The following is a 72089-nucleotide window of genomic DNA, read 5'->3' on the forward strand; positions in this document are numbered from 1 at the left end:
AAATAATCTCACATTCACTTCTGGGAATGAGTATAAATATAATTGGTTGTAATTATCAACGTCCTTTTTACCCATATTTCACTATTTTGTTCATTCAACAATAGATAACATACTAGTCATCTAAAATAAACTTCCTTAAAATTATCAATATTATGTCTACAAGATCATAGTAGTTCCATGAAAGTAGAGCATATTGTCAACGTATTTTCGAAATTAATTTAATTTCCTTCGTCATTTCTTTCTTTTATTACTCCATAGGAAAATACATAATTTTCCCTTCATAATTACTATGAGGAACTTCAGGCCCGTATCTATCAAACTTTCATAACTAATTATGACTCTTTTCAATAATATAATCTAATAGTATTATTTAATTTGGTACTTCACCACCTACTTTAACAACTTTGACAAGTATACAATGAAACAATCCCTTGATGAAATTAAAAATCATCTCCAACGATTAAATTTGTAACACAATAATATATATACTCCATGACAAATACAATGTTTAATAAAAAGTTCACTAGAAAACTAATTAACATATATTCTTTAATCAAGTAAGATCAACTTTTAAAGATAATTACTTAACCCATTTAATACTACGTATTAACTAGTAATTAAAGAAACCACAAATAATAAATACATACAATAGAACAAAATAAGTTAGTCTTAAGCGAACAACATGATTATTTCTAGAGTGAAAAGAAAATGAAATCATATCCTCCCATTATATCAGTAGAGTTCCAAATAACTCGTGGTATTTGCTAATACTTCTAAATTAGATTTATCAACTGCAAACACAGGGCATATCATGAAACAAAAACCATAATTTTAAGGGAGATTGTAGCTAGATATACCAAAAAAAAAACGAAGGCATACAGTTCTTGAATTGATCAAAACTAATCTATTATTTATAGCTTAACAAAGTTTTAAGAAAATACTAATAAATAATCAAAGAATTGATTTTGGTATAATAGAGACTACTCTTGTTATTTAATCAATCATAAATCAAAAGACAATACTCAATATATGACAAAGAGATCTTATGAGAGATATCCTTCGTTGACTTGCTTGTTTGGTTATGATATTAATAGAACCAAATGATGTGAGTTTAACCACAAGAATAAGTCAAGCATAAAATGAAGAAAACCATAAAAACCACCAAAAATTCAAAGCATAATTCAAAGGCAACTTGGAGCGAGAATCAATCATGAATAACATAAATTAAACCAAAATCATAAACTAAAGGATATAATAAACATACTATCATGGGCTTAAATTAATATTATGATTAAACGAATGAAGTGAGGTTGCTTCACAATTTGAATTCTTAAAATCAATTCATGGTGAAATCAAAAATATCGTATAGTATAACTAACAAAGTTATTCAATCAAATTAATTAAAGAGATTATGACGTACTATACTTGACATACTACGATGAATAAATCACATGTTCATGAAAATAGTTTATCATATGAAAATTTGCAATCCACTCCATAATTCAATAACCAAGATTTAAAAATATAGGTGCAAACTAATACATACATAATTTCCAACAGCAATACTATTGTATGAAACAACAATATACTTATGATTATTATAAGTTGTACAAATTATTGATTGTAAATTCAACTAGATTAATATTGATATATAAATATATATAGTTTTAATAATACAAACATGACGAATTAATAAGATCATAGTATATGCATACCTTAGATTAAGACAGAGTTCAAATCTTGATCGGTTGCTTAGAGCAATGGTGCTGATAACGTGTTATAAAATAAAGCAAAAGTGGAAGATGTATAGAGAATATTATATTGTTCATCACTTTCATTTAGGCAATGACTAGTATTTATACATGGACAAGTAAATATAATAAATCTCCAAGAACAATGAAGAGTCACAATGAAGTAGGAGTTACAATGAGATACAATAAGGCAAAGGGAGTTACAAGAGATTACTAATGGATGTAATAATGTTAAGGGGGTTACAAAGCTATCCATAATGGACATCCATAACTATATGTCATAACAATATATATATATATATATATATATATATATATATATATATATATATATATATATATATATATATATATATATATATATATATATATATATTGTTATAAAATATGTTAATAATGGATGATCATTATAGCTTGTAAATATCACTTTTATGACTATCTTAAGTATGGTTGTAATAACACCCTTGTAATCCTCCTTTGTCATTAGGTCACATTAACCTTCTCATGAATGGACTCTTCACTGTCCATATAGGTTACAATGTTCCATCTTGTATATATATATATGGTCATGAAATGGATGAATATAGACATAACACTATTACCTCTCTACATCTCTCTCTCTTATTCTCCTTTTCCCCTTATTTTATAATACGTTATCAGCACCATTGCTTTACCTAACAAAAGTCGGAGGAAAACATAGTCAAATATTATAACACTCCTGAAGGTGTAAAGCCAGTGGGATATAAATGGGTCTTTGTGCGAAAGAGAAATGAAAAGGGTGAAGTTGTAAGATATAAGGCACGCTTAGTGGCACAAGGATTCTCACAAAGACCTGGTATTGATTATGAGGAGACATATTCTCCTGTGGTGGATGCAACTACTTTTAGATTTTTGATTAGTCTGGCAATAAGAGAAGGACATATTCCCCTTAATTTTTTTTATGTATACTATTTTAGATTCTTACAATTTTTGATGAATTATGTCACATGTTTATGTTAGCTATAATCATGAATTATATATGTCACTTTATTTTGCCGCAAGTATACATCATTGTTGTGATGCATTGTTATATTATTTTGCCAATATTGCTATGCCGCATTATTATGTATGACTTTGCTATACTCATGAATTATGCTGCATTGCTACATACACGCTACTATATTTTATTATGGTTGCTATTTATTCAATATATTACCACGTACACTTTATTACGATCCGTACAATGCTCTTCATTAGTGTTTCCCCTATTTACTTGTTTGGTTAAGTATATATGATTATTATACATATTAATATAGGATCTTAATGTTAACAATTCTTTATATTATGTATCTTTTGGATACTGCTTAACTTTTATTTGTTTATCTTGCCATTATTTTTTTTTTATTATCAACCATTATGTTATGATTTGTATATGTTTGATATTTTATGAGATCTAATTTTGAATATTATTTTATATAGTGAAATATGTCGAATCTTGCCAAGCTTGAATTTGTGGCCCTTGATATTACTGGAAAGAATTATTTATCATGGGTGTAAAAAGATGCTGAAATACACCTAGATGCTAAAGGCCTTGGTGAAACCATTAAGGAGGGTAATGAAGCAACACTCCAAGATAAGGCAAAGGCCATGATATTCCTTCGCCATCACCTCCATGAAGGACTCAAAAATGAATATTTAACTGTGAAAGACCCACAAATCCTTTGGAGTAATCTAAAAGAAAGGTATGACCACCAAAAAACAGTGATACTCCCTAGAGCTCGTTATGAATGGTTGAATTTGAGATTACAAGATTTTAAATCTGTTAGTGAATATAACTCAGCTATGTTTAAAATAACTTCTCAATTGAAATTATGTGGAGAAAATATTACTGATGCAGAAATGCTTGAAAAGACATACTCCACTTTCCATGCTAATAATATTGTCCTGCAGACACAATATAGAGAAAAAGGTTTTAAAAAATATTCTGAATTAATATCTTGTCTTCTTGTGGCTGAGCAAAATAACGAGCTGTTAATGAAAAATCATGAATCACGTCCAACTGGCTCCACTCCATTCCCTGAAGCGAATGTGACAACCCATAACGGGAAAGAAACTAAAAACAGAGACCATTATTCCAGTAGTAGTGGTCGAGGTAGAGGTCGTGGTCGCGGTCGTGGCCAATGGCGTGGTCGCGGTCGTGGGCGTCGTTTTAGTGGATATGGTAGAGGTCGTGGAGGTCATTACACAAATTATCATTCCCACCAGAAGTGGGAACGTAGGGATGATAAAGAGAAAAATGAGACCAATATATGTTACCGTTATGGAGGAAAAGGCCATTGGTCTCGGGTTTGTAGAACTCCAAAGCATTTTATTGAACTTTATCAAGAATCATTGAAGAAAGGAAAGAAAGTTGAGGCAAACCTTGTTCTTGAAGATGGTGAAGGTGATTTTGATTTTGGCAATGCAAATCATTTCGATGTTGCTAATTTCCTTACTTCCCCGGAAGGGAATAATTTTGATTTTGGCAGTACAATTCATTTAGAAGTTGGTGATTTCTTCAATGCCCCGGAAGGGAATAATTAAATTTATATTATTTTATGTCAACTTTAAGTATTAGACTTTATTTAGTTATTTACTTATGTTATTTTCTATGGTTGTAATAAGGACTTTATATGTTTTATGAATTTATGAACTATTTGGGTGTTTTTATTGAATTAGTTATTTTATCATTTTTATTTTTATGCTTAATATTTTGACATATATTTTATTTCATGAAGAACATGGATATTACTCAAGGTCAGTTTGCTATGAATGGTGAAGAATTATGTCTTGCTGACAGTGCAACTACTCATACAATACTTAGAAATAAAAAATATTTCTCTCATTTGATGATGAAAAGGATTAATGTGAGTACCATATCGGGTAGTACAAATATCATTGAGGGCTCCGGAAGAGCCACTATAAAATTGCCTTTGGGAACTGAAATTAAAATTATTGATGCTTTATACTCCCAATTGTCTCAAAGAAATTTATTAAGTTTTAAGGATATTCGCAACAATGGTTATCATATTGAGACAATCAATGAAGAAAATAGCGAATTCCTTCAAATCACAAATATAACTCAAAGCACAAAACATGTTTTGGAGAAACTCCCTACATTCTCTAGTGGTTTGTACTACACAAAAATCAATACTATTGAAACTCATGCTATAGTAAACCAGAAGTTTACTGATAATTTTGTTGTTTGGCATGACCGGTTAGGCCATCCCGGTTCAATAATGATGCGAAAAATAATTACGAATTCATGTGGACATTCTTTGAAGAGCCAGCAGATTCTTCATAATAATTTTTTATGTGCTGCTTGCTCAGTAGGCAAGTTAATAATTCTCCCATCACCAGCTAAAATTAATTTTGAATCAATTAGTTTTCTGGAACGTATACAAGGAGATATTTGTGGGCCCATACATCCCCCATGTGGACCATTTAGATATTTTATGGTTTTAATTGATGCATCAACTAGATGGTCACATGTGTCCTTGTTATCAACTCGTAACCTGGTGTTTGCGAGATTACTTGCCCAATTGATTAAGTTACGGGCACATTTTCCAGATACTCCTATTAAGACTATTCGGCTTGATAATGCTGGTGAATTTACATCTCAAGCTTTCAATGATTATTGCATGTCTATTGGGATAAATGTTGAACATCCTGTAGCACATGTTCATACACAAAATGGTCTGGCTGAGTCATTAATTAAACGTCTTCAGTTAATTGCTAGACCATTGCTTATGAAATCCAATCTCCCAATTTCTGCTTGGGGACATGCAATATTACATGCAGCAGCACTAATTCGCATTAGGCCAACAAGTTATCATAAGTTCTCCCCATTACAATTGGTTTATGGTCAGGAACCAAATATTTCCCATCTAAGAATTTTTGGATGTGCGGTTTATGTTCCAATAGCTCCACCACAACGCTCTAAGATGGGTCCTCAAAGGAGGTTGGGAATATATGTTGGGTTTGAATCCCCGTCAATAATTAAATATCTTGAGCCTACAACAGGGGATTTATTTACGGCTCGTTTTGCAGATTGTCATTTTAACGAGTCACTTTTCCCAACATTAGGGGGAGAAAAAAGAGAGCTGGAAAAGGAAATTAAATGGAATGAATTATCATTATCCCATCTTGATCCTCGAACTAAACAATGTGAACTGGAAGTTCAAAAGATAATTCATTTGCAAAGTTTAGCGAATCAATTGCCAGACTCGTTTGCTGACCCAAAAAGAGTGACCAAGTCACATATTCCAGCTGTAAATACTCCATTTAAAATAGATGTCCCGGAAGGACAAAATAAATTTGCTAATGAGTCTAAACCACGTCAGAAACGTGGAAGACCAATAGGTTCCAAAGATAAGAATCCTCGGAAAAGAAAAGGAGCATTGATTGATGATGGTCAAATTGAGGAAACAATTTCCGAAGGATCTCCAGAAGAGAATTTAGACATGATACAGGAAGAAATTAAGGTACCTGATAATGAAGAAATTTCAACAAATTATATCATGTCAGGAATTACATGGAACCGAAATCAAATCGACGTCGATGATGTTTTTGCATGCAATGTAGCATTAGATGTCATGGATAATAATGAGGATCATGAACCAAAATCCATTGAAGAATGTAGACAAAGAAATGATTGGCCAAAATGGAAAGAAGCAATTGAAGCAGAATTAAAGGTGTAAAGCCAGTGGGATATAAATGGGTCTTTGTGCGAAAGAGAAATGAAAAGGGTGAAGTTGTAAGATATAAGGCACGATTAGTTGCACAGGGATTCTCACAAAGACCTGGTATTGATTATGAGGAGACATATTCTCCTGTGGTGGATGCAACTACTTTTAGATTTCTGATTAGTCTGGCAATAAGAGAAGGACTTGACTTACGTTTGATGGATGTAGTCACAGCTTATTTATATGGCCCACTGGATAATGACATTTACATGAAGCTCCCAGAAGGATTCAAACTGCCAGAAGCAGCAAAATCTAGTTCTCGAGAACAATTCTGTATTAAATTGAACAAATCTCTTTATGGATTGAAACAATCTGGGCATATGTGGTACAACCGTCTAAGTGAGTATTTGTTAAAAGAAGGTTATAAGAATGATCCTATCAGCCCATGTATTTTTATAAAGAAATTTGGATCGGGATTTGTTATAATTGCGGTGTATGTTGATGATTTGAATATCATTGGAACTCCTGAAGAGATTTCAGTGACTGTCAATTATTTAAAAAAAGAGTTCGAAATAAAAGATCTTGGAAAGACAAAATTCTGCTTGGGGTTACAAATAGAGCACCTAGAGAATGGAATCCTTGTGCATCAATCAACATACATAGAAAAGGTTCTTAAAAGATTTTCTATGGATACAGCACATCCATTGAGCAGCCCTATGGTTGTAAGATCACTTGAAGTAGAGAAAGATCCATTCCGACCTCGGGAAAATAATGAAAAAATTCTTGGTCCTGAAGTATCATATCTTAGTGCAATTGGAGCACTAATGTACCTTGCAAGTCATACACGACCCGACATATCATTTTCGATTAATTTATTAGCAAGGTTTAGTTCATGTCCAACCCGGAGGCATTGGAATGGAATTAAACATTTACTTCGTTATCTTCAAGGTACGAAGGATATGGGTTTATTTTTCCCAAAGTTGTCCAAAGAAATTTTGATTGGTTTTGCAGATGCAGGTTATTTATCTGATCCTCATAATGGTCGATCACAAACTGGATATGTGTTCACATATGGTGGTACTGCCATTTCTTGGCGTTCCATGAAACAAACCATTGCAGCTACTTCTTCCAATCATTCTGAGATTTTAGCAATTCACGAGGCTAGTCGTGAATGTGTATGGTTAAGGTCGGTAATTCAACACATGAAAGAAGTTTGTGGTTTATCATCTGGGAAGGAGGCACCGACAACTTTATATGAGGATAATGCAGCTTGTATTGCTCAACTTAAGGAAGGATACATCAAAGGCGACAGAACAAAGCACATCTTACCCAAATTTTTCTTCACTCATGATCTTCAGAAGAATGGAGATATAAAAGTATTGCAGATTCGTTCAAGTGAGAATTTAGCAGACTTATTCACTAAGGCTCTTCCGACAGCAACATTTAAAAAGTTAGTTTATAGTATTGGATTGCGTCGTCTCAGAGATCTTCAGTGATATAATAATGAGGGGGAGTAATTGCGCGCTGTACTCTTTTTCCCTTATCCATGGTTTTTTTTCCACAGGGTTTTTCCTGGAAAGGTTTTTAATGAGGCAGCATATATGCGCATTATTCTATTTTAAGATAATGACCATCCAAGGGGGAGTGTTATAAAATATGTTAATAATGGATGGTCATTATAGCTTGTAAATATCACTTTTATGACTATCTTAAGTATGGTTGTAATAGCACCCTTGTAATCCTCCTTTGTCATTAGGTCACATTAACCCTCTCATGAATGGACTCTTCATTGTCCATATAGGTTACAATGTTCCATCTTGTATATATATAGATGGTCATGAAATGGATGAATATAGACATAACACTATTACCTCTCTACATCTCTCTCTCTTATTCTCCTTTTCCCCTTATTTTATAATATATATATATATATATATATATATATATATATTTTCAAGAGAATATAATAAGAGATTAAGAGAAGGCACTTGTACAAAATTTTGTAAAGAAAAAAATACAGATTTTTTTTTTCTTTTTGATGGAAAAATTACAAAGAATTGATGTTTTATTTGGAGGCAAATTTCACTATACATTTGGAATATAATTGGATGTACAATATAACCTGGACTTTTGATTCAAACAAATTTAACATTGTATCTTCCCAATGACATCTTCTCAATAAAATAAACAATAAGAATGGTACTACTTGTATGTAAACTGCATCTTTTGACCTTTAGTATAATAGCTTTATTATAAGAATATACTTCATAAATCATTATATATGATGTGGAAGTGTTATTCATTCTTTGATCCACTGCATAATTTCAAAATGAGATATCATGAATCTATGGGCTTCCCCAGGAGTGAAGGCATGTAGAAAGCATGTGATTGAGCAATTTCGATTCGATCCCGGGGATCATTCATGTTCTCATCCCTCAGTGCTTGGAGAATGTCTTCTGAAGATTGTTCCCTGTAAATTATCACATCAGGCAATCAACAAACTAAGCATCAGTAATGTGTATCTTGCAAAATTAGCTAGTTAATCTGGCAGGAGTATAAATCACCTTTTTATGAGTATCTTGTATAGTGTCTTTAGGATCGGGCATAACTCAACAGGAGCGACTGGCTTGCGATCTCCATGCCGAGACATGTTCAGAGAGGATTGACTCAGGAGCTCATAGAAAGCTCCAACTGCTGAGACACCCTGATTAATTCAAGCTCAAAGTCATTATACAAAGTGATAAGACAAAAGTATCCATCGAAGAGAACTAATGTTATCGAGTTTGCATTATTTTTCTTTATCAACTATAAGAGTGATTATAAAATCATAATCACAATACCAACAATACAAGACACAAAAATTCAACCAGGTGTTAATCCCATTGATGACATGACCATAAATAGTCCAGCTTGGCAGATCTACCTTGGAGAATTACTGAATTAGGTGTCCTAAGTCCTAACTCCACCTAAAGCACCACTTTTTCTGGGAAAAAATTTTCATTTATTGAGCCCCGAGCTTGTGGTCCTCCTTTGATTACAGGTTTAATTGGATGGACATTTAAAGTTAAGGTCTTTAAACTAAAAAAATATTTTAGAATTTAAAGTTTTTGAAGAACATTAGTTCTAGAAGGTAAATAAAGGGACCACTTTACAAGATAGCCAGACTGTTATGATTGTAGAAGTATTTAAGGATATTGGGATTCCGGATTTCTGAAAGCCTCTGGTCCCATATAGCATTTATCAATGATGGTGACCAAAATATGCAGCTTCCTTGCTGCTCCTTAGTTGCCTTCAGAAAACTAACAGCCTAACAGGTCATGAGGTCACTACCCCTAAAAAAAGAAATTGAAAGGTTTGCAATGAATTACCTGAATCATCCCCTTGCCACTGATGCTATCACCCATATCCAGGTTCAAACCACCCTTTGCCAGCATTTGTCCATACCATGCATTCCGTCCTTTCAATAACGTCACATATGTGTCAGCTAGCAACGGCCCAGCAAGCTTCTCAGGATCCTCAGCCAGCAAATGAGTAATGAATATCATCTCTGATGTACAATGAGCAAAATAAACTGATTTGCTGGTAGCACTTTCATTGGTGAGGGCAGCTACCATTCCTGAAAATGTAAACAATGGAGGTTGAACTTGGATTCATCATTTTTTTTATTTAGATGAAAGTTTTTGTATACATCCTATTAAAGCTGACATATGAACACTTCATTAGTGTCAGAAAATATAACATTCAGGTACCTTCTTTATATGAACTTCACTGTAAGATACCTTGTAACAACTGCTCAGAAATAACGAGGCACCTCAGCTCATTGAAATGTAATTACTCTTTTTTTATAATAATAGTAAATGATGTCCCAGGTTTTCGCTAAAATGTAATTATAAATATCAGGAATATATTAACTACGGGTTAGCTCCAATAATCAGAAGATTGCCAAACTTACCAGCTCCAATAGCATAGACATTCTTCAAACCACCCATAACTTCATGAGTGACGAGGTCACTGTTATCCCACACGATGAAATGGGGTTGCCTTAGAAACTTTGCTAGATGTTTCCTCCACTTTTCTGCACCACATATACGTGCATTAGCATATTCTTTGTTGTAGATCTCAGAGGCAATGTTTGGTCCACCTAGATAAAGGATATTTTCCATCGGTACCCCAGCTGCAATGCACGAATAATTGATTAAGTTTTGATATAACAAGGCGTGCAAACATAAAACTAATTTCCATGAGTTTGTTAGATGAAAATGAGACGTGAATTGTTCAATAGATCACAAGTCTACTGGGGTCTACAGTATAGCTAGCAATTTTGCCAGAACATGATATTCATTAATTAATAGGGTGATAACTTTTCTAATTAGCACATCTTTCAACTTCTTTAGGTTTTAGCCTTCTTTCCTTAAACATGTAGTTGCCTTATAAACAAGGGAAGCAAGATGATAACAGGAAACAATTATCAAACAGTTGGCACAAAGAGAAGCGTCTGCCATCAAGCTCCCTTTCTTAAAAGTAGGTCGCCACTTGACATGATAATCATGAATTCGTGATCATAGAACACTCAATTTCTTCTCACCTTCCATTTTCTAAACTCTAAGAAGGCAGAACAAGTTATGACAACGTTAAGTGCTAGTTATGCCAAGTAATCTGCAGTGAATAATATTTAAGTCAAGGACTATGAAAATGGTAAAATAATTTAATACACCCAAGGACACACCTTTACTAACTTGTTTCCTCAATGCTCACTAGTGTTGTTGGGAGAATTCAACAAGAACATGTATTTGCTCGAAATGCCACAAATTTTAACAATTGACTTAAATGGAGTGTATCAAATTAGCAAGGAAAAATCAATAAGAAACACGCTGAAACAAGTGATTTATTATACAGCTAATCAAAAGAGGGAGAAAGAGATTTTCTCACTTGCTCGATGAATCATCCGTGTGGGAGTGATTATGTGGGGAACAGGTTGCAATGCAGCCTCAATTCCCTTAGATAAAGATATGATAATAGGAACTGTGAGCCTTTCCTTCCAATACTTGCTGATCTCTTCAAACACTTCACGAGTCTCAGTCGAAGGCAATCCATTCACAACAATGTCTGCATCCCAAACCGCTTCCTGCAAGTTGGTCACAACCTTCAAGGGACAAAGTGGAGTATCAACCATGTTTAGGCAGAATCCATCCCTCAATATCTCATCTGCATAAAGCGTTCGATCACCCAACCTCGCTTCAACATACTTCAGATATGCACAACGCCCAATCAATCTCCTTAATACATCCTCTCTTGAATTAATCACTTCAAAGAGATGCTCGGCAGTTGGTCTATCAACTGCTCTTCCACACCTCCTCCATATCCTAATTTGTATCTTATCACGATACCGACCATAACTATCTTGCAACAAAGCTAGAAATACACTACCCCAAGCACCAGCCCCAACACCGGCAATTCTTAAAGGATCACCATCGGCCTTTCCCAATAGCCTTCGAAGCTCATCGAGCTTTTCCTCATTACCATTATGATTATGAATTGATCCATTACTATAACCATTATTCATGACTTCAACACTTCCAACCATATCTTCTATATAAACCAATTATCAACACCAAATACAACGACACACCTCAAATCAACACTACAATAACCCCAAAGTCTTGTATTTATACCAAACAGGCAGTCTGCAATTTTCTAGCCCACTTGTACTAAATAATGCTTGCTTCTTAAATAACACTAGTAAAATTCTATCAATACCCACTTCCAATTCCGAAATCGGTATTGCTATTCTGATCGTATTACACCAATATTCAACTCTTTGTACCCCAAATTAGAAATCCAATCATTCAAAACAAAATCTTGATGTCTAATAAAACATAATCTTGATAGGTGGATTTTCTCACCTAAATCATAACTAATCAAAATATACTTGCTAAAATAATTTTGCCCCTAAATCTTATTACCACTAAGAAAAATAACAAATCAATTAAAGAGTTGAAAAAACAGCACATAAACAACAAATATTGCCAACAATATCCTTGGTTTTTCCGTCAAGTTTGTTCATCTACTTAGCTATACTTCCAAAACACTAAAACAAAAACAATCTCTAACTAATTTAATAATAAATAATCAAAATCAAATTTCAAAGTTCAAACCTTTTTCTTGTCATCTTCTTCCTTCTTCTTCCCTAGTCAAAACGGCAAAATTATACATTAAAAAAATTAAAAATTTTAATTTTTTGAAAAACCCTCAAAAACCCCACTAATTTAATCAAAAACCATGCAATTATAGTTGAGAAAATTAGGTGCCTAAAATCTAAACCCAGCTCAAAAGTGCATTAAAAAAATGTGGGTTTTGGCACATGTATTATAAAATAGTAGTTGAATTATATAGGAGAGACATTCAAAATTAGAAGAAAGATTAATTAAGGATTAATTGGGTAGGAATGAAGAAGCATTATTAGAAAATACAGTGTGCCAACTCCCCCAACGGTCATTAAATATCATGGGAAAATGTTGTTGTTAAGGATGAGGAGGAGAGAGAAAATCACAGTTTTCAGTCTTTTTCACATTGCCCATGCCTACCCAATTCAATTTTTGGAGCTAACCTTTGATTTTGGGGTTTTTTTTTTGTCAGTTTTTTTTTTTTTTTTTTTTTTTTGCCATTTTTGTCGAATTTGTACTCTGTAGTCTGTAATTCTGCAAACCCCATACCATTGCCTTTTTCCAAGACAACTTTCTGTTTTTGCCTCTTTGCTGAGCAATTGAACGTGCACTGTTTTGATGTTGAGCCCAAGCTTGTGGTCTATGACAGCTAACATTGGGGACATTTAACTCGCTCTTGATTAGGGGCGATAATTAGACTAACTTGATTCTAAGGAATTATGTTCGAGTTTATTAAAAATAAAAATAATTTTAGTTTAACAAAAATAAAGTGATGAAAAAAGGAGTGTAACTTAAGAATATAAGCAATGAAAAATAAGCTTTTGGTTTTTTTAACGAAAGCAATGCTAAACTTGGTAAAGTATTTCGTTAATTTTACTTTTTCCTCGCTTTTCCCTTTCTCTTCCTCATATTCAACTAAAATCTAATGCTAACTTTGGTCGGAAATTTCACTCGTTCACAATTACATTTCACATGTCAGATTCTTAGTGGACCAAAATCTTTAAAACAAAATAGAATGAATTGTGGCATTACAACTACAGTTGTTTAGAAGATGTCGAAGTTTCTAGGCATGCCCGCTAGCTTCCATAATAATGGGAATATTAGAATTTTCAAAGATTGATTTGACCCGAGAAATCGATACAAAATCAGCAGCATTTATATTTGATTTTACCTGAGAAATAAGGCTATCAAAACCAGCTCAAAAATGATGTGATGTTAATCATACATTTGAATTAATATGTGAATTTAAGATTTGTCGCAACCAACTGAAAGAAATTAGACAATCGATGTGGACTCAATAACAACAAGTGTATTGAATCCAAATAACAATTGACCTAATAACAACAACATAACTGATATAAATCGAGTAAGAATGCAAACATTGCAATCTATTTGTATATGATATAGTTTGATTAAAAGGAATTCCACTCAAACCCAAATTCAATTCAATTCGAAATGTTAGTCTGACTTGAGTCAATGATAAGTGGTATTAAGGCCCCTTATTACCGGCCTTAAATACTTACATATTAACCACTTTACTCCTTCATTCAACATGTTTATTTTAGCCTAGTTTGGAATAATTATTGTAATTGTATATCTTATGTGTACTTAAGTTTATTTTGTTACACTTTTAGTACTTACATGGGCATATAAAATTTAAAATTTTTTTTTAAAAAAAAGATATTTGACAGCTCGTTTTGGGATTTCAATAGCTATTAATATATCAAACAACCACCAAAACAACAATTTCCAGAGATTTAAGATGTTTTGAATCACATATCTTTACCTTCAACAAATATATCTTATTTGTAATAACTTGTAATATTTTTTAAATCTATCTCTAATTTTTCCCTCATGCAACGAACTTCCATATACTGTTTTAATTAAGTTGAGAAGGACAAAGCTCAAGAGATAATTTAAAAGTGGGTAATTTATTGCTTTTAGCCGTTCTCAATGAGTGAAAATTCACTACTTCAAGTACCAAATTACATGAACATTCATCATGCATACAAGGTGAAAGTAAGAAGTCATGGTTCACTAAGCTAGGGGTCACTCAACCCCTGTTTTTAAAGAACTACTCACAAATATTGCAAGAAAGTAAGAAACAAATGAACTACAATTCAATTAACAAAACACAAAATAGTACTTATCAATAATGACAATAAACATTCAATGTGAAAAACACAAGGAACATTACTAACAAAAAAGGTGATGAGCATCAAACTAACAATATACTTAAACATAGAACAAAGCATGACTGAAAGCATTGCATGTAAATGAAAGAGATCAAAGGAATGCAAATAGTTGAAAGCAATAAATGAAAATGGATAAAGGTTAGAAAAAAAAAAATCATTTAAATTGATGAAGTAGGTGGATAAAGAGATGGAGTAAAAACATTAATAGATAATGCAATTTGAGTTTTTACTTTCGCTATTAATTGTATCATGATTGTGCTTGTTCATGTTGTAATACTTTTCACAATTACTTTATTTTTGTAAATGTTAATGTTGACAACGAAATTTTGTTAATTATTAGGTGTTAGATATTCGTAAATAAGGAGATAATATCAAAAAATATAAGATATTATCTTCAAGATCTCGTAAAATGTTTGATAGATATCTTGTTTACTACTTTATGACACTCTATATAAAGAGAGTCGTTTCTAGGGTTTAATGAGACTCAAATGGAACAAGTCACAAAGACTCCATCTCCTCTCTACTACCAAATTCTTTGGAGAGAGGAATTAAGAGATCTACATAAATTATCAATGAAATAATTGTTCATTAACGACTTACGAAATTAGTACAAGTCAATAAGTTATTTTTCATCTTACAATTGAATCAAATTTTTTTTTTTTGTAGATTTAAGTTCGAATAAGATTGGTATGTTTTTTTTTTCTTTTCTTTTTTGTAAATTTAAATTGTTACTTGGAGTAACAATTTATACTATAAATATTATATTTCCTATGGGGTTCTTCTTTGTGGGAGATTAAGGGTGGGAAATGGAAATTGAAAATTTAATATCAAGTGTTCAAATCTTGTTCACGGGGATTGAGATTGAAGAACTTGGGAACATTTTCCTTTTATGCTAAAGGATTTAATATCAAGTGACGGGGTTGGTATTAGGGGTTGAGAATAAAATTAAATTTAAAATGACTTTTTACCCTAAATGAAAGTGAAAGAAGCTAGTACTTTACCGAATCAACAATAAGGGCAGTTTTGCGAGTTTTATATTCTTAACATATTTTCAACATCCACTAAATAAGGTATTGGGTATATTTTTATGATTCCCAATAAATAAATCTCAATCTTTATCTTATCATCACCCCCACACACCAAACGACTCATTAATAACAATAATAACGCTCTTAGATTTGTCATTTCAAACTCTTGTAGTGAATTGTGTCTAGTAGGTTCAAGCTCATCGAGGGTTTACTTAGAATATACTTCGATTGGGGGCCTTAGATTAACGAGAGGGCATCAAATATAATTTCCTTAGACATCATTTATTTCAACGTCTTCTTATTGTTGAGAGGCAAATCTTGAAGGATTTTATGATTAATTTTAGTCATTCTAACATCATGATGCATAGGTTCTCCCCTAGTTATGACATGTTTTTCTAATCATCCATAAGAATGAGTTCATTATAAACTTCACAAATGCACATCATGATCTCGGGTGTCAAATACATTTTGTTAGATTTAAACAGGATGACGGTTTTTGTAGCTTCTTAACCCACACAAGGCCTGTGGATAAGCACCTCCAACTCAAAAGGCCCATTGTCTAAACTAAAGCCCAATAGCACACTTGTACTAGTGTTCTTTGTTCGATCAATTGCAGTGAGATTTTAGGAGAGAGAAAATCAACAAAAATGGAGACGAAACCAACAGAAATCAGCAGCTCTAAGATGCATGGAGGTTTCAACAAACGATTCAAGCATTTCAGCCCTATTCTTGGTTGTTCCATGACTTTTCACGTCTACTTTCCTCCTTCTGCTTCGTCTTCCCAGAAATTCCCTGTATGTTTCCAATTCCCCCCCCCCCCCTTTTTTTTTTGTGACTTTTATTTATTTATGTTATTGTTTTTATCCATTATTAAAATATCTAATATGATTAATTTGTTCGATTGATATTTGTTTGGTTGATTAATGTTAGGGTTTGTGCTTGATTACTGTTTTTGAGTGTGAATTTCTTTACTGATGCATGTTGATTTTATCTGTATTTTAGGATTTCTATATGATTATATTATGAATTATAGTTGGAGATTATTGTAAAAGACATTTGTTATGGCATTTAGCATAGCAGAAATGTAATAAATTGAGGAGTTGAGTAGAGAATAAATGCAGGGAAGCAATAAAAAAAAAAAAAAAAAAAAAAAAAAAAAACTCAAAATTTAATTTAGTGTGGGAATTGGAAAAAAATGATCCAATATGGAGGTAATAAATCCGGAAAATGAGCTGCCAAAAATCCTATTTGTGAATATCATGATCACGAGAGTCCACAAAAGTCACAATAATCGGGCGAAGAGTATAATACTTGGTATAAGTCGTATAACTCTCACGGCGATTGAATAAAAACTCATAAATGAGCTTTCCGGTGGAATTGTGTATATATACAACAAAAACACTCTTATTAACACCCTTTGTCTCCCATATAGTTCCTAATGCATTTTAAGGGTGCACAAGCCTCTTGAAATGCTTGTATATCTCAAAATTGTGGTAAATTAGGGATTTAAGACAGAAAACTAAAGGAAGAAGCTGAGTTTATTTTGTTTGATAGTCTGAAATCATGGGAAATTTTGAGATATATAAGCAATTCAAGAGGTTTGTGCACCCTTAAAATGCGTTAGAAGTTATATGGGAGAAAAGGGTGTGAATAAGAAGCCCCCAAAAATAAAGAATAGGAGGAGAAAATGTATGCTATTGGGGCTATTTTAGCTTTTTTTTTGGCGACCGGGAGGTGATCTCTTTCATCAAAGCAAGCTAAGATCCTGCTAGAGACACTTGATAATGATCTTCATTAATCTCTCTCTCTCTCTCTCTCTTACTCAAGCTAGTTCTAACTAAATTAAAATGACAATTCCCCTTCCCCTATACACAATGCATTACAAAAGTCTTGAGATATGATTGTGAAACCTTCCATGACTAGGAGCTAGAAAAAGTGGGCTTCTTTGTGTGGATGGTCCATTTTCATACAACAGCCGTGCTATTCAGTTATTCATAGTGGTCTATGTATATCCACTCTGACCAAATTTTAATAAACTATTGCTAGTTTGTAAGCTAGAGCACCATTGTGATGATACTTTGTTTTTAGAGATCTTTGCTAATTTTGACATCCTTTAGTCACTTAGAAACAATAATTGATATTAACTTGATTAATCCACAGGTGCTTTACTGGTTATCTGGTCTTACATGTACGGATGAAAATTTCATCATTAAGTCTGGAGCTCAACGTACTGCTTCTAGTGAGGGCATCGCTCTGATTGCCCCTGATACATCTCCAAGTAGGTCACATGATTGCTAGAACTTATTTTTGACTCTGTCAATTGAATGACTTTTAGTAGTTGCTTTAGATGCCAGTTCATAGCAGTGCGCGCAAGGCAATAGGGGGTAAGCGCTTAATTTGGCCTGGGCGAGGCGTATTTGATTAGGCGCACCTGAATTTCTGCCAATTTTTTTTTTTACTGTTTATAGTTTTATACAGTGCGCCACTTCAAAGAGGCGCACCTAGGCGCTGCATAACCCTTATCACTTCAGCACACCTTGAGCTTTTTTATACATTGGTTCATAGTTGCCAGTAGTCCAGTACACCTCAAATGTTTTGGTATCTTGGAGGGACCTGAGTGATTCAATCGAATGTATTTTTTTCTGTATTTTTGGAAATTATTGAATTTTTGAGCGAATGGCAGTGGCTTAGTTTTTCTGTACCATGGATTATATGATGATAAAAAAAATCTACTTGATAAAAAAAAAAAATACAAGTAAATAGTTGTGTGGAACATATCAAATTAAAAGATGAACCCAGTTCCTAGCTCTAACCACATTGTATTTTTATCTTTTATTTGTTGCCAGATGGACAAGAGTGTCACTAATATTATCTGACATCAACAAAATTTGTGTGTATATCAATATCTTTATATGATTTTGCAACAAAAAGGTGTATTAATGTAAACTTATATATGAGCACAAAATACGGTTTTTTCTCAGACTCTTCCCAATTGATCTGGTCCAATCCAGGATCTCTTTTTGCCTGTGCAGTCTCTTGGTCTTTTACAAAAAATTTCGGTGTCAGGTCCAATTCTACAGTGGTGAACAGCCCTGGATCTGCATTGAGTTCCAGAGATTTAGGCTATGATCAAGTGGGGGTTGGAAATAGTTATCAAAAAGGGATAATTCATGGAAAAAAAAAATGTTTTTTGAAATTTGTATGGATAAATCAGGATGGGGCGAGTCATTTGTTTTCCTTTGTACCTTCTGAATATTCTTGGTGATTAATCGTCTTATAAATTTAGTAGGGGCCAACCTTACATAATCTATAGTTTAAAGGACTAAATCCTTAAATTATGAAGCTACAGCTTTTAGGGAGGGAGGCAGCAAGGGGAAAGGTTTGGGGGTGGGAAGGGCTCATCCAACCTTACCATGCTTAGCTTATGAAGAAGTTTGTTACACTTGTTAGTAGGTTCAGGGTGTCATTAGATGATGTTGAATGATTGGATAGGTCCTGCTGCTTATAATAGGAGCTGTCATTTGTATTTGAATTTTTGAAAATTTTCTTTCATTCTATCTATTTAGGGTGATAGTCTGTAAATTCTGGCCAAGAACTGCCTGTCTTCAAATTTGAGAAATTCTACAAGCAGCTATGCTACAAGTTGTCTGTTTCATTCTTGGACTATCAAGAGTATCAACCAGCTAGCTATGCCAAATTTTTGATTCCTGTTTTACTGTGCTCTTACTAAATATATTGTCATTCTGTTTGTTTTTGTTTCTAGTCATGCTTTCTAAAAGCTTCACATTGACTGCCCCTCTTATTTGTATTCCAGGAGGGCTAAATGTCGAAGGGGAGGCTGATAGCTATGACTTTGGTGTTGGTATGAACTATAATTGTAGTTATTTGTTATGCGATAGTAATCGCTTGATACTTTTGTTCACAGTAAGATCATGATTAGTTTAATTATATACTGATTGCCCCATTCCATGTTTCTGACTCCTCATCTTTCTCCTCTGTTATAGGCGCGGGGTTCTATTTGAATGCTACACAAGAGAAATGGAAGAATTGGCGTATGTATGATTATGTTGTTAAGGAATTGCCTGAACTCCTGAAAGAGAATTTCCCACAACTTGACACATCACGTGCATCAATATCAGGGCATTCAATGGGGGGGCATGGGGCGTTGACTATATACCTGAAGAACCTTGACAAATATAAGGTATATCTATTTATCACAAAAGAAAATGCCCACCAAATTCCGTACATAGTAATTATGAGCTTCGACACTGAACACCCTTCTATAAATCAAATCTAATAGAAGCATGTTCGCTGCAGACGGCATCTGCCTTTGCACCAATTGTGAATCCAATTAACTGCCCTTGGGGCCAGAAAGCTTTCAGTAACTATCTGGGAGGAAATAAGGCAGACTGGGAGGTACTAGCACTTTGTTCTGGTTTGTTGATATAATGACGAAGATTCATAGTTGTTACATCACTTACATGGTGTAATCTTCGCTATCTTGCAGGAATATGATGCTACTTGCTTGATTTCAAAGTTCCATGATCTTTCTGCATCCATACTAATTGATCAGGTAAGATTTGCTTCAGTTAAATCATCATCATTTGGTACACAGTCAACTCGATTATGATAAAAATTTGGCTTCCATCCCTGTTTTTTAATTGAATTTACGAATTTGCATCCACAGGGGACAGATGACAAATTCTTGCATGATCAATTGTTGTCGAACAAATTTCAAGAGGCTTGTGAGAAGGTCAATGCACCACTTTTGTTGCGACTCCAGCCTGGATATGACCATTCCTATTTCTTCATTGCTACTTTCATTGATGATCACATCAGCCACCATGCTCAAGCCTTGAAGTTATAACTCTGTATTTCAAGAATCTAGTGTGAGTGTGTGACTACTTACGTTATGTATTGCTGTTAAAATCATGTTGGAATCAATTTTGCCTTAGCTGAAAGGTGAAGGATAAGTGTCATGGATAGAATGTCAATAAGAAATGTCATGTATGTTTTCATATGTGATTGTGTCTGTTATGGATTCATGCCCACTTTTGAAAGTGCCAAAATCTATGCTTTTAAACCCAAAAACCTATAAAATTACAAGTTTCTGAAAAGCATGATGTATGCTTCTAATTGCAGTTCTAACAGTATCTGGGTATCTTTGATGACAGATGACCTAGAAACACACTGAATTTGCACGCTAGTAGTTGAAGAAATATTTTGTTCACCTAATTTCTACTTATTAGGAAAAAAAAAATGAGGTTTGTACTCGTGAAACTTTATTTGATTTTTATTGTCTTACAAATGTTTGTTGAACAACTCTACAAGTGAATTGGTCTCAGGCAGCGCTCTCATACCCTTTGGGTAACATTGTTCCCTTGCACCAAGCTACCCCATTGACTATTATTTGACATAATTACTAGGTAATTTGCATCTTTTTGCATTTTTGGATGTAAATAGAGGGTGAAATTTTGAGAATTTATGTGCTTGAATTGATTTGAGGATGGAGAAGCATTAGACAACTACTGGAATGGTTCGTTGTCAAAGTGGATTTACAATAACTCGGCCATTAGAATCATTCATAATGAAGATACTCCAGCTTATTCAGACTTTTGGAGTATGCAAGCGTCAACCAATTTGGCTAGCAATACAAGACATGATAGATGACAAATGCTAATCAGTTTCCTTGGACATCTTACCTCATATCCTATACAATATATACGTGGGTCAATAGATGAAAATACGGACCATATTCTAAGTCGATGATTTACTTTGGTATGGAAAAAAATTGGCTAGAAAGGAGGACAATAATATTAACTCGGACCATATTATGAGGCGATGATTTACAACTTTAGTATAGAAAAAACTTGGCTAGAACGGAGGAAAATAATATTAACTCCTAAATTTGAGCTAGAACCTCTACATTAAGATGCATATAAGCGGATCACCAAAGGTAATTTTAAATTATTACAATGACATTATCCACTGATTAAAAAGACTACTCTTGGTGCATTGTGCACCTAGTCAATTACATGAAAAAAAAAAAAAAATTAAAATTAAGCAAAAGATTACTAAACAACAAGAGTATATAAATTAATGTTTGGAAACCATATGAACTAATCAGTCATACAAACATCGACAATAAACATTAAAATGACCATTTCAAAAGATCATGCAATGTTTTTCTCCAAAAACTAAAGATCATGAAACCTATTCAATATCTTCTGATTTACATTCTTAATGAATAACTTATATACAGCAAAGACAGTACTCTGCTTAAATTTCCTGTGATTAATCATTTGATATTACTTATATACACTGCTAACTATTTGCTAAAACTATAATTGCCAGTTTAAAAAGGCACCATTAATTGACGACCTGTACAACACTTACAACCCGGCATCTTGCTTCCCACAATCCAACGCAGGGATCAGCAAAAACGGAAGCAAGAAATCCAGTTAGGTAAAAACAAAGCTAACATGTAATGATGATTCCTAATTCCTAATACTGGGAAATATTAAACTATAAGGCTATAAGCCACTTTGATGAGATGGGGGTTTTTCTCCTGACAATGTTGCCATACCTCCTAAACTCTGATCAACGGAAGGTACGTTTTGAGCTTGAGGCTGCTGAGGAACCGCAAAAGGAGCAGCAGTAAATGCAGGTTCGATGTTTTCATTCACACTCTTAGTCGGTCTTTCCCTCTTTGGCCTCTTTGGTCTTTGCTGTTGATCAGGGTTGTTAACGAAGCCATCAAACTCATTCCCTTGCCCAGCGTCATTTTTTTCTGCATCAGTGGCTTTTGCAGCTTTCTGCTTCGGCTGACGTTTATCACCAGTTTTTCTCTGTAATAATAAAAGATTAACATCAGTTGCAGAACAAAATGCTGATATTTTCACAAGCACCTGCAAACCAAGTCTACCAAAAAGGGAGTAAAGTTACAACAGCTACTGGAGAAGAGCCCAGAAAAAGAGCATTGTACCAAGTTTGTACTTTGGTTATTAGACAGAAAAAGGAAAACAGAAAAATGCACAAGCTTCATTACACAGAGTAATCAAGCCATACTAAGCCGATGATCATTTTTTTTTGGGAATATCCTCCAAGCATACTCACATTAAAGCACAAAAGCATAAACAAAAGGATAATATCAGAAAATTATTGTAACAAAATTCTCACTAAGTCCCATTACTTTTTTATTGGACTTTGGCTTTTCTGAATCTGGAGAGGGTTCAATAACAGAAGCTTCATTTGCAATCTTATCAAGATCTTCCAAAGTAGCCTCTCCTTCTGCATCTATCCTGATGCCTTTATTTACTCGCTTCCTCTTTTGTTTATCTTTGACCTGGGAAAGTGGAAGATAAATTCATTTTAAAAATGATTTTTGAGAGTTAGTGAAGACAGGGACGTGACCAGAGTTTTTAAATAATATATGCCTGGAGTAGTCATGTTGCATATTTGTTGCTACACTAACCTGTATAGGAATTTCTTTCAATTTCTGCTCCAATTGGGCATCATCAATGAGTAAAGAGACAACATCTTCTGGCGCCATTAAATCACCTTGTACATGGCCTCCAGTCATAACAAGTTGCTGAACAGTACTCTTTTGACCTGCTCTTTGTAAAATTTTCTCCTCGACAGTCTCTTTGCAAATCAAACGGTAGACAGTAACCTATAATGTCAAAAATGCATATGTTATAAACTTCTAACAACAATTACTTTGAACTACAAACCAAAACCACTCTTATCCCTTCCTTCCTTGAGGGCATTCCACCCCACCCCCTTTCTTTTTCCTTTACGCTTAGAGGATGGGGTGGGGGATAAGAGAAAAACATTACAGAAAAATCCAATAGCCCCACGTACAAAAACATTTAATATTCCCTTAAACATCAGTTCTACAGTTATGTAGTATGATTGACAAAAGATTGACTAAATAGGCAAAACAAAATAACCATTCATCCAAGAAAGCAAAACAAGAAATATCCATGTTCGAAAAGTCTTCTTATGAAACAAACAGATCAAAAAGACTCACATCTTTGGTCTGACCCAAACGATGAGCTCTGTCCATTGCCTGCAAATCCAAGGTTGGATTCCAGTCGATTTCATAAAATATCACAGTATCTGCAGCTGTTAGATTGATACCCAGACCACCTGCCCTTGTACTAAGCAGGAATACAAAAATATCATTCCTGCAAAAAAAAAAAAAAAAATTATCACTCCTGCAAATCATTAAATCAAGTGTTCCATCAACTAGCTTAACAAAAGTTCTTTGTCCATTTACTCCCAACCACCCCCTCAACCCCCGGCTGATTGTTTTGCTAGGAGAAAACAGAGGAAACACCATAACCACGTAGATTGGAAAGAAAATAAAAACTTTACCTGTGTTGGAAATCTTGAACCATGTCCCGTCGGTCCATGATGGTTGATGATCCATCAAGTCTAAGATACTTGTATTTTCGATAATTCATATAGTCCTGAAGAAAACAATAGTTCAGACCCATTATATACCCCTCAACGATGAGGTGATAAGGAAAATGCTATAAGAGCACAATGAAGAAACAGCAGTCAAAATGCACAAGACAGATTTTTCTTGCTGCAGTAATAACCAACCCATAACTACAATACAATTTCAAGATATGAGAATCTACAAGCTGGCAGCTAAAAGCTAGAATAAGGCTCAATTGCAAGGTGTTGCAACTGGAGAATTGTATCAGCCACTAACTAAGCTAAACAAGCATTGCATATTACAAGCTACACACACTAATGGTAACTCCAATAATAAAAGATATATGCACAACAATTCAAATTTATACTATCCATTCTAAGAATAGTCTTTCACAAAACTCTGCCAAGTAATAATGCGGCTCTATTGCCTGTATACCATACATACACATTCATTAATTTCGCCCCCTTGTCAAAAAGGGACAGATGTAGGCAGAACTGCAGAAGTGCTTGAACCCACAGCCTTGTAATAAAAAAAAGGTGGAAATTACCTCCAAACAATGACACAATTAATGACAACAAAATCATCAATAAAGGAGAAATGGCTATAATAATGAATTTCAGAACATAAATACTCAACTTTGTTAAGTAGCTTATCAGCAAAAAATGAAGTCAACAATCTATAATCACACAACTCAGGTCTCACCTCTCTTCAAGTAAATATACTCCGTATTCAGGCATCATTTTTTGCTAGTAAATATTCCAAAGACTCATAGTCATACATAACTATTTAGTAAGGTAACAAAATAATGACAGGAGGAATAAAAATCTATACACAATTTTTTTTGGTTAATCAAACCAATTTATAATTTTTGTTTGCTGTATATACAAAGATTGTACATTTGAACAAAATTTTCACAAGAATATATTTTTAGAAATGAAATGTTACGATAGATGTTCTTTATATATATATATATATATATATATATATATATATATATATACATATATATATATAAGAAAATAAAACTTTAGCAAACTAACGTGCTTCTTCTAATAGTAACAATGACTAGATAAACAAAATGGATTAATGGTATAATAGAATTCTTAATTTTGTTTTCATTAAAAAGTCCCGTGATAATAATAAGGAACTTTATAGTAAGACATGAGTATTACATTGTTAGATTAAGTAAAAATACCTCAAGAATATTTAGCATTTTTGTCATTTGTGCAAACAAAAGAACACGGTGATTCCCTGCTCTTAAGCGCTTCAATAATATATCAAGTGTCTGTAGCTTTCCAGAATCCTGAAATTCACATGTAATGCCAGCATAATTATAATGCCAGCAATAAAATAAAATCAATTGACCAAAGCAATGGGAAAAAGCATATCTTACAGTGAGCAACTTTGATGGATCAAAACTTTGCATGGGTGGGCATGAACCAAATATCTTGTATGTCAGCTGAAGAGCTGGCTGTACAACAGGTAATTCAGAATCTATCTCTTCAATTAATTGATGAGGTGGTCCGTCAGGCCTTCTAGGTGCACTAAAATCAGATGTGCGAGCAAACCCAACAAAAAGTCTCTTGACCCAGGGGTTATGAAGTTCATCAAGCATTTGATAAGAGAAGTTTCTATTCGGACAGTGAGCACAAATCTAAAGAATCAACAAAAGACTTATATCAACACCGAGTTAAATTAGGCACAATAAAAATAAAAACAAAAACTAAAATAATAATAATAATAATAAGAATACTTCCTCCGTTCCATTTTGTTCACACTTTGAGTTTTGACTTTCACCACTATTCACATAAGTAACTTTGACTTCACTTTGTGATTTATTCTCATGAAAAAACATAGTTGACTGGGGTCATGTTTAATTCGTCTCAACTTCTATATCCCAAAAATCAATTTTTAACAAAATTTTTGGTTGTACATAATTAAAGATATTATTATTTGAAGTTATGCAATGGCAAACGCACCAATGAAATGTGTCAACTAATATGAGACGGAGGAAGTAATAATAATAGAAAAGACAAAATAATTACCGGTGGTGCTCTACTTTGAGGGATGAAAGTATATGCAGAATGAAGAAGTGCAATATTTGACATGAGTCTATCCTCATGAGAAACCACCAGTTCCTCAAAGGGAGCATGGTTAGGACCAGTTGCGAGTTTTCTTCTCAGAATACCACTGCCTGATTTACTTGGTGTTAACAACATTCTAGTGACAGCTCTGACTTTTCCTCTCTCAATTTGAAGGTCACCATCTTCAACCTCTGTCACTAAGTTTACAATATCATCCAAGTACTGCCTCTCTTGTGTTTTCACAGAGAACATCAGTCTCTCCAAAAAAGAGCTATTAGCCAAGAAAGCAACCTCTGCAGGTGATAAGTCAATCAGATGGGTAAAGCCAAATGCTCCACTCCGAATAGATGCTACATCAGTGGCACCTTCTCGGGGTATTATGGATCGATATATAACATCTGGAGTAAATATGTTGAAATATTTCTCAAAAGATCCTCTACTGAGACCACGCCCAACAGCAGAACATAGCGTCCGAGAGCAACGAAACATATCTTCATAGATTAATTTAGGTATCTAAAAAGAAAAAACCAACCGTCAACCAATAAAAACTTGAGCAGGATGGCAGGGAGTGGAAACTAACAAAGAATTCTAGTCTTCTTACTTCATAGTTATAATAGACTAACATTAGGAAGGGCAATTTGGGAAGTCTAGTATTTTTAGGTTAATAGTCCTTACTCCTCAGCCTTAGTATAAATAGGGGATAGTATATGCAGTAGGCATGATGTGAATTGTGAGGAAATATGTTGAGAGTAGTAACCAAAAGTTACTAGGAGAGTAATAACCGAAAGTTATCAAGAGAGTAATAGCCTCAAGCAATTATCCTATCACTTTTGTACTCAAATTTCTGCTATTATTAATCAAAGTCTCAAGTTTTTATCTTTATTTATTAGTCTTATTAAATCAGAAATACAAGTCAGATTATCAGTCCGTTACAATAGTTCATACAGTTAACTACATACATAAAACTAAATGCAAACAGAATCTGAACTGCCAAAATAAAATGCAAAAACAGTTGGATCCAGAAAAAGAATAAAATGCACCAGCAGGAAGTGCTACTTATACAAATACAATAACAAACAGCACAAGACCAATATCAATACGATCAAATAGGACACATACAAAGGGTAATACTACGTCAAACAGAATGGACAATCAAGAATCAACGAAAACATTTAAACATTCAAAGCATTGCATAAACTATTGCTCAGCTCCGAGGATATAATAAAGCATTGAAGTAAGTCTCCACCAAAACAAATTTGTCATGAAGTACCTGGTATGTTATAGGATTTCGACCACCAGTATATAGTATGTCCTCCAGTTCCCCGAATGGAGGAGGCAGAAGAGAATTTGAGATGTCTCCAAAGTAGAAGTATGAGCTACCCTCATTCCTTTCAAACAATTCTGGATGATTGCAGACCTGTCAATTCACAATAAATCAAATTTATCAGATTCCCAGGCTGTAACACCGAAACTAATTAAATGGTAAATTAACATAATTGGACAGAAAAATAAGAACATAAACATGAAGTACCTTTCTCAATTGGATAACAATATTCATCAAATTCATCAATTTCTTTTCATTAAGATGCCCACGACTGTTATCAATTATCTCAGTTAGCGAAATCTTATTCTTTATAGCTTGATAAAAGGCTTGCTGTCGGGAACTCAATTTGCAGTGCACAGTTATCTCTGTCTTTCCTGTCAGCTCAGTAACCACATCTTTTTTGACCCGGCGCAACATAAAAGGTTTTAGCACTGCATGCTATTTTTAAGGGGAAAAAAATGTTATCCAAGGAAATAGAATAAGACAAAAAGCTGTTTAAATTTGAGTGATCAGAATTTTCATATCAGCTGCATCTCACAATTAAAATTTCTAATAACCCACAATCAGAACATACTGACAACACAAGCAGACTCACCAATCTATTTAGCTGATGTTCATTCAAGGTGCCACCATGCTCTGCATGACTCTCTATCCTGCACATGTGCAGCAACGAAAAGTGTGCATATAATTCATCAAAGAACACATCACGGTAATTTTTGCACTTTGTTTAAAAAAGTCAAAATTATACTACGTAGTAAAGATCTGTACCCTTTGGAGAACCACTCATTAAATTGCTCGTGGCTGTCAAACAAAGTAGGCATGATGAAATGTAAAAGAGCCCATAACTCTGCCATGTTATTCTGAATAGGCGTACCCGTCAAAAGCAAACGATTTCGACAATTAAAACTAAGAAGCGTCTTCCATCTTAAGCTGCAGCCAAAAGCAAATGGAGTCAGAAAGCATTGTAAATGTAAATCCACGTGCTTAGGTGCGCTAACATATTTTTGCTCCATTACTTATTAGTTGACACACTTAAAATTGGCAAGCATATTAAGGAGGGGTGAGGGAGAATGACACAAGACAAAGACTGAACAATTACAAATAGTTTCACACCCCTACCTACTTATCCACCTACCCTTCTCCTTGACAAGTTGACATATCAACCAGCCATCACCAAGTACTCAACCCTAGCACCATTTCCAAAACCAACAACCTCTTCATCCCATCACCACCACCTTCCTCTTCTTAAATATCTCCACCATTGCCTATTTGCCTTCAAAATTAACAGCCAACAACCTTCAACTCCCTTCAACCTGCGAGTCATCACCACCGTCAAACATCATCGTGTGTCACTAACAAATCCATTGTCATCCTCTATTCATTCTTATTACAACATCAAAATCCTTGTACCCTATTCGAAACACTATACTTGTCGCAATTCACCTTCTCTTCTCTATAATTGATACATCGCTTTCAAATCTTGAGTTTAAGAAGAAAAAAAAGAACCCCCCTTTATCAGTGGAATTGATTAATGAGATTGGAGTAGAATAAAAAAATCAGGGATATAAGTCAAAATTTAAGGTTTAGAGAAGGAAGCAAAGAGCAAGAAGTTTTATTCACCACTGTTGACTGCTTGTGAAGAACTCTCCAATGTAAGATTAAATATGGGAGAGGGAGATTTAAGATGAGGCCGGATCAAAGAACAAAATGAAGATTCAATTGCTCTTTCTATAGTTTTTGCTTTGTCTCAGAACCGTCTCGGAGATATTGGTCCAAGGTGGATGATTAAGGATAGAAATCAGGGAAAGAAGAGCAATTATTGGCGACACCAAGAAGAGGAGAGAGAATACCAGCGGCGAGGGAAGAGAGAGAAAATGGGATCGTGGCTTTGAGGGAGGAAAGAGAAATTGGGGTTGTTCTGCTATGCGAGACAGAGTAAGTTAGGGAGGAAAGAGAAGGGAAGTGAGGGACTGACATTTTACCACATAAAAACTGCCCAAAATAGAAATGTGTCAACTGTTCAGCTATAAGATACTTCCCAAAATGAAAAATGAGTCAACTATTTGAAATGAAGTAATAAACTACAAGATCACTACTTCATCATGTGTGCTTCAAATGAAGTACAAACTGAAAAGGAACAACAACCATCATTTGAATAGAAAAGGAAAAGAAAATAAACAGTAATGTTCACATATTGTTCCTTCTAGAGGGGAATTGGTGCTTTTGTCATATAGTTGCAATTCTTTAATTCAAATAATGGAGAAAAAAACCTGCTCGCACTCTTAATAGCCTGAGCCTCATCTAATACCATGTACTGCCATCTGACACGCTTTAAGTACTTCTCATCAGTAACCAATAATTGATAGCTAGTGACAAGTATATGAAATCCAGCATCCCTGCCAAACAAAAAAAAAAAAAGTCAACAATGCCTCATAAGTGTCACAAACCCAAGATGCATGCATAATGGCAGCAGAAAAATGTTATCATGATGACAATGAAAGCATTTATCTAGAACTACATTATTATGCTGCACTAGATAATAATAACGGTAGTTCAGTTCAGCACAGAATATACAAATTAACTGCAACAAGTGCAATTTAAGAATGACAGGAACATGATATAGATTATAAAGACCAAGAGCCCATGATTTATATGTGAGTACATAAAATAAGGCATGTCTCTTACACCAAATATACTTCATTTAACCACATGAAAGCATAACAGTTTCCTAGGAATAGATTCCAAATTTATAAGCTGTTTACAATGGGGAGCCTGAACGAAAGTGGGATAGAAAGCCTGCACATGAAAAGAAACTCAGGAAGCAAGCCACAGGCTTTGTTACTTGGAATTTTCATGTCACACCCCATCTCATCTCTCCTCCCAGCCCACCCCCCACTCCTCAAACCCAAAAAAAAAGATTGTTTAATGAGGCATTAGAGACATTGGACATGACATTTGGACACATCAAATTGGGCTTCAACATTGGAAAAAAAAATTGATATTACTGGTCTCAAGTCTCAACAATGGCCTTTCCTAGGTAAAAGTTCCATGGAGAGGTAAATTAATTTTCCTGTTCCTTTTATAATTTAATCTCTTTTTTCTCTCCTTTCTCTCCTCTAATAATTGTCTTGCACCAAGACCACCATCCACCTCCACCTTCCATAACATAACCACCAGGCAGGCATCAACTCTTCCTCGTAACCATCAGCTCCCCACCCATTCCTGCCAGGCTGTCACCATCCTTCCTCCCCCTTTCTAGCAAGGCTGCTACAAACAAACCTCCCCATCTCTGCCCCTTGCTTACAACAAGACCCATACCATCTCTCTATCTCTTTAGGAAGAACAAAGCCAAAAAAAAAAAAAAAACTTTCATTAATGATATCACTAGTTAGCAGCAGACACATTTTCTTCAAAGTTACTTTTATTTATTATGGGTATTTAATTGTATATATATGCAGAAGTTAAAAAATGGAATAATAATGATAAAAGGAGATCCTTTGCTAAAGACTACACAAGGCAATTCTTTATTAAAATGGGCAAGAACACCTGTAGAAAAGACAATCAACGATTTCACCAATGCCCCCATACTCTCGCCCCACTGCTTTATGTGTGTTGGCTCTAATATTGGTGGCTATAATTGTAAGACAAGGAATTCGGGGGTGATAGATTCAGAGATGGTGGATAGGGTATATTCCTGAATAGAAGTATTGGAAGTAAGGTGGTTATAGTGGAGAAAGAATATTTTTATTGCTGGTATGGTTAAAAAGAGAAGAGAAAGAAAATCTGAAAAAGAGGTGCAGTGGGGGAGGAACAGGGTGGAGAGACCCCAAACAGGACGATTATTACAAGAAAAAATGGGTAAAGGTAGAAGTCAACCAAAACATGACATGTAGCTGCTTAATATGCTTACAAAAGTTTATATACATTCAGACCGATCTGGAACAATACTTTCATAGTTAGGAGACTCCCAGTGGACCACCTTTCATAAACTAAAAGTTGAGACCTTTTCGACCCAGATAACTATAGTTGGGATTGATTGTATCAATATTTCCTCGAATTTATGGAACCCTAGAAATTGCCTAGGTCCAACCTGTAGACATGTATGATGTATCCATATACAACAATATCCTGGCAAGATTATGTATTCACAAGGCGCACGACAATGACTGAGACACGATATATAGGATAATATCCTTGCCGAAATTCCAGCAAATAAAAGCAAACAATGTTTTGTTGATTAATACTCCCTCTGATTAATAAGTGTTACAGTTTGACTTTTTTCACTATTCACATTATGGTTTTGACTTGATTAATTTACTAATATATAAAAAAACAAATGTTATTGTGTACTACTCTCTCAGTCCCATAATATAGTTCCTGTTTTCCTATCTTGAAGGCCAAAATGTTGTTCCTGTATCTATTTTTGGATAATATGTAAAGACCATTATACCCTCACTTTTTTAACTATATTCATTCTACTTCCTACATTACCCTTGAATTTTGCAAATGCCTTGTATTTTTCTCCCTCTAACCTTTGTCTATAATTGTACTTTTCACTTTTATTAATGTACTTCATCCACTTTCTCCTCCAATTTCTTAAATACCGTGAAAAAACACAAACAAGAACTATATTATGAGACGGAGGGAGTACATTTTTGGATTCATTATAATGTATACTAACATAATATCAAGTTTCCTATGATTTTACTAACATATAATTAGATAAATTAATGGTAAATTCGTGTCTCGACATGCGTGTTTGGTCAAAGTGTAACACTTTATTATAATACGGAGGGAGTTATGAGCTTCAATAAGCACCGTGCTCTATCCCCCTAGTTGCCAGAAATAGGATGCAGTCCTCCACTATGTAGCATGGGGACATCATCATCATCCTCATGCTATGCTAGACCAATGATATGAAAATGAATTAAAAAAAAAATTATTATTATATAATATATATATATATACATATATATATATATACATATATATATATATATATATATATCAAACTGCCATGTTTCAGTGGAAGTCATGTCAAACAAAAAATGCATATCAGCCACAGCAAACAAAAATGGCAGGAACCTAGATGCGGCTACATTCTGATTGTTAAGTAAAATAACTAAAGAAACAAAAAGAATGCTAAAAAACTACAGGAATAGTTGTTTAAAAATTTTAACCAGGAAAAAGGAAGACATAAATTCACTATTTGAATGCTCTAATAAATCAGATAATATCAAATTTAGCTAACGATAATGACAATATTCCTAGATAGTGGCAGCCAAAATATGCTGCCTAACCACTTAAAACATTAACAATAATGTCTGTATTAAACATTTACACCAAACTTAATGCAACAGTTCAACAAAGTTTTGTTCATTACCTACGATAAAGTCGTTTTGGGTTAATATTTTTCCTGAGAACCTGTCGCTCTGAAAGTCCACCCCAGTATGGTAGAGTTTTCAGATCAGGGCAAAATCTTTTAATTTCATCAGCCCAGTTATTCAAGACTGACGCTGGAGCACAAACCAGAAATGGGCCCCATATATTTTTATCCTGTACATGAAACATAGTTGAGTTGTTCATGAGTTTTAGTATACCATAAACAAGAAATACTAGTATGATACTCCATTCGTCCCACTAAGATTGCCCACCTAAAGATTGATGACACACAAAGGTCAAGGTGAACACTTATAGTAGGGCAAAATAAGTGTATAAGCATTTACCTCAGCCAAATGAGCCAAGAAAGCCATGGCCTGTATAGTCTTTCCCAGTCCCATCTCATCAGCAAGAATACCGTTTAAACCCTGGAAAACAGATAATGAATAAAATTTAAATATTCACAGTATGCAGACACAAGAGAAGAGGAGGTAAATGTAAAGCAGAGAAAGACACCTGTTCATAGCAATTAACAAGCCATTGAAGGCCTTTCAGTTGATATTCTTTCAAAGAACCTTTAAATAATTCTGGTGTCTGTACCGTTGAAGTAACTGGCATTGTTGATCTGAAGAAGTAGCCAAAATTTAGAGGATTCATACACTAATTAATGAAATACAAAATAAAGTCAAATTCTATAGTTCAGAGAAGACTTGATAAAACAACACTCACGGATGAAGTAGATCAATACTGCTAGATCCAGTGGCTGAGGCATCTTCACCCAGAACTTCATCATCGGCTATCTGCCGCAACTTCATGCATTCGTCATCAAAGGCACTAGTCAATTTTTTCTGCTTAGAGACAGCATCTTGAGCAGCCCTTAGGGCTTCTTTCTTTAATTCAGCATCTTCCGTATCTTCTTCAGCCTTTTCATCTTCAAATTCTTCACTGTTTATATTTTCATCGCCAGGAATCGCCTCAGAGGGACGTACAACTGGCTTATTTTGCATAAAATGACTGTAAAGTTCTGTCTGTGACAAAAGAAAATCAAGCCTCTTCTTCTGTCTTCTTGCTTCTTCTTGCTCACGTTCACGCTTTAAAGCTTCTGCAGCTTCTTTTTCTTCTCTCTTTCTCACTTCAGCCTGAAATGGGACAAAGTGATATAAACACAAGAGAAGCGCAACAGATTACTATAATTGACCATAAAGACATAAATTATATCACTGAGGTCATGGAACGAAAACAGCAGACTGTGGAAAACACAAATAAATCAGCTGAATCTTTTTTTGCAAGATGTGGGTCCCAAAAAAATGACATGTCATGAAGGTAACTAGGACATGTATTAAAATTTAAAAGACCAAGAGTATCCCCTATATACAGAAGAATATCTATGCAGAGATATAAAAATCCTCTGCCTCAAGGAAAATTTAGCAGAGCATAAAAATATAATATAAAGACCCATTATTGATTAAACTCTAGAATAGAATACCGAAGGAAGACAAGAGTAAGACATTCATCAGAAACTCTACTGTTTCATGCTCCTGTCAGATGACGTGAATGCATGCTGGAAAACTCATGCATAACAATAAAAGACAAAGATAACTCCTCTGTGACATAGAACTCAGGCTAAAAGTATCTGCCAAAACATATACTCCTTATTAATTAGAAGGAAAGAAAAAAATTACCATCTCCTTTTCTAATCTTTTCCAGTACACCACCATGTCTCTAGCCAGTCTCCTTGTTCTAATTGCAGCACCCCTCATCAACCTGTGTGATCTACTCACCTTCAATTTCACCTGGAAACAACCGAAATGTCAACTACTTCCTAGCTGTGCCAATAAGCATGAATGGCATCATGAAATAGGGAAATTAAAAGGAAACAAATAGATCATACTTCTCTTTGACAAATTTCTGCAAGCCTCTTTGCTTCCATAATTTGCTTGCGGTGGTTGTTAGTAAAAATTCGATGATGCTTTGGTAGATCTCTTCGAACAATATTGGCCCAAACTTTCCCAACTTTATCTTTTTCCTCCCTCTCGATAGTAGATTGATCTTTCTTTACCTTTTGCTTTTTCGGTAAGCTCCTTTCAATAATCTGCCATTCAAAATATGAAACTAAATTAAAAAAACACAATACTCTTCTATTTTAGAAAATTGAAACTAAATTACTTGAAACCCGATAGTTCTTTCAGCCTCTTCCTACTTCCTAGACTAACTCAACGACAACAAAAGGAACTAGAAAAAGATACTATAATCACAGTCTCACATTACTTGAAAAAGGAAATTACCTCATATGTGTCTCCTTTCTCCAACACCTTCACATAGTGAACTTGCAGTTGACCACTCTCTGACAATATTGACCTTTGTATCCTTCCAGCTGCCCCTTCAGGAATTGAGTTCAACCCTTCATCAGTCACTTTCAAATTGAACATCTGAACCTGATCACTAGAAGCCAAAGATTTCAGTTTTGCTTGAAGTGAGTCATATTGAGGAAGTGCATCCCCCATGCAAGTTCTACCTCTGGCTCCAAACCTCCTATCAGCTGCCATCATTGCAGCTAAGGAACCCAAATCCAGGGTACTCTTTAAATAGTACTCCTCCACTCTAATATCTGAAAAGCTTGGCAAGTTCAGAGTTGCTGCCATCTTGTCATAACTTGGCGGAATTTGGTAAGTCATACCCTCCCCAATGTCCAAATACACAGATTCCTGAGTCATTCTGTGAAGCAATATTCACAAAGTAATAATATTTCGGAATGGCAATACCAAATATATTAGCCCACAACCTTCTGCATAATTGAAATATTGAAACTCTATGCCAACATTATGAAAATACAAAAGATCATTAATAACTAATACCTGTCATTGGCATATTTAAGTGCATAGCCTGCATCATAATGGTTTCCCATATTTTGAGGAACAAAACGATTCAAATAATCTGGAGTTTTCTCAACTTGTAACCCACCTCGGTGCTCATTTACATATTTCCGACTTTTGAGAGCCACGGGTGCAGTTGCGCTGCTTTTAGGAATAGGAGTAGGGATCCGTGCAGGTGCTGGACTCAACGAAGAATCTTTGAGCCTCCTCTTATGCTTTTGAAGATGTTCACCTAGCATAGATCGATAGTGCTCCTCCGTAATGGGAGTCCTATAGTAGCCGTTTTCTAACTCATCATCACTATTCCTAATCCTCTTCCTTTTTTTAGCTTCTCTCTCGGACATGATTCCATTACTATGACCACCTATCCCTCTACCTATATAAAGGAAGAGAAAAAAGTTTAGATCACCGTCAATTTTATTTCTATGAATATGTAAATGCTACCCATCGGTTCCCTAACTAACCATTCTAGACATTGAAAACATATCCCAAAATAACAGAAATAGAGTTAAGCAAAAGTGAATGAAGCCCCAATGAGTATCCATCATAACATAAAAGTCCTCAATCAAAAATACATCATAAATAAACTGAAAACCCCTTAAAACAACATAGCATCCATCCTTTCCATCCCATTGCATCCCATTCCATTGGAGAGTGAATGTTTCCATAACAAAACATCAATAAAGACTTAAGGAGTGAAAGGTAACTTTTTTGAGTTTCAATGATGTATTTTCCATATATTTCAATCAGAGAAAAACAACAATGCCCGGCGCTGGAATTGTAATCCACGTCCAATGGACATCGAGAACACGAACATACAAACAAGTGTATACATTGACACTACCACATACAACACATTTCAAACATAATTAAACAGAATTGTAATTGTGTAGTACAGAGTAGAGCACAAGAAATGCACCTTGGCTACCCCTGCTTTCATCCTGACTGCTACTCCCATAGTAATCAGAATCATCTTCCGGATGCGGCACTTGAAAATTCACCAGAGACTACACCAAAAAAACACAAAATCAACCCAAAAAAAAACCATTAAAAATTACAAAATAACCAAAACAATGCAATTCAATATCACGCACAAATTCAACGAACCAAACAAAAACCCTAATTCCCACCTCAAACAATCAAATTCTCCAATTAACAAAATCAAAACTTCCAATAAATTAAACCAAAATCACCAAAACATCGAAAATCACAAAGACAACGAGAAACCTCAAGGTTGAAGAGACTGGCGAAAGATAACGGCGAATTACGCTCCATATTGCAAGATTTAAACGACTGGTGAAAGAATTGAAACACAAAGAAGAATCATAGAGACGCCATTGGAGAAGAATTAAGGAGAAAGAGGCGAAAACATGGAATTGCAGAAAACCCTAGAAAATGAAGAAGAAGGAGAAGAGAGAGAAAAAAAAAAAAAAAAAAAAGAGTGGGTTCTCCTGTAGTTGTGTGTGGTGAAGGCGCAGGATAAGGAAGAGGAGAGAGAAAGTTGAAGGATTGGAGTTGGAGGGAGACGGTGGATGAGGAAAGCATCTTCCCTCCCCAGTTTGCTAACTTACGCTTTACCAGTGACATTCTTGCTAACGTGCGCCGTTCATTTTTTTTTTTTTTTTCAATTTTGAATTTTGGGTTTTTATTTATTTTTTTTTCCAATTTTGAATTTTGGGCTTTTATTTGGATATTTTGTTTTGTTATTTTTTTGGTTCATAAGACAATGGGTTCATCCGTCTATGTAGTGGAGATGAAAATATGAGATTGTTTCAAAGTTTTTTAAAAACAAATGATTGATGAATGAAAAGCCTTAATCATTTTCGTGTAACATTGATTTTTAAAATGAGTAAATGTATTTTGCTCTACTAAAAGGTAAATTTAACACATGTAAAATATAATTGATGTAATCATGAAAAAAATACGAACCTCTTATCCAATTCGATTCGTTTTCATGGATCTATTCATTTATAAAGAGGCAAGTGCGATGGCCGGTCATAGTTCAGTAAAGATTTTAGGTGCAAATTCCGACATCACCACAGACCAATTTGTTTTTTCGCTCCTTGCAGGTGGAGGTTGCTCTGCAACCCTTTCGAAATCTAGACCTAAAATTCAAATTGCAAACACGTCAAGAAATAGCAGATTTATTCACTCTATGAATACCCGCCGAGTCTCTTTGCATCCATGGTTGAATGATTAAAGCACTCTAAGGGTAAAGCTGCCAATGCATCAATAAGAGGCCACATACAATCTCGCATGTCTTCGGCACCCAAACAACCAACCGGGATCATCTCATTTGGAAGCTGCTTTTCGGATTCTACGATCTATCAAAACCTCACCCGGAAGAGGCGGGTCTCTGATAGTAGCCCTATCAACTAGTTATTTCTCTAGAATCTGTTATAGGATGCCGACGAAAGGGGGACAGGGAAAGCTACATGCCCGGCTCGGGGGTAGGAAAAGGTGGGTCAGTCTAGAGCTAGACGACTTGTGAAGAGAGGTTGTTTAACCCAGAAAGAGGGTCATAGTGAAACTTATTTTCCCAAAGATGTTAAGGAGTGAAAAGCGAGGAAGAAAGCCTGAGGATAATCTTTCAAATACTAAAAAATGGACCTTTTTTATTAATATTTTATGAGAAACACATAATATTCAGCTTTACATCTCGTATAAGTTGTGATGCATTTTACAGCTTATTTTCGTTACCATTGAGCAAAATCAAGGGGGACTACCGGACTTAGGGGTGAAAGTAATACGGTTTAAAACCGAAAACCGAACCAAACCAAACCGAATTAACAATTCGGTTCGGTTTTTGTCTGTTTTCGATTTGGATCGGTTACAAAAATCCAAAACCGATTCAGTTTGAGGCTTCAAAAAACCGAACACTGAATTTCAAAACCGAATTTCACAAAGCCCAAATATCCCAGCCCATTTCCCCTTTAAATATATATACCTAAAACCTAATTTTCTCTCCCTCTTTTCCCATTCCCTCTTTCCTTCCTTCTGAGTTGCGGACCTCCTCTCTCCTTTTTCAATCTTTCACGCCTCCTTATGTCCTTCACACTTCCCTCCTCTCTCCTTCATCACTTTCTTTCACGCCTCCCTTTTCTTCATCCCTCTAGTTTTTTATGTCCTCTCGAAATCTCAAATTTAAATTTTTCGTATTCTGGAATTCATACCCAAATTTGAAGAAGAAAATTTTTGTTTTATTTTTAAGGGAATCATAGTTGTAGCTTAAGAACGAAGAGGAAATTGGACTACGGTCGATTGGGAAGAACTAACTGTGTTTTTGCATGTTCTCTCACTGGAATTGTAGCATTCTTGTAGATTTTAGCGTTGTAATCCATATAATTTAATAATTATCATAATTGTATTGCTTCTTTTTTACTATATTTTTTGTAGATCTATTATTAATAAATTTGGCTATTTTTTAATTAAATTTTCAATCTAGAAAAAAACTCCAAATTTCGATTTTCGATTTGAAACCGAATTAGTTTTTTAAATTTCGGTTTGGATTGGTTCGGTTTCAAATCTAATTCAGTTCGGTTTCGGTTTGGAAAACTCAAAACCAAATTAATTCGGTTCGGATTCAGTTTGGGTCACAATCCAAACCGAACACCGAACTTTCACCCCTAACCGGACTAGGATATGTCATAGGCTCATGGCCACCCTCTTGATTTTATATGAAACAATTTTGTATGTGGTTGCAACAAAGCTTGGTAGTTAAATAATTGACCAAGTTTATAGTTTAGATCATTTATATGTGCATGCAAGACAATTGTTCACATTTTACTGTTGTTTTTTTTTTATTATTTTTACTCCTTTTATTGTTTGTTGTATCTTACAAGCTAGTGGGCTTAACGAAGTGTTTACTTAACTAAATTTCCTATGATATGTTGTTATTATTTTTTCTGTCTCCTAACTTTCACATATGTTTAAGCTACATGACTCTTATAATAGCATGGTTATTGAATGATTTTTTTTTTCTTTGAACACTTCTTGTTATTATTGTTTTTGGGTAGAACATCAAAATTTTATATATTGTCCAATGAAAAATAGCTTGCTGTAGGTAATTAGTTTCAGGTAACCACAAACTATTTTCTCTACACCTACTAGCTTGTGGCACTACATACTTTCATTATATTGCAAGTAGGTAGTTTAAATTAGCCCAACCGTTGTGGATGCACTAAGCAACAAATCTATCTTTGGATGTCTTTTTTTTGTTTTCCAATAGACTTAGGTCTGTTCTGATTTACTGAACTGATTGGAGCTGAATTGAACTGAAATAAATATTTTTATGAGAGAAGGAAATTAGGAACTGAACTGAACTGATTGGAGCTGAATTGAACTGAAATAAATATTTTTATGAGAGAAGGAAATTAGGAACTGAACTGAACTGAACTGGTTGGAGCTGAGCTGAACTGGACTGAAATAAATATTTTATGAGAAAAAGAATTAGGAACTGAACTAAACTGATTTAAGCTGAACTAACTAAACTAAACTGAAATAAATATTTTATGAGAGAAGGAAATCAGGAACTGAACTGTTTGGAGCTTTACTGAACTGAATTGAAATAAATATTTTACGATAGAAGGAATTAGAAACTGAACTGAACTGATTGGAGCTGAATTGAAATAAATATTTTACGAGAGAAGAAAATTAGGAACAAAACTGAACTAAACTGATTGGAGCTGAACTAAACTGAACTGAAATAAATATTTTAAGAGAGAAGGAAATTAGGAACTGGACTGAACTGATTGGAGCTGAATTGAACTAAAATAAATATTTTATGAGAGAAGGAAATTAGGAACTGAACTGATTGGAGCTAAACTGAACTGAAATAAATATTTTATGAGAGTAGAAAATTAGGAAATGAACTAAACTGAACTGATTGGAGTTGAACTGAACTGAACTGAAATAAATATTTTATGAGAAAAGGAAATTAGGAACTGAACTGAATTGATTGGAGCTGAACTGAACTGAAATAAATATTTTAGGAGAGAAGGAAATTAGGAACTGAACTGAACTGAACTAAAATAATTGGAGCTGAACTGAACTGAACTGAAATAAATACTTTATGAGAGAAGGATATTAGGAACTGAACTAAATTGAACTGATTGGAGCTGAACTGAACTGAAATAAATATTTTTTAAGAGAAGGAAATTAACAACTGAACTGATTGGAGCTCAACTGAACTAAACTGAAATTAAGCTAAAGAGAATAGGCCCTTAGGCCATGTTCTTCTGAGTTGTCTGCTTTGCTATGCCCTACTTTTTTATGTGTTGGAAACCCTGCTCTGCTTTACTGAAATCTGCTGTACTGAAATCTATTCTGCTAACTATTGCTCTGCTCTATCCAGAAGCTCAAAAGAACAAAACCCTATTTATTTAAGTACCTAACTACCTAAGTAGTATATATTCCAAATATAATGTATTTCTCGTTTTGAAATATCTTGATTCTGTAGTCACACTCTAGTTATATGTTTTTATCGAAGATCCACTACATTATAAAAGCGTTAACTTTGAGCTTTTATAATGGAGTCATATTTTGATTCCAAATATCACTACAGTCCCTCGACTAGGGTTTGTACGTCCCTCGTTTAGGGTTCGTACGTTTTTCCTAAATTCTTGATCTCAATCACTCAATTCCCCTGTCAAATTCTCCCAGAATTTCCCTTTCACTTATTCCTCTAATCATGGCAGAAGACCTGTTAAACGAATTTGAGAAAATAAAGTTAACTGAAGATGAAAAGAAGGTAATTGGTGCACATGCTGATGAAATTGAAGACAAGGGTACGAAAAAACCAAATTGCCCTGTCGTTAGTAGGGAAGCTGTTGACATCAAAGCCTTTCAATGTGGAGGCTATGAAACGAACTTTAACCTCGGTATGGAAACTGCATGACAATATATTGATTAAGATGGTGGAGATGAACCTTTTTGTATTCCAATTCTCTAGCGAGGAGGATAAGGAGTTGGTTCTTGATGGATGCACGTGGTTCTTTGATGGCAAACTCCAAGTTCTCAAGGAGATTAATGGAGAAGAGCAGCCTTCTGAAGTCGTTTTCAAGTATGCCCCTATGTGGGTGAGATTACTGGATGTTTCTTTTAGCAAACGAAATAAGAAAACCTTGATTGAAATTGGGGACTTCCTAGGTACTTTTCTGGAACTTGATGAATTTGATCCTTTGGGTTGGAGTGAGTTTATGCGGATGAAAGTTATGATTGACATTGAAAACCCTTTGCAAAGGGGCTTGTTCTTGGATGTAGGTGCATCAAGTTCGAAATGGGTGGCTCTAAAATACGATCATCTGGCCGATTTTTGTTTCTTTTGCGGGAGAATGGATCATACTGAGATTGGGTGCCCTGATAAAGATGAAGCAAAAGAAAGTAATGCTGAAATCGTATACCAATATGGTCTATGGCTGCGTGCTTCCCCAAGGAAAGCTATTCGCCGATCTGATTCTGAGATTGAGAAGGAGAAGCTGCTTAAGGAGAAGTTGATTTATGCAAGAAAGAAATGCGGACCCCGAATTACTATGACCCCAATGCTGTGAAACTAGGGCCGCCAGGGGTGGCTAGGAGGCTACATTTCCTTCCCCCTCGTCTAAGAGAAGCTACTCTGATTACTGTTGTTGACCCTAAAACTTCAAAGTCAGTGCTGAGATTGAAGAGTGTCGTAGGGGATGATGACAGCAATAATGTGGCTGAAGATAACAATGAAGGTCTGGATTCGACTCTTGAAGACGAAGTTCCTAATAAGGGGACTGAGATGCCTGGCGACGAGGCTTCAGATATGGACCATGACTTAAATGAAATTCTGACCAAGAACAGAGGAGTTAAAAGGAGATTTAAAAGGAGAGCTATGAGCAGTACTGTTGGGGGAAGTGGGTGTTGTGCCAAGGGAGGTAGTAAGAAGGGTTATGTCAGAAGAGATGGGGCATGCTGACTCAATTCTAGTGGAATCCCAAAATAACAAAAAAACAAAGAACTGATAATACATTGCTTGCCGGAGACGGGGTAAATCAAGTAAGGGGAGTTGGTTTGAACCAACCCCCTGAAAAGCAATGAAGCTCTTGTGTTGGAATTACAGGGGGCGGGCAACTCCCGTGCAATTCGTGCACTCCGTTATTGGAGTCGTAGTGTTTGCCCGGATGTGATATTTTTGTCAGAAACAATGATTAATAAGCATAAGTCAGAAAATTTTAAAATAAAATTCAACTTTCCTATGTCGATTGGCATTGATAGTAGGGGAAAGTCGGGTGGGTTGTGTGTTTATTGGAGGGAGGGGGTGGACTTCTCTTTGGTATCTTTCTCGGATCACCATATTTGTGGGGATATAAAAGAGATTGGGGGACGAATTTGGAGGTTTATTGGGGTATATGGATGGGCGGATAAGGCCTTAAAAAGCAACACTTGGGATCTTGTACGTGAGCTTTACTTGGGCTCTCCCTATCCTATAGTGTTCGGAGGTGACTTTAATGAGATACTCGACCACCATGAAAAGTCAGAGGGAGCTCTTCGTGATCAGCGTTCTACGGATGCATTCCGTGAGGTGCTTGATGAATGTAGCTTGCGCAACCTTGGTTATGAGGGATCGTGGGTAACATGGGAACGGGGTACTCCTCCGGGGGAAGTAGTTCGCGAGAGGTTGGATAGATTTGTGGGTTGCACTAGGTGGTGTGCATGGTTTGATAAGGTGTATGTGACACACTTGACTAAGTTTAAATTTGATCATACAGCAATCCTCCTTGATACCGAAGCTAAGGAGCGAAAAAAGAAGAAAAAAAGGAAGAAAAGGTTTCGTTTTGAAACCTGCTGGCTGCTTGCGGATGGCATAGAGGATGTGGTGCAGAATTCTTGGCGTGACGCAAGTCACCTTAGTATGACTGATAAATTGTTGACAGTGGCTAATGAGTTGACAAAGTGGAGCAAAGACTCTTTTGACAATTTGGGGGAAAAAGTTGCAGACGTAGAGGATGCACTCAAGGAGGTACAACAAGCTTCGAATGTCCAGTCGAATTTTGATGAGTGTAATAGATTGGAGGCAATTTTGGATGACTTGCATGAGAAAAATGAAGCTTATTGGTTCCTTCGGTCAAGAGTTTTAGAAATTAAGGATGGGGATCGTAATACGAAGTATTTCCATCACAAAGCGGCGCAACGGAAGAGCAAAAATTATATTAGAGGCCTCAATGATGCTAATGGTGAGTGGCGAACTGGAAAACAGGAAGTTGAGAAAATCATTCTCAACTTTTATGGTTCGTTATTTACAGGGTGCGAGATCGATGATAATTTGATGAATGAGGTGCTTGCTTGTGTGCCACCTATGGTGAATGAAGGTATGAATAATTCTTTGTGTCATCCTTACCCCAAAGCTGAAATTTTTGCTGCTCTCTCAAATGAGCCCTTGCAAGGCTCCAGGGCCTAATGGTTTACATGCCATTTTTATCAGAAATATTGGCATATTGTTGGAGATGATGTGACTGTCTTTGATAATAATATTATTTCTGGTAGAGTTTCTATGTGTGATGTAAACCATACAAATTTTACTTTTATTCCGAAAGTTAAGGACCCGACTTGTATCTCTCAATGCCGGCCTATTTCTCTCTGTAATTTGTTGTACAAGATAACTTCAAAAGCTGTGGCTAATAGTTTGAAACCGCTTCTTCAAGACATGGTGACGGAAAATCAGAGTGCTTTTGTTCCTAAGTGCTTAATTACGGATAATGCTCTTATTGCTCTTGAGCTTTTTCATACTATGAAGAAGAGGTCGAAAGGCCAGAGGGGTTCAATTGCGATGAAGCTTGACATGAGCAAAGCTTATGACCGGGTTGAGTGGGAATTTTTTAGGAGACTTCTGACGAAGCTGGTGTAGGAGTTTATAGGTACTACGCAGCGGAAATAAACATGAATCATATTCATACAGTACCTAATCCAAGGATCTTTGCACAACACATAAAGAACACATAATCATACCTTTGAAGCGTGATTCCACGTGCGATCGAGCAAGAAAAAAGGGAGATAAAGAACCCCAAGCGTGATTCCTCTACTTGGTCCACGGGCATAAGTTAAACCTCCACTAATGCTAGTTAGTCGTGATTGAACGCTTCAATCAACCTTCAACGGAGAGGAGAGACACGAGCTAACCATGAACCACCACGACGAACACCACGAGCCACCATGAGGGGCGCCGCACGTACGGACGTGAAGGGGAGAGAAGAGGGCCGTGAGTGAAGAGAGTGTTTAGGGTTTTTGGGGCTTGGTTGCTTCTTTCACAATCTACTGTATGTTGATTGTTACTGCTTGCCTGCAACCCTAGGCATGGATCTTATTTATAGATCACATCTCTAAATAAGAGCCCATGTCAAAAGCCCAAAACCCTTATCCTAAACACACTACTCTAGCCCAATACTCTACATGGTATGTCGTAATCTCATGAGGCCCATTAATGGGCCTCTTACTTGTTTAACCCAATACCCTTGTTGTGTGACCTCATAGGATCCATTCTATAAGGCTTTGGGCTATTTAACTAACCCAAAGATCAATTATCATATCTAGCACCAGATATTGACGACCCTATAGAATGAACTTATTATCTCCATAATAGTGATCCTTGATATATCTAGTAGTTGCACTTATCGAAGACATAATTCCTTCAATCTCCCACTTGTCTGAGACAAGTGCGCAATATTCAAATTCCTTAAGTCAATGTGTGTCGATTTGATAATATGATTGCATCTCATGTCGTGATCATATTAATCTACAAATCTTTCTTGAAATCTGAGTTACAATTACAAAACAAATGGTTACAATGTAATCCATTTGAGCACGGCCATGCATTTTCTGAATTCTCCCTCTTCAAGGGGCCGAGACACATTCCTAATTAAATAGGTAGACTCTATCCATTCTTGTGGCAACCAAAGCTCCCACTCAACACATGAAGTAACCGGGAAACATCCTTTATAATCTCCAGTTACGGCTAGACGTTTGAATGTACCACAGTTAAATCAATCATTGAATGGAATCAGTGTTCCACTCATGTCAAGGAATCCACTAATATATCCGGAAGCTCTATACTTGAACTTCAAAGTAGGTCTATAGTTCGATCATGCATCATTCATGCATATCCATGTGATTGACCGAGCATCACTACGCTCCTATAGCCCATGAAACTGCGCTATCCAATCAATCTTAACATGCTAGTCCATTATTGGAAATCATTTATGTCCAGTTTAATGATTCCGAACTAGGAACTTAAATAATATATGAATTTAGTTCACCTGTGGGGTTTCATTCAAAAGGTCATCAACCTAGTGAGCCCATCAATTCATAATTATTTTGGACATTTTATTTAATCTTGAAACCATGATTAATAAGATTGAAACTTTGTTTCAATTGATAAACATAATTCTGCAAGCTAATGTATTACTTTTGTAATATGCTTTCTCAAAAAATACACAACTAAAATTACATAACTTGCTTCAATCCAAAAACCTTAGTATGACTCTCATACCTTGGTCATGGAAGGGGTTCAGTAAGTAGAGTTCATGAGACATTCTCATAAACATGAACTTTGGAATTTCTAAATTTTATAATCTTTTTCATCTCCATACACTAAGAATTTTCCTTCGCCCTTTCGCAAGGAACTTAGGAATTTCTAATTTGTATTCCAACGTTACATTGGATTTCGATTGAAATCTATCATCACTTGTTCTTTAAAACACGTGAATCAAATAGACGAGTATAGTCCATGGCATGCATGATGCATCCTTTGCGAATTGCATAAGGATCATCACTCAAAGTCTTAATTTCATCAACCTTTCTCAAGGTATTGAATCATTAAGCAATGTGCCATGTTACATGGGATTGAAACTCTTTTCAATATAATGTTGAACCTTATAAGAATATTATCAATATAAGCTTCTTAACCAAAACTCAAACATCCTTCGAGACCTATCTATATAGATCTTGAATCCCAAATGTACTCATCTTCTTCTCCAAGGTTTTCATACAAAATGCAATAGCCATTACTTGATCCTTCATTAATTGCTCTTTGTACTAGGCCAAGAAGACTTCATAGCTCCCACTAAACACCTTGTACATACAAGACCTTTTCTTCATTTTACGAGAACATCAAACAATTTGATTAACTCACAAAATTAGGAACACTAACTCCCTGATGCTAACTTCAATCCATTATTGATCTTTTATGCATCCCTAGGATTATTGGATCTCCAAACTTTTGATTGTATCATATACAAATCTTATTTCATGAACAATTTCAAGAAAGCGTTTTGAAATCCATCTACCAAATCTTATAAGGTAGAAATCACTAAAGTATCTTTAATAGATCTTTGCAACATGTAAAGGTTTCATCGTAATCATAGTCATACTATGAATTAGTTGAATCCTTTAACAGGTCTTTTCTTTAGTTAGAAAACGTTTTTCTTTCTTGTCTGTTTTGCTTATATTGGGTTTCACCCAACTTAGGCAAATTATTCAAGTGTCATACGCTTGCTTACAGACTTAGAATCTATTTCAGATTTCATGGTTTTAAACCACTTGGAGTTATAACTTGTCAAATCATTCTTATTACTTGCATAATCATCATGTTCCAAAATGAATATTTTAGAACTCTTAGTCAATATGAAATCATATTTATTTGACTAAGTTTTACATATTCTAGTCATCATTGTGGGTTCTTATGCAACAATTGAAACTCATACAGCAACTTTGTTTAGCTTTCAATGAGAAACGACAATTGAGGATGTGCACTTGGAATGTACTACCTTCGACACATGATTATTAATCCCATTACACTTAATGAGACCACGAGTTGTCATTTGTAACATGAGGTGAATCATGCTCATATTGTTGCTTTTATTCGATAACTTCTCAAATTTCTTCGAGATTTTCGAAATCACTTTTCTTGAACTCTTTCAAGGCTCTCGAACCTTTCGAGATTCTTATACTCCCACTTGCCTTTTGAGGAGGCCTATTTAGCATAGGGTGAACCAACCAACCATGGTTTGAACCATATTTGTTTGTTGCTTTTCTCGAACTCTTTCGAGATTTATACTACTCCCACTTGACCTTTTGGAACAATTTCCATAAGGGCACCTACTTGAGCAACAAACATTTTGTGCTAAGTATGATTTGTGTAGTAGTACCCCGTGCTCTGTATAGGAATAGAACGTGCATTAAACGTTTTAATACAACTTTTATTCCTTGCTTTGTAGGATGACTTTATAAGAACTTTTCTTATCCATATCACATATGAAGCCTTTGCTACTTTTGATTTGACATATGTAGTTTTTGTTTAGTTTTGTAGCTTATCTTAAAGTATATCCCTTGAAAAATGGTTGGAAGATAGGTAATTTACATCCATTATCAAAATATATCTCATATAGGTTGATAGCTCCCTTCATAAACACTTCACAAGGTTTTCTTTCGGAGTTTGTTGTAAAACGATTTTATAACTCTTGGATGTTTATCAATGTCTTGGCTTAAATTCTCATTATTACGATCATATCGCAATATTTCAAATGTGTTGCCAAGTACATGTCTTGACTTAAATTTTCACAATTACAATCATATTGTAGTGTAATCATTATCTTGTCAAGTTGATACTGAATTTCATACTGAACATTTTGAACTTTTCAAAATCTTCACTCTTATGCTTCAACCAAGCACAAGCAGTGATCGTATCACAAATGAAGTTTCATTGTCCATCTCTAGTCTTTGAACCTTTGGTTTTCTTACATCGATATGTATTCAACCTTGAGTTCTCATCATCATTTCTCTAAATGGTGACTTAGTCAAAATTTCAAATTAGAATGATAATTACATATATCAATGGATTCATAATCCAATGATATTGAAAGTCCATCCCTTTGGATCTTCCACATGCAATTTTCATTTTCATTCGAATTAATTGACATATTAGAGATAACTTTTATATATATATAGAAATGGTTTAATTATTTCTATCATATAGAATTTTTAAACCTATTTAGCAATTCAAAACACATTATGACTCAATGAAGCATAGAATAACATTTATTCCACGTTTTTGAATCTTCGATGCTTAGTCATTACTAACATTGAATGGTGTTTTGATAATGGCAAGAATGAATAACATTTATTTAATTCTAGCCAATTTATTAGTGGTAAAATACTGGTTCTACTTGTAAAGTTGCAACTTTTGCTTCCAGACTTGTAGATTCTACTTATGAAGTAGCAACATTTGCTTCTAAACTTGTAGATTATTCCTCCTTTAGCTAATTTCTTCCTTTAGTTCAACCAAATTGTGCAATGAATAATCTAAACAAGACATCATATGTCCAAGAAGTAACAATATGCTAAATCAATTTCTATAATATAATTCTTAAATTGGAACATTTCCATTCTTTTACCTTCCAACTATATGAGGTAGTATCTAATCAATTGGAATTGGTCCATTTAATTTGAAACATTTGTTGTTCATAACAACTTTTAGCATGTAAGTAGTTCTAGGTTTGAGAAGTAGCAACTTGTTTGCATTTCTTGGCCTATAACATCTTAATGCAATCCTCATATATTTCTAAACATTTCCCTTTGAGCCACTTAGAACATTTCTCTTAGGTTCAAAATGATACCTTGCTCAACTACTTTAAGCATTTTTCATGATTTTGCTAAGTCTATTCTATCATTATTTATATTTGAGTTTAATAAAATATTAAACTCTATATGAAATGGATGAAAAATAGTGTCATTTGATCATAGAGATTTCCAATCACTTTCTTATGTTCAATCATATTGAAGATAAGAGGTTTTATTGGATTTTTACACTTGTCTTTTAGAGGGTTTGTACCTCTCATCTCATTATATCCCTTGAAACATTTTTCAAAATGAAGATGTGTTGGCATTTTACTCAAACATTTTGAATAAAAACAACCTTAGACATGTGACATGAATTTCTAAAACCTGCCTTTTAGAATAATCTTAGCAAAATTGGAATATAGGTTTATGGATTATCTTTTAAACTTTTTGAGAACGTTTCTCAACTTTATTTTCAATAGAAGAGATTATATATAACAATAAAATTAGAACGACATGTTACTCATCAGTAAACGCAAAATTCAATCATGTTTATTAAAATTTAAAGTACCATAAGCGAATTAAATTGGTAACTTTAAAGCACTCTATTCAATTTAAGTGATCCCAACTTGAATTAAGTGATTTCAAGATCCTTTATTTGTGCAATAATTGACCGGACTGAGGCCCTGCCATCAACCATTACATTTTCAAGGTGAGTAAACTCTTTACTGATTACAACTCTTGTAACTCTTGGTTGAATAATTAACCATCACATGTTTAATTATTACCCTTAGCTTCAAGGTTCTAAACTGATCTTTAGGTAACCTTGTTGAGTATAACCAATTAAAAGTGTAGAACATGATCTACCCCCACTTCCCCAAGATATATTATGACACTCTGCTGAGGCCGACCCATCATAAATGATCGAAGGTTTCGTCGGGTTTTTAATTGGAAAAGCTGCCTCAATATTACTGGGATCTAGATTTATTATGTTGTAATTAAATAGTGAACTCTAGCGCATCATCACAAGACATCAATAAAATCTAACATGCATAAAACACTGAATGCATAAATAAGACATAGCATGGCCCCTAATCCTAAGAAAACTAATAAAGCAAAAAGCTCCCACTTGAATCATCATGGATCTCATCCACCTTGCTCCTTTGGGCCTTCACTTCATGGGCTTCTTGGATTATCTGCAACCTGTAATTCTACTCTATTCTATCTACTACTTAAATAAAATAAAATAAAATTACAAAATACTTTATTGGTACGTAGACCTTACTAAGATTACAAAAATACATCACGATGCGCAGATCGTATTTAGCAATCTATTGGGCCATACTAGTCATTATATAGCAATAAACAACATCATATATTATAAAATTGCCACATAATAAATCACTCATCATGCTTTCCTAAACTACAACATCGAATGTTCACAATTAAGGAAACATGGCATCTAAATATCTCATATTTTAATTAGTGTAATTAGATAATATCACATATTATTCATGATCATCAATAAAATATCATATATTCTAAATTAGTCATGAGATAGAATCAAATCTTATTTTAATCTTAAAAAGATAAATCATATTTATCCTCAAAGATTATCCTAACAAAGTTAGGAAATTCTATCCTAATTACTAGCCAATCACAATATTTTAAATCAATTATATCCAAAAATAATTATGGCATAATCACATTATTTAAATCAATTATTATCCTTTTGGAATATGCTCAGAATATCCTTATCATTCTTATCCATAATTAACCACTTTAATTTAGGATAATTACCAATTTAACAACTTAAATATGGATAATATCAAATATAACAACTTTTGAATATTTGATTTTATCCTAAAATAAAAGATCTTATCCAAATAAAACCAATTTTATCTTTTAAAATAAAAGATCATATTTACAATATATTTTAACTTATCCAAAATAAAACTGATTTTATCCCAAAATAAATTTGTAATTATCTTGAAATATTTTCAAAACAGATTTTTTTTTTTTTTTGAAAAACCGTGCACCATCCACCGTAGTGTGGCCAGCCTAAGCCGGCCACGGTGGCCGTACACCTTGCGGTGTACGCTGCTGAAGCAGCGGTGCAGCAGCAGCGGCAGCAGTGCCGCGCAGCCCTTGCACGGTGCTGCTGTCGCCGCCCTTGCTGTTCCGATGTCCTACCCCACCCTACCCCTCCCTCCGGACCACCTGCAGCGACAGCCGCCGTGGCTGCGCCACCCAGCCGCGGTTGCCGCTGCTAAAATCCTCTTTTTTTTTATCAATTTTAAACAACATCTTTTGTTAAATAAAATTCATGTGGTCCATGATAAATTAAAACATAACTTTTATGCTAATTCATCCAATTAAAATTAAATTCACAATCTAATTTTAAATCTAGGGTTCTTCATGAAAATAATCCCCAATTTAATTTAACTTTTAAATCAAATCATTGATCATGCAAAATTCATAATTTATACATGAAATCAACTAGATTAAAAACATGAAGTATGAAACAATCGAAATTATTCAAAACCAAAACACAAAATCAAAATTTTAGGGTTTAGGGTTTCGAAAAATTCGAATCTAGGGTTAGGGTTTTCGAAATTTTCGAGCATAATAGGGCAAAAATCGGATCTCTTCATGGCTATTTTGAGCATTATTAAATCACATTTAATCAATTCCAAGAGTTAAATCACATTTAATATAATAATCGACCCATAATTAAATATTCTCCCTCCTAATTGAATTAAAATTGTGGATTATCAAAGAATTATTGGCAATATGCGTAAATGCAATAGGCTAACTGATACCACTGTAGGAGTTTATAGGTACTACGCAGCGGAAATAAACATGAATCATATTCATACAGTACCTAATCCAAGGATCTTTGCACAACACATAAAGAACACATAATCATACCTTTGAAGCGTGATTCCACGTGCGATCGAGCAAGAACAAAGGGAGATAAAGAACCCCAAGCGTGATTCCTCTACTTGGTCCACGGGCATAAGTTAAACCTCCACTAATGCTAGTTAGTCGTGATTGAACGCTTCAATCAACCTTCAACGGAGAGGAGAGACACGAGCTAACCATGAACCACCACGACGAACACCACGAGCCACCATGAGGGGCGCCGCACGTACGGACGTGAAGGGGAGAGAAGAGGGCCGTGAGTGAGGAGAGTGTTTAGGGTTTTTGGGGCTTGGTTGCTTCTTTCACAATCTACTGTATGTTGATTGTTACTGCTTGCCTGCAACCCTAGGCATGGATCTTATTTATAGATCACATCTCTAAATAAGAGCCCATGTCAAAAGCCCAAAACCCTTATCCTAAACACACTACTCTAGCCCAACACTCTACATGGTATGTCGTAATCTCATGAGGCCCATTAATGGGCCTCTTACTTGTTTAACCCAATACCCTTGTTGTGTGACCTCATAGGATCCATTCTATAAGGCTTTGGGCTATTTAACTAACCCAAAGATCAATTATCATATCTAGCACCAGATATTGACGACCCTATAGAATGAACTTATTATCTCCATAATAGTGATCCTTGATATATCTAGTAATTGCACTTATCGAAGACATAATTCCTTCAGCTGGGTCTTGCCGGAGCTTGGGTTGATACTATCATGACTTTTGTCTCCACAGTTAGCTACTCTTTCATGATTAATGGGGTTCCTTCAGAGACTCTGACTCCGTCTAGAGGGCTTTGACAAGAGGATCCCATATCTCCCTATCTTTTTATTTTGGTTGCTGATGTTCTCTCTAGAATGTTACAGATGGCATCAGAGAAAAAGTTGATCCATAGAGTTCGGGCTAGCAGGAATGGCCCTGAGATTACTCATTTATTTTTTTTGCAGATGATAGTCTGTTATTTACGAGAGCCACTCGACAGGAATGTTCGATCATTGTTGATATTCTCAACAAATATGAAGTAACTTCTGGGCAAAAAATAAATTTGGAGAAGTCGGAGGTGTCTTTTAGTAAAGGGGTTCCGTTACCATCAAGGGTCACTTTTAGCTCTGTTCTTGGCATGGAAATGGTTGATGACCATGTGAATATCTTGGCTTGTCAACTGTAATTGGGAGATCGAAGAAAGCGGTTTTTGCGTTCGTTAAAGACTGAATTTGGAAGAAAGTGCAAGGGTGGAAAGAGAAGCTTCTATCGAGGGCCGGCAAAGAAGTGTTGCTCAAGTCCGTTATTCAAGCTATTCCAACGTACTTGATGGGTGTGTATAAGTTTTCGGCGGGGTTGATTCAAGAAATTCACGGATTGATGGCCCGATTTTGGTGGGGGTCGAATAAAAGAGGGAGGAAAATGCATTGGAAAAGCTGGGATTCCCTTTGCCAGCCTAAGTGGTTAGGGGGAATGGGATTTCGAGACTTGGGAGTTTTTAATAATGCCTTACTCGACAAACAATTGTGGCGATTGGATACTAATGAGCATCTTTTGGTCAACCGGGTTTTTAAAGCAAAGTATACCCTCATTCTTCTGTTTTAGAGGCTGCTCTAGGCCCGGTTTCTAGCTACTCTTGGCAAAGCTTGTGGAGCTCCAAGGCTCTAATTAAAGATGGGATGCTATGGAGGGTTGGGGATGGACGGAGTATCAACATTTGGAGTGATCCCTGGTTGATTGATGAATAGAGCCGATTTGTTACAACCGAGAGAAATGGAGAAGAGTGTAGCAATGTGAATGAATTACTTGAGGAGGGTGGGAGTAGCTGGAATATTGAAAAGGTGGAGAGGATTTTCAATGACCGAGATAAAAAAGCAATCCTGGCAATTCCAATAAGTGAGCGTCGTCCGAGTGACTCTTACTTAGGCATGGTCGAAGGATGGATGTTATGAAGTAAAATCAGCTTATCTCCTGGGAAAGTCGTGCAACATTGATGATTTTGAGCAATATTGGGTGGGAATTTGGAAGGCGAAAGCTACCCTGAAGGTATGTCATTTTCTATGGAGAAGCTGCTTGTAACACCCTAGAAATTCCTTTCTTTTAAAATACCTGTTTTGCCCTGTTTAAAACTTTATATAGGAACATCTAAGATATTACCGCCACCGTGAAAACGGCTAAGGCAACTATCAAAGACACACAGCGGAAGACTCTCCTTTAAAATATTTTAAAACAAATCAACTTAAAAGTCAACTCGCAAAAATAAAATCAAACCAAAGTAAAACAAAGTCAAACCTGCAACTTGGAACCATTGTAGGCCCTTAACAAACCGATTCAATTTAAAACCTTTACGTTAGTCTCGCAATAGAAATATCATAAATAAATAAAAGCAATAACACGTCGTTTACTTATGAAAACTAGCATGATTCGCTCTTCACTCATGCCCATCATGAATATGTTCATCACCTGAAAAGCTTCTCTCTACTTGTTTCCACTACTCTCCATTAAAAATGGCTCATCATAGGGCCAATGTAAAGACAAGGCCAACAAACACGCAAACACACAATCAGAAAAGCTGAGTACATAAGCATAATTAAACACACTAACATGCATTTATCTATCAACACACAACTTACCTTGTTGCGCCTGTTTCTCAAGCATACAACATTCAACAAAATTCTCAACTAAGTAACTAACTAATTTATTTAGTTTTGATTACGCATCGAACGGGTTTCCCCCCTAACCTGCCCCAATAAAGGGGTACTAACACGGGAGCTAACCGTGCTAGTATAAAAGAACAACTCGTAAGTGGCGGAATTCCTGCGCATAATAATAAAAGGAATGTACAGCGTCCTGTACTCCAGTAGAAGTTATGGTCAAATATAAAGTCGCATAACTCACCCCATATGTTTATACTCAAGGTATATACGTTCCAAGAGTTTTGGTGTATAATCTCTTTCACTTTACGTTCTTTACAATTTATTAAACTTGGTGATGACTCTCAAATCATAATAACATCAAACATCATAATTTATTCAAACAATTAAACACTCTAATTTAATTCTTGAATAAATAGTGACCACATAATATTTAATGTTGAACCCTTTTTAAATCTACCACGGTGTCAAAGACACCTTAAAAGCTTAATGCGCCAAAAATCCTATCCCTCGGTGTTAAAAACACCTTAAGTGCACTAAGGCACCAACATACAATTTATTCCCTGTGTACATAGACACTTACCTAGCTCCTTTCTCATACTTAAAGCATCAATAAAAATTATATGAAACATAATAAAATTCCCTTTTAATATTTCAAACCAAATTAAACATTTAGTTTAATTAAACATGCTTTCTATCATGCCATAAATAAAAGTGTGGTTCATATTCAACATTCCAAACTATTATTTTCCAACCATTAATCCATCACAAATAAATCATGCTTCATAATTCAATCACTAATAACAACCAAATCATAATTTTCATTCCAAATCTAGCATGATACTACTTGTAATTAATTGAACATATTTAGCGTGCTACTACATCATAAAAATTATGCTAAGTATGCGAACGTACTTTAAATACGATCTTAATATCGCCACAACTAATAGAAATCACTTACTTCGAAGTCTCCTATAATTTAAAATCATAGAAGAGTATTAAAATCCTCTCTACACAAATTTCCAGCAATATATACTATTATTAAACCCCTCATAATTTAATTAAAATAAGCTGAAATTATATTTAAAACATCATACTTTAATCCCAATTAATGGGTAATTAAAATTCCTTAAAGAAACTTGATTTTTAATGCACTACCAAAAATTCCAGCATTATATTTTAATGAAAACTTGTTGTAATTAGGCTTTAAAACACTTAAATCAAAGGTTTAAACCATCCTATATCATAATCCTTCATTAATTAATAATTTATGAATCTAGGGTTTTAAAATTGGGGCTTTTTAATTAGAATTAAAATCTGAAAATTAAATTACATACTGCTTGTAATCAAACATCATAATATTAATCACAAAACTCATATTTAATAATTAGATATAGGTTTAAATCAATTTTTAAAACAAAAGATTAAATTTTTTTTTCGGGAAAAGCCGCAAGCAGCAGCCACCATGGCACGGCTGGGCTGCTGCCACGCCCCGTCGGTGGCGCTGCAGCTGCTGGCGCTTGCGCTGGTGGCTGTGGTGGCGGCTGGTGGTGCTTGGTGGTGGTGCCGGCCGGCCATGGTGAAAGGGGAAGGGGAAAAAGAAAGAAAAAGAAAAGAAAATAAAGGAGGAGAGAGAGAAAGTTTACCTTGGGTTTTCTCCACTCTGGGCAAAGTTTGATTTCCCCCAAGTGTTGAATATTTATACTCTTTCTCTAGAAACCCTTCTTCCTAAACTTTCCTTTTTTAATCTTTCCTAATCCCTTTCCTAATAAAACTTTACTAAAATAAAACTTTCTTAAATTAAACCCCAACTTAAATAAAATAATTAAATAAATAAACTTTCCTTTTATAAAATATTTCTAAACTTATTAAAATAAATAATTAAAATACTATAAATAAAACATTTCAAATTATTTAAATACTTCATAAAATACTTATTTTAAATAAAATACGTATAAAAATACGGGGTATTACACTGCTCTAACTCTTTGCCCACTCGAAGTGTCTTAATACATAGACACCTGATTGATGATGCTCGATGTCCCTGCTGTATGGCTGCGTGTGAGACTATCACCCATGCAATTATTTCTTGTCCCTGTGCTTCTCAGTTGTGGATAAAGAGTGGCTGTGGGGAGGCTCTAAATTTTGGGGAATCCGATTCTTTTGGAGACATTCTTCTTGGCTGGGCGAAAAATCTCTCGAAGGAAGTGTACCAATGAAGCATTTTTCTGGCTTGGTTTATCTGGTTCCGTTGCAACAAATGGCTTTTTGATCAAGCGTGGGAACTGGATGACAGTCTCCTCGGGGGACATAGCAGGCTGGTTGTTGATTTTGGCGAGTATACAGAGAAAATATATGGGGGCACTGCACCCCCTTCGAGCCCAGCTGGAAACAATGTTTGTTCCCTCCCCCCCAAGCTGTTGTGAAGGTTAACGTTGATGCATCAACTACAGAAGAAGGATGGGTTGGCTTGGGCATGGTTGCTCGTGGTTGTCAGGGACAAGTTCTGTTTGCTGCTGTCCAAAGAGTTAGAGCAAGGTGGGATCCGTTGATGGCCGAAAGCAAGGCTGCTTTGTTTGGTATAAAGAAGGCTAGAGCATATGGTCTTAATGACATAATTCTTGAGTCAGATTCGCTGACCTTGATTAGCAAGCTCAAGAAAATTTCATTCTCATTCTCTACAGCAAATGGTATCCTTGAGGATATTATTTTGGTTATCTCTTATTTTTCTTCCATATTTTGGTCTCATGTTAAATGGAATGGGAACTATGTTGCCCACCATTTAGCTAGGTTAGTGCTTATGGGTAGTGAACAATCTTGGGATAATCTTGTTCCTAATGAGATATCTGCATATGTACTTATGGACACTCTTCTTTTGAATTAATGCACTAACCGCTATTTTCTTCAAAAAAAAAAAAGTTTGAGCTTCCTTGTTAGTAATGTTTTGGTAGTAAAATTGGATAAAATTGTGATTTTAAGGTGAAACTGCTAATAATATTAGCGATTTTACCTATACAAAATTTAAAATTACGTTATTTTTGAAGAAATATTAGCTGTTTAATTAGTATTTTCTCCCTAAATAACAGAGTTAATTCATATTTTTTTTTTTCAAAAGAGAGTTCATACAATTTTTACGCTTTCATGAAAACTAGTTGTTGGCCCGCGCGCGTAGCGCGCGGTCCCCCAATTTGGTGATTTAGTCTCGGAGATTATTGCGTAATTAAGTGTCGTTTATCCTTTAATGTAATTCGCCATATTTTGATTACTTTTTGTGATTTGCTTTGATTGGTGATGAGTCTTGTATTATACATGGGTAATGTTTTCTTAGACTATTTAACCCTGATCAGGTTATACTTGGTGACTTTAAATTTTTGCATATTAATGTAAATTTCAAAATAATCAACAAAATATTTGGTTGTTTAATATAAATTTTTCTTTGTAGGAGTTGAATTTTTACGGTTTCATAAATATTTGATCCAATGTGATAAGCCCAACATATTAGGCCCAGACTATTAGTCTTTGACTAAGAGATTGAGTATTTAAATGGCTTATAGATAAGTATGTGTGATAAGAGGACAATTTAAAGGCCTGTACAATAAGAGTATAAGTGAATAACTATACTATTTTTTTTTGTTTGAAAAGGTAAAAAAAAAAAAAAAAAAAAAAATATACTTAGTAATAGTGCAAATTCGGCAGGATATTATTTGCATGTGAATATGGCATTGGACTTAAATTTTATTTTTTGGTCGTTGCTTTCAGACATCATCAACATTAGTTTTAATTATTTGAATTGATTAGGTTTGAATTTGATTTTGTTGATAGATAGTGTAGTTATTGCAATGAATTAAATGCCAATAGTTTATAATATATAGCTATATAACTTTAATTGATAATGTGAATGGAATTTATACGAACTTTAAATTGTATAGAAATTAAAAAGTAATGGAATGAAATAAACAATATTCTTTTTTGATAGATATTGTAATCTATAACATATATAAAAACTTCAAGCTTATTTATTAGTTTCCCGAGCTGCTTGTTAGGAGTAACCTTCACTTTGTAGAAGTTGATCCCATTTGCTTGACATAAATGCCGAGCCCATTTGCTTGAATGTCTTACTCGGATATTAATTAGGTGTTTAATTGTCAATTGATAATTATTTTTTTATGTTGACAATAAACCTAATTAACTTTTGATAAACTTTAAAATAAATATATTACTGACTAAGTGAATTTAAGTGGTCGTAACATAATTATATTGAAGTTTACTATTACCACCGACTTTGTTGCTGAGTGTATATGAGTTGATTGTTTAGAATAGAATGTATAGATAAGTGGATTTGTATTTTGTTGATAAATAATGGATAATAACTTTCATGTTTTTTGATTTGCTTTTGGAGACGTTGTGTATGCATAAGAGATATGATTGATGTGTTTGGAAATTTATAGTTTAAATGGGCTTTTTTTAAGTGGAAGGAGATGTTGGTGATTTAATTGTAGCTTCAAGTTTTTCTTCTATATCTTTTTTTTTTTACTGGGTTGTTGTTTATGGGAGATATCAAGTAGTTGGTTTTATAGGAAGAATATGGGATTATATATATATATATATATATATATATATATATATATATATATATATATATATATATATATATATATATATATATATATATATATATATATAGTACACACATTACTATGGAATTATCCTATGGTTGCGTTTTATTTGAAATTGTTTGATGTTTTTTTTTTCTTTTTTTTTTTGTTATTGCAATTATTGCCAAGGGTTAATGTTCAGTGTAAGTGTACTATTGTTTCTTTCTATCAATGCAGTATTTCTTGTCCTTTTTTAAAAAAAAATACTGTTGTGTTTTTTGTTATTTTTTTATTTTATTTATTTATGAATTAGTTATTCATTCTGATAGATTCAATAGTACAACTATACATAAAATTTTGACAGATCTTACTGATATATAAGATTTATATTTAATGATCTAATATTATTGTATATAAAATTAAATATTGTTAGTTTGTAAATTAGAAGTTTAAAACATTAAATATTATTATGTACTTTATTACTGAATTAATTTATGTACACTATCATTTTTAGTTTTCTTCCTTTTTTTATCAACTTGTTACAAAAAAGGTTGGTATTATGAATTCTTGGTTTGGATTATTTTTGTGATGATAATATCTATTGATGATGCAATGTGTTGCTTGATAATATCTATTGGTTGATAAGAGGTGGATGAGAACTATTATTTTTTGGATTTATTGTTTGGGACATTTTGTAAGTAAGGTGAGCCAAAGGATTTGTATAAGGTCTATATGTTGTTTGAGGATTTTTGTTTCTCTACCTTTTTTTGGTATTTCGTAGGTGTGTATGAAGAATATTAGTGCTATATTTATAGCAAAATAATATTGTTTTCCATTTTAAAAAATAATTTGCAAATTGTATTGGTAGCACTTGATGTGGGGATAGACTTTTAGAGGTTTTGTTTTTATCTGTTTTGCATTGAAGGAACTATTTTCTTGGCTAGATACTTTTGCATGGATCGAATCTTTTTATCAATGTTATCATGATTTGGCCAATTATACACCCTACACAAATCCTTTAGCTTATTTAATCATGGAACAAAGTATATCTAACCATGAGGTTATAAATATCGTGGTTATTATTATTATTATTATTATTATTAATTTTCATTATTTCTTGTTATGATTATATTCAATACTGAAACTTAACTGCAAAACAACTTTGACTTAATGGAGCAACTTGTATTCATTTTAACATTATAAAAGCAAAATACTGTATGAGTGCATTTTCTATCTTGTATGTATATATGGCTAAACGAAATGAATTAATTCTTCCAATTTAGAGTAATTTTGATTCCGCTAGCTAGGCTTGAAAGAAAAGATGATGAGGTACTTTTATGGATCCCACAAGACATTGGGTAGGTATGTCATTATTTGAACTAACAATTTTGCCAATTCTGCACACATCTCTCTTTATTAGAAATCAAAGCCACATGAGCACATAATAATTTATATAAGTCGGTACTTGGTGATGCATTTTCCACCATCACTTTAGTTTTGACATTAATCTTGATATCTCTATAATAAAAATGGTTTGATTTTGTGTATGTAAATAATACTAAATAAAGAATGTAAATAAACGGCATGATAATAATTAGGACTGAAAGATTAACAAATAAAAAGGTCTTTGTTTTCATTATAAACTAAGATTAAAAAGTGTTTGTTAAGGACAAAGCCTCGAGACAATAGGGTAATAATTTGCCTTAATTATAGAAACTTTAATGAAAAATTAATCTTATGGGTGGCACATGCACACACTTCCTTAGCTCCTCTAATCTTAAATGTAAGCTAAGATTGTTAAGCATTCTCCTTTTTTAATGAAACAATAGTACACATACAAATCTAGCATGTCATGATTTCATCCTAAATTCAATAATGGATAATAGATTGTTGGAGTAACCTACTAATTATTCAGTTTATAAGCTCGTCATATATAGTTCCTTTTATTTTATTTTTATTAAGTAAAGTATGTCTTTCCTTTTGCAATTTTCATTAGCTTTTCGCACTTAACACATATCGTTTTATCTAATATTGATTTAAAGGAATAATTATGCGTTGTAATATAATTTAAGGAAATAAAATGTGTAGCATCACTAAAACTTCTCTATTTCACTTATATTATTATTTATCACGATTAAGTAAGCATATCAAGCAATATTAGCTAGTTAACTTGCGGAATATAAGAAATGAATGCAACGAATACATGGAAATATGAAAATGGAAAAGGACTAAAGTACGTTTAATAAGTAAAATTAATTATATTATTGATTGTGTCAGTAAAAAGAATTACAAGGTATTATTGTAACTTTACATCTTTTCATTCTTCAAAGTACAAATTATTCTAATGATATGTAAAACCCTTTTCATTTGCATCCAACGTGCAAAATCCTCCAAATTATTTTTCCCAAGTTGATTGGTAGGAGTTGGTTTACTGTTATGGAATATTATCCCATTTTGTTTCATGTAAACACCATCTCCATTGGCTCTACCACTCAACTTGGGTTTTATTTAGGTGTTTAGTTGTCAAAATTTATATAATATTATTTATTGACAACCGACCTAAATAAATATATGTACATGTACCAAACATGAAAAATTCTTAAAATTATAAATTTTCTCATGTTAGCACACTTCTCCCAAGTTTTTTTGTTAGAGTTGGAATTATCCGATGGAAATTAATTCCATTTGTTTTACATAAACACCAACCCCATTTGCTTCAATGCATAACTTGGGTTTTATTGACACACTTTAATATTAATATGTTGCTTACGCAGTGAATTCAACCAACGGCAACATAATTATATTAAAGTGTATTTTAAGGGAATACATTACCACTAACTTTGGTGTTGATTCCCTGCTTTACCATTAATTTTGCTGCTGATTGTGCTTTTATTTATTGATGGAACGATATTTTTATGTAAGCTGAAATTGTTTTTTGGTTGACAAGAGGAAGGTGGGATTGATAATTTTTTGTAGTTAATGTTTGAGACATTTTGTAAGCTAGGATGAATAAGGAATATGTGTTTTGCTTTTTGTTGAGATGTTTTGTTTTCTTTCTCTTTTATAATGTGTCGGTATGAATTGTTTGCTTTTTGTACATTCAGATTTTGTGTTGTATTTATAGTAAAAAATGTGTGATTTTTTTTTAAAAAAACTTTTGGGTTAATTACTTTGTCCTGTAGTAATTTTATTAACCCTTTGTCACTGTTTATTTATCAATGGCTTTATTATTTTGCATCAATGGTGATTTAGTAAATATTAACTTTCACAATTTTGATTGACCTAAGCTTAGTGTCTAAGATATTCCGTGCGATTTTATTAATCTATCCTAATCACATATTGTTTGTACTTAATACATATTGTTAATCTATCCTAATTACATTCGTTTTGCAATTTTCATTAGCTTAGTGTCAAGTGTATTCTACATTTTATGAGCTATTTTAGTAAAGATTTAATTTGCTTTTTTTTTTTAGTTAATGTTACATGTAACCTACATTCTAATTTGATTAATATATGTGTTACATTTTATGAGCTATTTTAGTAAAGATTGCCTTGTTTATCCTTTAATGTAATTAGGATAGATTATATCATAAAAATCGAATTCACCTTAAGAATTATCAATAGAAAATTTGTGAGAAATTAACGAAAGCTTAATTAATAGTAGCTTATTAGGATAGATGACGAAATCACTCAAACTTTTCACTATTATTAAGTATACTTTTTTATGTCCAATTAGCGAAAGCTTCTTCCATTAATAATTTTCGCTTATGATTTGTAGTTTTCTGGCCACGTGTTTGCTGTTTGTGAACTTCTCATTGGTTATCTCTATCACATTCGTTTTATTAACTGTGTTTAATTTTGATAAAGAGTTTCTGGTCCTTAAACTATATTTGCTGCTTCACGTTTTATTAAACTATATCTTCATTTGAAAGAAAAGTATGTGATGCTTAGCATAACAAAGGAGGAGAAAAAGAAAGATTATGTAAGATAGCAAATTGAGTGAGTTAAACATGCTATGTCTGTGTTCTTTGAATAATGGCAGGTTTAGGCATCTTCTTCTCTTTAATAATGTGCAGAGATATTTGTATTATTAATGCTTGCTTTTCTTTTCTCTGTTAAAGGTTCACATTTCTACAGCTTTAAATGAATGGTGGAAGATGAATTTAGACAGCTCATGCATGCGTTTTTCTTTTGCTGAAGCATCCTATATACTGCTCAAGCTGCTGCTTTTCTTTGGCTGTGTTGTCTGTGTTTTCTGTCAAAGGTTCACATGGCTACAACACCATAATTAGATTTGCTTTGGCTAATTCAGAGAGAAAATTGTACAAGGCTTCAATTCCAACAATGAAGTTGCCTAGATTGTTTTGATTTTGAAACTAAATAAGTCCGTATATCAAGTATTAGTGTTGACTTATAAGATAATAGTTACTTAGATCGTTGATGGTCTTTGATTCCATTAAACATTTGCAGTTACTTTGTGACTGTATATATGTTACATGTGTATGTAAGATAGTAGTTAGTAAGTTTGAATGCATTTGAGTTATAGTCAATGTAGGCATTTTATCATTCATACTTCTGATAAATACATTGGTAATGAGTTGTTTTGAATATGGTCAACATTCATTAATGCAAATTTGAATGGGAGTTATTGTCATTGATACTTCTTTTGTAGATTGTTCTTTAGTTGATATAATATATAAGCAGGATCGTCTATAGGTGTGTGATAGTATGCTATATAGTTTGTACTTAGAAAGTAATTTAAAAAGCGTTCTAATGAGGTATCTTAATGTGTTTCTTAGTTAGCATTGCTGTTTTAATGAATTTTTTACAGAATGAGTTGCTAAATTTTCATTGTTAATAATTGTTGTTTGGTATACTTGTGTATATGCACATAATCTGAACAACATTTGATTGAAATCGAATGTCGTTGTTAATGGTTATATTGTGTGTGTCTATGTCTCTGATTTGTAGATTGATTTTGTTTAGCATCTATGTATGGCTGTATGCACCATGTTTATGATTTCTTGTATTGATTATAGGAAATATGACTGAGTACAAGAATTTGCCTAGCCATTTGGTATTCTTCCAAAATGAATATTGGGATAAGTTGGTAAGCAAGGTGTTTCCGTATATTTTTTACAATTTTTGTTTTCTTTATTTTGTGTATGATGACTTCTTTTTTTGTTAGGTGTGTTTGTTTCCCTTTTCAGTTCTGTGAATGATTGTTGTAATGTATTTTGTAGGAGTTACCGGACAGTTAGACTCCTATGTTATCGAGTGTATTCAGCCCAGTGGAAGTTGTACATGGTTTTAATAGTCGGGTTTGGAATGTCCAACTTCTCAAAGTTACAAAGCATAGCAGGGAGTATATGTGTTTAGATTTTGGGTGGGAAGCGTTTGTGAATGATAATCACATATGTGAAGGTGAAGCTCTTAAAATTTACTACGGTGGAAAGAGGACCTTTCATGTAAGGATATTTTCATCTTCCATGGTAGAAAGGTTCAGTTCTATTGAACCTTTGCACAGCTCTTTCTCCGGTGGTGAAGAGTAAAGATTTTCTGTAATGTAATGATTTTAATAAAACTAATGTTGAGTTTGAAGAAATACCTTTCATTTGCTCTTGTATTATGGCAAAGATCCTCATATGTAATGCTTATTTATAAATCTAAAGAGAAATAAGATTTCTGCGACTCTTAAAGCTAACCAATGCCATTTTGGTAGTTCAAGTTGCTGCTTTAAACTTTAATTATTCAGATTGCCATTCTTATGGATTTATTATAGCTTATTATTGAGTGACTTATTTGAGAAGATACATGTATGTGAATTGGCTTTAGAATCTGCACATGTTTAAGAAGCTTGCTCAAAGTGTTTTCATTTCAAACTACAAAGCTAAAGTATTTGCAGTCCATGAAGGTGCCTTCCCTTATTTAGATTCACATGGCTACAGTTTATGGTTGTTTTGGCCATATAATGTACAATCTACCCTTTATTTTTTAGTATTAATGTTTTTTTAGAATAGCCCTGCTTATCCGAGTGCTAACTAAATGTGAATTTTCATAAGATGATTATGCTCTGTACCCTGTTGACTATTTTTCATAATTTCAGGGAATTTTTATAAAAACAGCATAATAATGAATTTCATAAAAGCAACACATATAAACTACTATATTTTTATAGATAGAATTTAACATGCACATTAATTTAGCAGTACATCAGGCCATGATCTTAGTATGGTGTTTGCCATGAACACTAACTATTGTTACTGTTCCTGGGAAACCCTCAAAAGATTATCCTCTACAGCATCTTACTCCTATATACACGAAACTAAGAAATTAAACTGAAGATTTAGTGCTACATGATGCTGGGGTCTTATATAAAATACCTAGGCAACTATCTATTATGCTTAGCACTTTGAGCTGTTCTGTAATTCCAGCAAAAGCAAAGTTCTTATAGTTGCTTATATATTTTTAGTCTAGCAAAAGATTTAGTATTTAAAGGATGTGCGGATAGTGCACCTTCAATTGTTGATGTGCAATACTTCATTAGGCTACTATATATTTTCCTGCAGTTCAGGGACTTATCATCTTCGGTGGCAGATTCGATGGAAGACTATTTTAATTTCTCAGTCTTCACAATTACAGGTTTGGCTTGCTTCTGCCCAGTTTCTAGTGGCACGGTTACATCTTCAGCACGATCCTTTTCTGGAGATATCTCTAGGTCTTGGCTTGTGGTGTGCTTCTCTGGGGTCATTCCGCCAAAGCAAAGTTTTTTCTTTGCACGGACTTGTGATAGAGGCAGCTGGGACTCATTTTCCTTACCCTCCAATTCCATAGGGCTTTTCCCTAAAGATTTCCTGCGCTTAAGCGATTCAATATCTTGCTGAGGTGACTCAAGTGTCTCAGTGCAAGGGTCTTCTTGTGTATGCTTTTGTGAAGAACTTTTGATGTTTGGGGTTGGAATGACTGGTTCAGGATTTCCTAATTCCACAGTCTGCTGTGCATCTTTTTCATTTGCATCTTTTGCTTGGTTGGAGCTGCTATCAAATGGTTGCAAAGCTTCTTGTATCTCAGGATCTTCTTTAAGTTCAATATTTTTGAGAGTCCACTCTAGGACATTGTTCTGCCCTAAATGCGATGTCGGGCCTACTTTAATGTAGAACGGCGTGCTGCTAAGCATTTCTTGAATTGCCTTGAATGCATCATGATTATCCTGTATTGTATTTAAAATTTGTACGCGTTATGCCAACATTATGGCAATATTATGTGAATATTAGTATTAATTCAAAACTCGTAAGTAGTAATTACTCTCTATATTTCTCAGGGGGGGACTGATTAGCAGCATTACTCTTCAGTTTATGCTTTATTCATTTTTTTCCTCCCCTTTTCTCTCTATATTTCTCTAGGGGGGACTAATTAGCAACATTACTCTACAGTTTATGCTTTATTAAGGCCAAGCATTTTCATCTTTGACATTTGTGCTAAAAATGTTTTTTTTTTGTGTTTTAGGTCACTGAAGCATAACATAAAGACTACTTTACATGTTTGTCTTTACTGGACCTTTTGACATCTCATTGCTGATTATTCATTAAAAAACCACTATTCTTGGTTTAATCTAGACCTAAGTATAGTCTTGCTTGGTTAAATCCAATTTGATTAATCCTAGGTTTAACTATATTCTTGCTTGTAATTAAACTTTATGAAGTTAGAACTTTCGTGTATTCTTTGGAAGTTTACAGAGCATATATAAACTGTTCTGAAAATTAGAATGTAGGTACACAGTAATTGTAATTTACCGCTTCTTTTATGGCATAGATTTCAGCTACACTTATCCTAAACAGTCTTTCCGTGTCATCGTTGAATGTGGTGAATACCATAGTTCCTGTGTCATCGCTCGCCTCAAATTTAAAGGTAATCCTGGCACAAATTTACAATAATTCTTGTTAGGTATAATATTAACAAATAGGGATGGTTCTAAAAAAGAGCTGAAGTTATACCTCTCAGTGCAAATGCATTCTTTCTTTGAACAAGAAGAGAAAGAATAGCGCTTCTACAATGGAAGGTTGGTGCGTTTCCAGCAGCTTGAACAACCTGTATATGCATTCACTTTTTCTAATTTTGCATACTGAATGGTTACTTCTATCCATAGAAGTTCATCCTGTAAGGTGTTGCTTGGCTACATATATATTATAATTTACAAAATATAAGTTAGAGCCTGCACACTTAATTACCACTGAGCTGTGAACTTCTTAGAAGAGGTTGTAATGAACTAATTTTCACCTTTCTCTACTTCAGCTCAACAATTGAAAGTATTTTTTTGTTTTCACTTGGGTACCTAACATCCAATACTCTAGCTTGCCTATCTACTACCTTCTGGTAGAACAGGTTAGCCCTGCACATTGTTTATTATAGAGATGATTAGCATACTGTAAAAGTTGTTGTTTTTGTTGAGTTAAGTTTTGGAGATTACCAATCAGACAGCGCACGTGCGCGATCTCCCTCAGGTTCATAGATTATTCGAGTGGACATACCAGAATTCATAGAAAAACCTAAATAAACAGATAATGATTATTTACTTATAGCAATGAATCATTTAATGAACTAAAGTATAGTAGCTTTTGTCTTACCACGGCGAGTATATGGTTTAAGATCCCTAAAACCTATAACCTGGAATGCTTCTGCCCAATTAGGTAATTTGTCAAAGTATTTTGGTGCTGTTAGATCATTCCACAGCGAGATGGTGAGCGGTTGATCACAACTGTTAAATGAAATGCTTATTGTTAGTGATTTAATTTGTAATATGTATCAAATAATATTTTTTTGTATAAATGAACATTTAGCTGTTTTGATTCTAACCTTTGATCGGTAATGACTATTTCTCGCACCAAGCTTTCTCTCTTTCCATCTCTGGCTTCAACTTTCCTTGGCTTTTCTTCCACAAATAACACTACACCCACGACATCTGTGAGATCAGATATGTTTGTTAGTGTTTTTATTATTTTATTTTTATGTGGAATTGTTATGTGAGTGCAATATACCGTATCTCTCATCAAGATCAACCGCACGAGGTATAGTTGCTATTGGTTGATAGTTAGGCTGAATTGGTCCGAGCTCTAGATGAACTGGCTGGATCACAGTTCTACTACCAAAAGTCATTTGGTAAGGAAACTGATCAAGCTCAGTTCTCCATTTTTCGTCAATGAATTTAATAGGTGCAGCAGAAATGTCGTATTCACCTAGGTACTGTAATGCTTCTTCAAATGCTTCAATTTGATTGTTGAATAAAGTACCACGCATCCTATTACCCTATAAAGTAGAATATGATAATGAAGTAAAGTGAGCTTAATAATTATATTATAAGTGTGCCGCAAAATTTGTAACCATATATACTTTGTTATTAAATAGGAAGAATAAGTCATCTTTGGTTTGAGATTTAAATCGCACACAATGCGTGCTTTGTTTAACATAATTTTTGCTAAAACAAAGTGATTTTAGCACTGATGTAGTTTACATATTATAAAAGAATAAGAAAGTTACTTAAAAGATCTAACAATATTAGGCTTTTTAGAGTAGCATATTTAGAGATGTTTTGATTTTTTTTGGAAGATAAATCTAAATAGCTTATATTTCATTTGAATCATGATCATTAAAACATAATTATAACTGCATTATACTGTACCTTTAAGTGTACTCTATTTAACAGGATCTTAAGCAGATCATGATTATAGTATAAGTAAGAGCATGATTACAGCATAAGCAGATTATTATAAGAATAATTAAAGTAACATAATCAGATTTAAGATGCTTTACATTATCTGTATGTGAAATTATTGTACAGCTTACCATAATGCTTGACATAGGTTAGATTACAGTCAGGCATATTCTTTTAGTTCCATCATAAATGTAATAGAGCTAGTATGATCTTCACATATATAAAGTAATAAATGTATACCTTTTCATCCTTTAGCAGTAAAGTTTGGAAGCTAACTGTTTTTTTGGAAGATAGTGTGCCCCTTCCTTTTTCAGCAACAACTACCTTTACTATATAAGCCTTGCTTGCTGCATTTAATTGATTCAAGTACATATACTCTGGCTTCTGTCTAGCTGTTTTGTATTTTTGATCTGTGTATACAAATGTTTCTATATTATTTTGTATAGTACGAGTGTTACATGATAATATCAAACTTTACAACACTTAATATCTAATTTTAACTAAACAAGCAGATAATAAGGAATTTCTGTAGTAAAAACATTAAGAATAAGTAAACTAAAGGATAATGTAAGTAATCTGTAAAAGAAGGAACCATACCTGCCATGCCTAACTAAGTCAGTGCTACTTTGTTTGATTTCTTCTGTGAAAAAAAGAAAGGCTAAGGAGCAAATACCTTTATATTAGTTAGGACAGAATTTAAGAATGGAAAATAGAACACAGTAATTGGGGAAGGTTTTGGTAACAGTGTTCAAAATAACCAATGGTTATTTTTTCAACCTTCTTACTGTTTGCACTATTCAACCCATACTCCTGGTAAAGAATTTCCAGTTGCCTATTGTACTTTTAAATTAGTTTTTAAAGCTTACAAAAGTTTACTGACTTTATTAGTAATAGAATAATAATAACTTTTTTTATGTAATAGATCTCAATCAATGACAGCCACACTTTAGTAAAATATTGTGGTACAATCTTCCCTTTTTAAGGGAATGGCTTCTACAATCTGTCATAATCAAAGCAGACCTAAATCCTATAGCATTAGTTTATGTAATATATATATATATATATATATATATATATATATATATATATATATATATATATATATATATATATATATATATATATATATATATATATATATATATATATATATATATATATATGTATATATATATTGAAATTCGAAATATTGCACAGCTCTTAATATTAACTTAAATTTAATGCTTGAAAACATAATTTATCCATTTCACCTTAATGGGCTGCCATGTAAGCCTATAGGCTTTAAAAACCCAAAAGAACAATAATTTTTGGGCTTTTAAATGTAGACTTTGTGGCAATCCTAATATATCTTAAAGATTGACAAATATCCTATTTTTCCCTAAGCACAAGTTTCCTGCAATGTAAATAAAATAAAGTATTAATCTAAAAACATTTTCAGTCAGTATTTATCATATATAAGAGACTCTGCAAATCACCTTAGTTCATCTATAAGCGTATTGCTCTTCAAGGCTTGACTTATAAGTAATTAACTGGTCTAGCTTTCTCTTGAAAATTTCTGCCCTGCAATGCAAAAATGATAAGCTATTAATTTAAGCTCGTTTAGGTTTCTAACGTGATGATTAGTGTGAACTAAAGTTAAACATAGAATAAATCAGCTCACCGAGTTTGGTTAGTGTATAGTTACCTAGATTACTCTTGCTAGCTTTAGGACAACATAAGATACAACATTTTTAACAGAGTTTTCTGAATGCTGTAAAGTAGAAGCTACTAATATAACCTTCACTTTATCTGCAGTTTGTGCACGTGAAAGAGCCACATATAACTGACCATGTGAAAAACACGAACGAGGGAGATAGACTAACACTTGATCTAAAGTTTGCCCCTGTGACTTGTTAATAGTCATTGCAAAGCTCAACTTGATAGGAAATTGGCTCCTCTAAAATTGGAAAGGATATTTCTGAGAGCTTGATGGTCTGAGTTTAATTCTAGGTATTACATGTTCTCCTTGATACTGCCCGACAGAAATCACGCACTCAATTAAATTAGGGAAAAACCTTTTACATATAAGGCGCGTTCCATTGCATAAACCAGAAGAGGGCAGGAGCTTTCTTAGTAATATTACCGGGCAATTTTCTTTGAGTACAAGATTGTGAGGGCTCATTCCACCTGGACATAGCTTATTTAGGAATTCCGTAGGATATACGCTGCCACTATCATCTAGAATATTGTCATAGCTTGTATAAGAGATGGCTTGTCCTGGGAATCTCTCAATCATGAAAGAATTTATAGTATCAACGTCGTCGTTTATAGGTGTTAGAACAGCCCTTCTTGAAAAGATCTGAGGATCTAGAGCACCTGAACCAAGTTCTGGAAAAGAAGATTCAAGTAACTCATCTATTGGATCAGCATCAGGCTGGAAAGTTTGCACTATCTGTGGAGGCAACTCAACAAAATCACTTTGCATGGTTTGCAATTCACCGTTTCCTAGTGCAAGTAAAAATTGACAGAATGAAGGATCTTCTCTGGCTCTTAGATTTTCAGTTAATCTGAATCTTCTCAAATGCTGCCATATATAACTACTTACTACACTTGCTTCGACTGCTTTTGTCTGAGTCTTGTTAGGAACAACAGGCAACACTTGTCGAAAATCTCCACCGAGGACAATTACTTTCCCACCAAGTATTACATCACTATCGCAT

General features: G+C 34.1%; 3 protein-coding genes across 6 annotated transcripts; 1 reads left to right on the forward strand and 2 right to left on the reverse strand.

The window, feature by feature from the left end:
- Positions 1-8495: 8495 nt before the first annotated feature.
- On the reverse strand, positions 8496-13081 carry LOC145583257 (glycerol-3-phosphate dehydrogenase [NAD(+)] GPDHC1, cytosolic-like). Of its 2 annotated transcripts, none has more exons than XM_081640457.1 (5): positions 11384-13081; positions 10407-10529; positions 9823-10070; positions 9019-9158; positions 8496-8924 (listed from the first exon to the last, which is right to left on the reverse strand). In XM_081640457.1, the coding sequence occupies exons 1-5, from the start codon at positions 12036-12038 to the stop codon at positions 8792-8794; spliced, it is 1299 nt and encodes a 432-aa protein (XP_081496583.1). In that variant the 5' UTR covers positions 12039-13081; the 3' UTR covers positions 8496-8791. The 2 variants fall into 2 exon arrangements, with proteins under 2 accessions (XP_081496583.1, XP_081496582.1); XM_081640456.1 differs by having other exon boundaries at positions 8497-8924; positions 10407-10628.
- Positions 13082-16435: 3354 nt separating this feature from the next.
- LOC145582413 (S-formylglutathione hydrolase-like) lies at positions 16436-20886 on the forward strand. Its single transcript, XM_081639409.1, has 7 exons — positions 16436-16635; positions 18002-18119; positions 19656-19703; positions 19846-20042; positions 20159-20257; positions 20349-20414; positions 20529-20886. The coding sequence occupies exons 1-7, from the start codon at positions 16489-16491 to the stop codon at positions 20706-20708; spliced, it is 855 nt and encodes a 284-aa protein (XP_081495535.1). The 5' UTR covers positions 16436-16488; the 3' UTR covers positions 20709-20886.
- A 1093-nt stretch (positions 20887-21979) lies between these two features.
- Positions 21980-37394, reverse strand: LOC145583258 (chromatin-remodeling ATPase INO80-like). Of its 3 annotated transcripts, none has more exons than XM_081640461.1 (24): positions 37175-37394; positions 36867-36954; positions 35930-36323; positions 35590-35789; positions 35360-35448; positions 34966-35166; positions 34757-34867; positions 33804-34213; positions 33591-33699; positions 33422-33502; positions 33079-33251; positions 29966-30091; positions 28464-28625; positions 28291-28348; positions 27903-28133; positions 27642-27788; positions 26333-26884; positions 25681-25941; positions 25483-25590; positions 24221-24315; positions 23874-24030; positions 23316-23513; positions 23034-23186; positions 21980-22689 (listed from the first exon to the last, which is right to left on the reverse strand). In XM_081640461.1, the coding sequence occupies exons 1-24, from the start codon at positions 37220-37222 to the stop codon at positions 22375-22377; spliced, it is 4467 nt and encodes a 1488-aa protein (XP_081496587.1). In that variant the 5' UTR covers positions 37223-37394; the 3' UTR covers positions 21980-22374. The 3 variants fall into 3 exon arrangements, with proteins under 3 accessions (XP_081496587.1, XP_081496586.1, XP_081496585.1); XM_081640460.1 differs by having other exon boundaries at positions 35360-35454; XM_081640459.1 differs by having other exon boundaries at positions 35360-35789.
- Between the last annotated feature and the right edge of the window lie 34695 nt (positions 37395-72089).

The sequence above is a fragment of the Chenopodium album genome, chromosome 15, assembly GCF_948465745.1.
Source record: "Chenopodium album chromosome 15, dcCheAlbu1.1, whole genome shotgun sequence".
Classification (NCBI taxonomy): Eukaryota; Viridiplantae; Streptophyta; class Magnoliopsida; order Caryophyllales; family Amaranthaceae; genus Chenopodium; species Chenopodium album.

What these genes read in the sequence shown, in the direction of transcription:
- LOC145583258 (XM_081640459.1), bottom strand. Translation starts at nt 37,222, where the DNA reads ATGGAGCGTAATTCGCCGTTATCTTTCGCCAGTCTCTTCAACCTTGAG. An exon ending in GCTATTAAGAGTGCGAGCAG is followed by an intron (nt 28,626 to 29,965) that starts GTTTTTTTCTCC and finishes TTTTGGCTGCAG; the next exon opens with CTTAAGATGGAAGACGCTTC. An exon ending in AGCCAAAGTCCAATAAAAAA is followed by an intron (nt 22,690 to 23,033) that starts GTAATGGGACTT and finishes TTATTATTACAG; the next exon opens with AGAAAAACTGGTGATAAACG.
- LOC145583257 (XM_081640456.1), bottom strand. Translation starts at nt 12,038, where the DNA reads ATGGTTGGAAGTGTTGAAGTCATGAATAATGGTTATAGTAATGGATCA. An exon ending in TGTCTATGCTATTGGAGCTG is followed by an intron (nt 10,071 to 10,406) that starts GTAAGTTTGGCA and finishes TTACATTTTCAG; the next exon opens with GAATGGTAGCTGCCCTCACC. An exon ending in GTGGCAAGGGGATGATTCAG is followed by an intron (nt 9,159 to 9,822) that starts GTAATTCATTGC and finishes TGAATTAATCAG; the next exon opens with GGTGTCTCAGCAGTTGGAGC.
- LOC145582413 (XM_081639409.1), top strand. Translation starts at nt 16,489, where the DNA reads ATGGAGACGAAACCAACAGAAATCAGCAGCTCTAAGATGCATGGAGGT. An exon ending in TGCCCCTGATACATCTCCAA is followed by an intron (nt 18,120 to 19,655) that starts GTAGGTCACATG and finishes TTTGTATTCCAG; the next exon opens with GAGGGCTAAATGTCGAAGGG. An exon ending in TAGCTATGACTTTGGTGTTG is followed by an intron (nt 19,704 to 19,845) that starts GTATGAACTATA and finishes CCTCTGTTATAG; the next exon opens with GCGCGGGGTTCTATTTGAAT.